The 72089-nt window shown below is 32.9% G+C and overlaps 2 protein-coding genes across 2 annotated transcripts; both read right to left on the reverse strand.

Moving 5' to 3' along the window:
- Window positions 1-31676: 31676 nt before the first annotated feature.
- Window positions 31677-32621, reverse strand: LOC141542798 (olfactory receptor 6C75-like). Its single transcript, XM_074267385.1, has one exon. It carries the CDS (start codon window positions 32619-32621, stop codon window positions 31677-31679), a length of 945 nt encoding a protein of 314 aa, XP_074123486.1.
- A 24980-nt stretch (window positions 32622-57601) lies between these two features.
- On the reverse strand, window positions 57602-58540 carry LOC141542799 (olfactory receptor 6C3). The gene has a single exon (XM_074267386.1). It carries the CDS (start codon window positions 58538-58540, stop codon window positions 57602-57604), a length of 939 nt encoding a protein of 312 aa, XP_074123487.1.
- Between the last annotated feature and the right edge of the window lie 13549 nt (window positions 58541-72089).

Below are 72089 nucleotides of genomic sequence, written 5' to 3' on the forward strand. Positions count from 1 at the left end.
ATATTTCCCTGATTATGTATTAATATTACTGTTTCTATTGCCAGGCAATTGGGCTTACTGACTTTCCCACAATCACACAAGTATGAATTGTTAAATGTCTGGAGAACTCAGGTCCTCCTGACTCCACAGTTAATACTCTATTCACTTCACCATCTAGGTGCCCCCATAATAATATCTTTTATAGATGGAATCTTCTCCATCCAAACTTAGATCAACTTAGCTTATACTTTAGCATATGCCATGTGTTAGTGTTAGTGTTGTTTCTATATTTTCACTGCCATTAGAATAAGTTACTTGAGGGCAGGAGTTGTGTTTTCAACATTCTATATTTAGCATTAAGTACAGTACCTGGCAGAGAGTAAGCAATTAGATAGAGAAAGAGAAAGGAAGAGATAGATCTAGACAGACAGGCAGATAGATAGATAGATAGATAGATAGATAGATAGATAGATAGATAGATAGTAGATAGATAGATAGATGGAAAAACTAATTGATAGTAGAAGTAAAGGTTACAGAAACGGAGTCTTACAGTAGAAACAGCCCAAGATTTGGATAAAAAAAGAGCTATAACCACTAATTGTGTTCCTTATTATCTTGGTGATTTATAGCAAATCCCTTCACCTTTCTACTCACTTTTCTCATCTGTAAAGTGAGGACTGAACCAGGCTCTTTCCTATTTTAACTTATATTATTTAACATCCCAAACGAACAAACATTTTAATTTTTTATATAGAATTTCAACAGAAAGTATTAGAAATTTCCCCTCCCTTTTCCCCTCCCTTCTCTCACATAGAATTACAGTTGTGATGTTTAATATAAATTATTAGAAAAATAGACTCCCTCCACATAAATCATCAGCATTCTTATATGTCACTAACAAAGTCCAACAGTTAGAGTTACAGAGAGAAATCCCATTTAAAGTCACTACTGATAGTATAAAATATTTAGGAATCTATCTGCCAAGGGAAAATCAGAAATTATATGAGCAAAACTACAAAACACTTTCCACACAAATTAAGTCCAATCTAACCAATTGGAAAAAATTAAATGCTCTTAGATAGAGAGAGCAAATATAATAAAGATGACAATACTACCTAAACTAATCTATTTATTTAGCGCTATACCAATCAGACTCCCAAAAAACTATTTTAATGACCTAGAAAAAATAACAACAAAGTTCATATGGAAAAACAAAAGGTCAAGAATTTCAAGGGAATTAATGAAAAAAAATCAAATGAAGGTGGCCTAGCTATACCAGATCTAAAATTATATTATAAAGCAGGAGTTACCAAAACCATTTGGTATTGGCTAAGAAATAGACTAGTTGATCAGTGGAATAGGTTAGGTCCAAAGGACAAAATAATAACTCTAACAATCTAGTGTTTGACCAACCCAAGGACCCCAGCCTTTGGGATAAGAACTCAGTGTTTGACAAAAATTAGAAATTAATATGGCAGAAAGGCATTGACCCAAACTTAACACTGTACACCAAGGTCAGGTCAAAATGGGTTCATGACCTAGGAATAAAGAATGAGATTATAAATAAATTAGAGGAACATAGCATAGTTTACCTCTCAGACCTGTGGAAGAGGAATAAATTCATGACCAAAGAAGAACTAGAGATCATTATTGATCACAAAATAGAAAGCTTTGATTACACCAAATTGAAAAGTTTTTGTACAAACAAAATCAATGCAGATAAGATTAGAAGGGAAACAATAAACTGGGAAAATATTTTTAAAGTCAAAGGTTCAGATAAAGTCCTCATTTCCAAAATATATAGAGACTTGACTCTAATATATAAGAAATCAAGCCAATCTCCAATTGATAAATGGTCAAAGGATATGAACAGACAATTCTCGGATAAAGAAATTGAAACTATTTCTAGTCATATGAAAAGATGCTCCAAACCTTTAATAATCAGAGAAATACAAATTAAGACAACTCTGAGATACCACTCCACACCTGTCAGATTGGCTAGAATGACAGGGAAAGGTAATACAGAATGTTGGAGGGGATGTGGGAAAACAGGGACACTGACACATTATTGGTGGAACTGCAATTTGGAGCAATTTGGAACTATGCTCAAAAAGTGATCCAGCAGTGTTGCTATTGGATTTGTATCCCAAAGAGATCTTAAAGAAGGGAAAGGGACCTGTATGTGCAAGAATGTTTGTGGCAGCCATTTTTGTGGTGCCAGAAACTGGAAACTATGTGGATGCCCATCAATTGGAGATTGGCTGAATAAATTGTGGTATATGAATATTACGGAATATTATTGTTCTGTAAGAAATGACCAACAGGATGACTTCAGAAAGGCCTGGAGAGACTTATAAGAACTGATGCTGAGTGAAATGAGCAGGACCAGGAGATCATTATATACTTCAACAACAATACTGTATGATGATCAATTCTAATGGACGTGGCCATCTCCAACAATGAGAAGAACCAAATCAGTTCCAATAGAGCAGTAATGAACTGAACCAGCTGCACTCAGCAAAAAAACTCTGGGAGATGACTATGAACCACTACATAGAATGTCCAATCCCTTTAATTTTGTCCGCCTGCATTTCAGATTTCCTTCACAGGCAAAATGTACACTATTTCAAAGTCTGATTCTTTTTGTTCAGCAAAACAACAGTTTGGTCATGTATACATTTATTGTATTTAATTTATACTCTAACATATTTAACATGTATTGGTCGACCTGACATCTGGGGGCAGGTGGGGGGAAGGAAGGGAAAAATTGGAACAAATGGTTTGGCAATTGACAATGTTGTAAAATTACCCATGCAAATATCTGGTAAATAAAAACTAATAAATAAAAAAAATAGTCTCCCTTGATAGAAATGTATATATCTTTAAAAGTCCTGTAAACATATATGTGTGTGTGTGTGTGTATATATATATATATATATATATATATATATATATGTATATATATATATATATATATATATATATATATATTTATGTGTGTGTGTGTGTGTGTGTGTGTGTGTGTGTGTATTGCATTTAAAACAATTAGTAACTTGGGAGGAAATGATAATAGTGATTAGAATTCAAGAAGGTTGTTCTAAATACAAGCTTCAGGACATTCTGTCAAGGCTCCAATAAATATTCAATTTCCTTTATAAATAGCTTGACCAGGCTTCCTAAAGCTTACCAAAAGCTTAACTTTTAGTTTTCTTATCCCTATTTTTTCATAGTTTCTGGAAATAGAAGATAGGGATAAGAAGAAATTAAAAGTATAGATAACAGGAGAGCATGTTCTTATTCTCATCTACACTAGAATATTTCTACCACCTTCTTTTGCTCTGCTACTAATCTCTGGGATATATACCTGAGCAATGGATTACTCCACCCTTGCAACTTCAGAACTAACTGATGTTTATTATTTCCCTTAGAATAGGGGTATTTACTTTTTTCTATTCACTCTCTAAGAAGCCATTTCTTAAGTGCATATTCTCTGCTTTATTTAATGCTAAGCATAAAAAGTTGAAGACACAGTTCCTGCCTTTAACTAACTCAGTTTTTAAGAAGCCACTGTTATGGATACATCACTGGATAGAGCACTGGGGCTGGGATTAGTAAAACTTTACTTCAAATGCCACTGAAGACAATTACTAGATGTGTAATCCTAGGCAAAAACTTTAACCTTGGTTTCCTCAATTGCAAAATGGTGACAATAATAGTATCTACCTTGCAAGATTGTTGTGATTCTGAAATGAAAGAATACTTGTAAAAAGTGCTTAACACATTGCCTGGCACATAATAATTATTTTTTCAAAGCTTATTTCTTTTCTTTTTCTTGTCTTGTGGTTATCTTTACTAAGTGTGCTAGATCTAGGCTGCAATATCACCCATGCTCTATTTAAGGCTGAAAATTCAGGCCTTCAAGTTGATTAAATAATAGTTTCAACTTTATCAGAGATACTAGTACTTTGGTATTTATAGATTATTAAATACATATGTACACAGTTTGAACTCCTTAATATATATTTCAGTTCCTCAATCATTTTAAATTCTATGGTCTACTCTTCTCTTCTACTAAGTCTCACTCACTCAGAGAGAGTGTTTCTTAGATTTACCAGCAACTCATGTTCATGATTTCCACCAGTTTTTTTCTAAGTTGGAATGTAGCACAGAGAATAAAAAGAAGGTGGAATTCACTTAATTACCTATAGGACTCAGATTGTGAAATTAGAATAGAAGTGATTTGAACAAGCAAGGCTCAAGATGAGTATTGTCCTGCACAATATCTCCTCCAATTTTACATTTTAGCATTGCTTTTTCTTTATATATGTGCTCTTGATTTCCCTTCTCCAGAGTTACTAATTTGAATTGAAGAGCAAGAAGAGTTATGTCCAGAAAGCCACTACTACTACTACTAATAGTAATAATAATGTTATCCAAGAAACATACTGTTACTTATTAATTATAAGAATGAACACTGATAACATAAAAGAATATCATGTGAAGCTGTAAATTAAATGATCACTAATCTGTTTCATCTTTTAATCTGTGATTTTATGACAGGTAGTCATGAAGAGAAAGAAGAATGTTAGGAGGAACTTATTCATGCAGAAAGATAGAAATAATCATTTGCATAATGTTTTAAAGCATGCAGAATACTTTATAATATACCTGACAATTCTGGGAGATAGGTGCTAATTTTATTCCCATTTTACAGATTACAAGTAATGGATCACTGGAGGAGATATTGTACAGGAAACTGATCATCTTGAGCCATGCTTGCTCAAATCACATAGTTTAGTCTTATGTTGCCTCTGTGATTTTGGGCAATTCACTTAACCCCTCTGTTTATTACTTTCCTTATCAATAAAAGGAGGGGATTGGAGTTGATTACCCTGCATTCCCTTCTATTTCTAAATTTATGATTATACAGTTACTTTCAATGAATTCTGAACTGGTCTTATACTTAAATTGCTGTAAATCCATTAGTTTTTCTGGCTTTTCTCTACATGCTCACTTACTCTTGTGAAATCAACTGATTTCCTCCATTTCTTAGATGTTTGCTGGTTTCATTTATCCTAGTCATGCTTTATGCTAAGTTTAAAAATCTCTTCATCTCTTACAGTTTACATAAGTATTCTGAATGTTAGATTTCCATCCCTCTCATATATCATAATATAGTTAAAAATTCTCTTCTATGGTGACTCTTTAGAAAATATTTGAAAATATGCAACAAACAAATATGCAAGATTCAGTAGTTGCTTCTCCTTATCATTTCCTTTCTTTTCTTTTCTAATATCCCTCATGTTCCATTTTAATTCAATAATCAATTATTAGTTATGTATTAGTGATAAGAATGCTGTATTGGGAGTCAAGGGACTTTCACCCAGAATTGGCTTTGTCACTGAATACCTGTCTGACCTTAGGAAAGTAATTTAACTTCTCTGATTTTTCAATTTTCTCAACTAAATAATTAAGAGGATTGAACCCGATTCCTTCTGAGAGATCTTTAGTTTGAAATCTATGATTCCATGTATTAAAAACCAATGAACAATTTCCAATACTATTCCCACATAGGCCAGAATTAATGAATGAGCAATGACAAATTGGATATCATAATTAATATTTATTCTATGATTTCCATGAATAAAATTGTATTCCTGAGGATATGTCATTATGGGTGTTCATATTTAAGAAGGACACATGCAACCATATACAGATACTGAGTTCTACTATAATATCAATGGAAAGAAGAAAAATGGATATTTAAAAAAAATACTTACTTTTCCTCCACAATCCTTGATAGGCTACTTATGAAAAATTAACCAAAATATTCTACATAGTTTGACCTCAAAACTGAGAAGTAATGAGTTAATACTGGTAGTGTGGCCAAGCTTGTTCACTTTCTCGCACACAAATGCATGGTTTTTCATATGTTCTCCAAGGTTTCTACTTATTATCAGCCAATGGGACATGTCTATAACTATTTTCTTCCTACCCATTTAAATATGACCTTGATTTTTAGACTCTGAGACATTCTGTTGATTATATCTCCATGAAATATCTCAGTTCTATAGAGGATGAAATTCTTCACAAATTTCCATGCTGATTATATCTTTCTAGAAATACAAAAAGTGTCTTCTCTGCCATGACTGATACCTGCTCAGGAGGATTAATTCACTGAACAAGGCAAGGTGTCATGGAAAAGCAAGTTCAGAAGGCACTAAAGAATATAAAACCTAATCCATTTTAAGATATGTTGGAAATAGAAGCTTAGGGGACAGTGCCCAAAGAGATCCTCCCTAAAAAAAAAAAAAAAAAAAAAAAAAAAAAATCCTTAGCAAGCTAAATACTTGAGAAAGTTTGGGAAGGTAACTAAATGGGAATCTAACTATCCATTTGCAAAACTATTTAGCTGATTAATTATTCAATCTTATGGGATTAGTTACCTGTCTGGAATTCTCTAGAGCTACTTAACAATGAGGACAAATTCTACTGTTCTTTATCACCAGAAAAGCTGTAAGTTTACAAGAATCCCATTTCATAATGCTCATCCCCCCCCCCAAAAAAAAAAAAAAAAAAACCTCTTTCATGGCAAACACAAAAGAATTTGATTCTAGTTCCAAAAGGAAATGCCATATATCCTTCCCCACATTTTTGTTCTTTCCATTTTTTCTCTTTTGTTTTATTTTAGTGAATAGTCTCTGGAGAAATGTTTATTTAAATTTAAATAAGACTGAACTGATGAATCAGTGTGACAATAATGGTGTCAACATTGTTGGTCAACACTAGGTGATGTCTTGACTTTGTGTGAATTAGATCTAAGAGAAGCAGAAGTGCTCAAAGTTGTCAGCCTTACTCTCTCTTCCAGAGTCATTACCATGCAGTTGCAAGACCATGCAACAACAAAGGACTGCTTGTGAGCCAGGCTGTAATAGGACCTTGAAAGTTTCATGTTTGGTCAAACTGTGGGTGCTTCTTCATGATTACCCTTAACTTGGTTTAGCCCATCAGTTTTACCATAGTCTGGTCACACTGGATGCTAGAAGTTTTTGCAGTAACAGATGAAAGGTGAACGCCAAAAGCAAATGAACAACTCTTACAAAAAGCTTGTCAAAATCTCTAACTAGAAATGCTAGCTCTCCTTGAATCCCCTATACACTCCATAATAGCAATAATAAAAACACTTAGAGTAGTAGGACTGGACCAGAGTTAGGAATGTGTAGACTCAAACTCTTTCTAACATAGGTTAGAGATGTGCCTAGGCCCAGCTCTGAACCCTTCTCTTTGTGCTTCAGGAAGTTCCCTAGTACTCAGTTAGAAAGCCAAAATTAGGTTGGTAGAGGAAGTTTCCAGTTATTCTACATTAATGAGAATTATTCATGTTCATGTGTATATATAAACATAAATATGCATACATACATAAATATAATTCATGTTTTATATTTGCATAAAAATTTAACTTTTAAAATCCTCATTTCTTCTCTTCATTGGGGTTTCCTGAAATTGCCCTTTTATGATTTTTTTTCCTTTTATCTTTTGTCGATAATCCTATTGATTAACTATCCAAGGGCTGAACTTTTCATATTAGTATATTCCAGGTCTTTACTCTTGCTCCTTTCATCCCTCTTTATTTTATTTTATTTTTCTGAGGCAATTGGGGTTAAGTGACTTGCTGAGGGTCACACAGCTAGGAAATGTTAAGTGTCTGAAGCCAAATTTGAATTCAAGTCCTCCTGACTTCAGGACTGGTGCTCTATCCACTGTGCCATCTAGATGCCCCTATCTCCCTTTATTTTTAACTTCAAAAAAATTACAAAGTTAACAAGCATCAAACAAAATAAACATATAAGGATGACAGAAAAAAGAGGATTGTATATAAAGCTGCAAAACTTATTACATTAAATATTTTGTTTATTTTTTTAAAAACTAAGCTCTCCTTTTTATCTGTTGTTTTTTAAATTTTATTTCTTTTCTAAATAGATTATTCCTTAGAATAATCAGGAGCATATATTTAAGACCTTCAGTAAGCATAATATGCAATAGAAATAAACTGCAACCTTTCCCAATAAGATCAGGAGTGAAACAAGGTTGCCCACTATCACCATTACTATTCAATATAGTACTAGAAACGCTAGCCTCGACAATAAGAGTCGAGAAAGAGATTCAAGGAATTAGAGTAGGAAATGAGGAAATCAAACTATCACTCTTTGCAGATGACATGATGGTATACTTAGAGAACCCCAAAGACTCTGCTAAAAAGCTATTAGAAATAATTCAGAATTTTAGCAAAGTGGCAGGATACAAAATAAATCCACATAAATCCTCAGCATTCTTATATATCACCAACAAAATGCAACAGCAAGAGATGAAAAGAGAAATTCCATTCCAAACAAATGTTGAGAGTATAAAGTATTTGGGAATCCATCTACCAAAGAATAGTCAGGAATTATATGAGAAAAATTACAAAACACTTGCCACAAAAATAAAGTCAGATTTAAATAATTGGAAAGACATTCAGTGCTCTTGGATAGGTCGAGTGAATATAATAAAGATGACAATACTCCCCAAACTAATCTATTTATTTAGTGCTATACCAATCAGACTCCCAATAAACTATTTTAATGACCTAGAAAAAATAACAACAAAATTCATATGGAAGAATAAAAGGTCGAGAATTGCAAGGGAACTAATGAAAAAAAAGTCAGAGGAAGGTGGTCTAAGTGTACCTGATCTAAAGCTATATTATATAGCAGCAGTCACCAAAACCATTTGGTACTGGCTAAGAAATAGACCAGTAGATCAGTGGAACAGATTAGATACAAAGGACAAAAAAGGGTACATCTATAGCAATCTAATCTTTGATAAACCCAAAGATACCAACATTAGGGACAAAAATTCATTATTCGGAAGAAACTGTTGGGAAAACTGGAAATTAGTATGGCAGAAATTAGATATGGACCCACACTTAACACCATATACCAAGATAAGATCAAAATGGATCCATGATTTAGGCATAAAGAATGAGATCATAAATAGATTAGAGGAACAGAGAATAGTCTACCTCTCAGACCTGTGGAGGAGGAAGGAATTTATGACCAGAGGAGAATTAGAGATCATTATTGATCACAAAATATAAGATTTTGATTACATCAAACTAAAAAGTTTCTGTACAAACAATACTAATGCAAACAAGATTAGAAGGGAAGTAACAAATTGGGAAAATATTTTTAAAAGAAAGGTTCTGACAAAGGTCTCATTTCCAAAATATATAGAGAACTGACCCTGATTTATAGGAAACCGAACCATTCTCCTATTGATAAATGGTCAAGGGATATGAGCAGACAATTCTCAGATGAAGAAATTGAAACTATATCCACTCATATGAAAGAGTGTTCCAAATCACTACTGATCAGAGAAATGCAAATTAAGACAACTCTGAGATACCACTACACACCTGTCAGATTGGCTAAGATGACAGGAACAAATAATGATGAATGTTGGAGGGGATGTGGGAAAACTGGGACACTGATACATTGTTGTTGGATTTGTGAAAGAATCCAGCCATTCTGGAGAGCAATTTGGAACTATGCCCAAAAAGTTGTCAAACTGTGCATACCCTTTGACCCAGCATTGCTGTTATTGGGATTATATCCCAAAGAAATACTAAAGAGCGGAAAGGGACCTGTATGTGCCAAAATGTTTGTGGCAGCTCTTTTTGTTGTAGCTAGAAACTGGAAGATGAATGGATGTCCATCAATTGGAGAATGGTTGGGTAAATTGTGGTATATGAAGGTTATGGAATATTATTGCTCTGTAAGAAATGACCAGCAGAAGGAATACAGAGAGGCTTGGAGAGACTTACATCAACTGTTGCTGAGTGAAATGAGCAGAACCAGAAGATCACTATACACTTCAACAACAATACTGTATGAGGATGTATTCTGATGGAACTGGAAATCTTCAACATAAAGAAGATCCAACTCACTTCCAGTTGATCAATGATGGACAGAAATAACTATACCCAGAGAAGGACTACTGGGAAGCGAATGTAAATTGTTAGCACTACTGTCTATCAACCCAGGTTACTTATACCTTCGGAAGCTAATAATTAATGTGCAACAAGAAAATGGTATTTATACACATATATTCTATCTATGTTATATTGTAACACATGTAAAATGTATGGGATTACCTGCCATCGGGGGGAAGGAGTGGAGGGAGGGAGGGGATAATTTGGAAAAATAAATAAAAAAATTAAAAAAAAAACAATAATAAAAATAAATAAATAGAAGAATGAGTCTAAAAAAATTTATTTCTATTCTATCCTTAAATTTTTTTAAAATTAATTAAATGACTGCTGCTTTCTTTCCTTTTTTTCAAAACTTTATTGATATTTCTCAACAACTTTTCAATCTACTTTCTCCTCTAATTGGTAGAGTATTAATCTCCTCCAAAAACTTTACTTCATAGTGTCCTCACGATGTTTAGATAACTCCATTTCCTATCACTAGTTTTGCTTTGATTCCATGAAACATTATTCCATCTCAAGCCCCTGGAGGCTCTCTTGAGATTGATACTCCTAGTTTTCAGCTTCTTTTTCTGTTTTGTCCTTTTTTTTTTTTTTTATTAAATTGTAAGATCCTTGAGAATAGAAATTGCCCCCTTTACTCATTTGTATCCTTAGCAGTTACCATATTCTCTATCACAAAATAGGTGCTTAATCAATTATTATTGAATGGAATAGCTAGTATATTATTTTAACCTTTTCAAATTAAAAAATAAATAAATAAAAGGAAAGCAAAACCTATTCTAACAAATAGGCATGGGCAAGCAAAATATATTTAAACATTTTCCATGCCTGAAACTGTATGTCTCATTCTTCCCTTTGAATTTCATCAGTCTTCTAGAATGTTGAGTTGATTTCTTTTTTTTATTTCTTTTTTTAATTTTTTTTATTAATTTTTATAATTATAACATTTTCTTTGACAGTACATATTCATAGGTAATTTTTTTTTACAACATTATCCGTTGTACTCCCTTTTGTTCCCAGTTTTTCCCCTCCTTCCTTCCACCCCCTCCCCTAGATGGCAGGTATTCCCATACATATTAAATATTTTATAGTATATCCTAGGTACAATATAGATGTGCAGAACCGAATTTTGTTGTTGTTGTTGTTGTTGCAAAGGAAGAATTGTATTCAGAAGCTAAAAATAATCTGGGAAGAAAAACAAAACAAAACAAAACAAAACAAAACAGTGCTCACAGTTTATACTCATTTCCCAGTGTTCTTTTTCTGGATGTAGCTGATTCTGTCCATCATTGATCAATTGGAATTGGATTAGCTCTTCTCTATGTTGAAGATATCCACTTCTATCAGGTTATGGAATATTATTGCTCTGTAAGAAATGACCAGCAGGAGGAATACAGAGAGGCTTGGAGAGACTTACATCAACTGATGCTGAGTGAAATGAACAGAACCATAAGATTGTTGTACACTTCAATGCTGTATGAAGAGGTATTCTGATGGAAGTGGATATCTTCAACATAAAGAAGATCCAACTCACCTCCAGTTGATCAATGATGGACAGAGGTAGCTACACCCAGAGAAGGAACACTGGGAAGTGAATGTAAATTGTTAGCACTACTGTCTATCTACCCAGGTTACTTATACCTTCAGAAGCTAATACTTAATGTGCAACAAGAAAATGGTATTTACACACATATATTGTATCTAGGTTATATTGTAACACATGTAAAATGTATGGGATTATCTGTCATTGGGGGGAGGGAGTGGAGGGAGGGAGGGGATAATTTGGAAAAATGAATACAAGGGATAATATTATTAAAAAAAAAGATATCCACTTCTATCAGAATACATCCTCATACAGTATCATTGTTGAAGTGTATAATGATCTTCTGGTTCTGCTCGTTTCACTTAGCATCAGTTGATATAAGTCTCTCCAAGCCTCTCTGTATTCTTCCTGTTGGTCATTTCTTACAGAACAATGATATTCCATAACATTCATATACCATAATTTACCCAACTATTCTCCAATTGATGGACATCAGTTCATTTTCCAGTTTCTAGCCACTATGAAAAGGGCTGCCACAAACATTTTGGCACATACAGGTCCCTTTCACTTCTTTAGTATTTCCTTGGGATATAAGCCCAGTAGTAGCACTGCTGGGTCAAAGAGTATGCACATTTCGATAACTATTTGGGCATAAAGTTGAGTTGATTTCAATGAACATTCTTCTAACCCTCATGTTTTTCACTTTTAGTCTTTTTCAAGATCAATATAAATGGATTATTAAAAAAAAAAAGTTGTTCAAGTTCTTAATGTCTCTTCCTCTGACATTCCAGGTAGCATAAGATAACTTTGAAATTTAAATCCATAAACTTCTATAGAACTGAAAGCCTGATACAAGTATATGAGTCCAGAGCAAAATTGTCCTTAGTGGAGAATGAAAATGTGCCCCAGGGCCAATGGACCTACTGACAATTATGATTGATAAGCAATGTATTGCTTTGTACTATTTATTTTAAATATCTAAATTATAGAAATGTTTCTGGACTTCTTCCTAAATTACTATTTCACAAATTACACCAAGTATTAGCAAAAATAGATTCATTATTTGTAAGACTTTACAGTAGTACATGAATTAATTTTTACATAGTTAAAATATTTAATTTAATATTTTTTGGGAGGGGCTAAGTGTAATCATGGTAGAGTTGCATCAAAAGATGTGAATAGTTTGATGATATTGGGGGCTTGATTTCAAATTGCTTTCCATGATGGACGAACTAAATAATGTTTCCCTAATAGCAGAGTTCATTTAACAGTGTTTAATTTCTATTAGCACTTCCAACTTTTGTCATTTTCTTCTTTTATCTTTTTTGCCAATCTAATGAGTATCTAATAAAATTACTATAATTTGAACTTTATTTATATGGATAATTTTACCTGATTATTAATAATTTAAATTTATTTTAGGGGGAACTGTCTCTTCATACTTTTTCTTCATGAATTTTATGAATTGGACAATGGCTCGTATTCTATTTCAGCTCCTTACATACCTTGAGTAAGAGATCCTCAAGATCTTACTGCTAATATTTTCCCCAGGTACCTCTTATCATTCTAATTTTAAATGTATTGATATTGTTAAAAATGTAACTTGATACCATCAAAATTATCCACTTCATTTTCTGTGATCTTTATCTATTATGAACTCTTCATTAGCCAATAATAGATCTACAAGGGAATATACTTCTTCCCTTCTAGTTTTCTTGTCATGTAACCTTTTATGTTTAAGTTACATATTTGTTGGGGAGTATATTTATATATAGTATGAAATATTGATCTATAAATAATTTATGCCATACTTCTGTCCCATTTTTTCTAACAGTTTTCAACAAATAATGAATCCTTATTTTAGTAACTAGGGTCTTTGGATTTATTAAAAACTGTGTCTGCTTGTGTTTATATTTTGTGTATATATTTTAATAATTGATCACTCTATTTTGAACCAATATCAAATCATTTGGGTGAATATTTATGGTACCATATTTTGATTATCTACCACTGCTGGGATCTTTTATTTTCTAACATTTTTACTCTTTCTTTTTATATTGCTAATCTTTATTCATACAAAGGACCTTTATTCTTTTTCTAGTTCTGTAAAACATTTCTTAATAATTGAATTGGCATATCACTGAGTGAATAAGCTAATTTGGGTAAAGATTACTATTATAGTTTATTTAATTAAAATTTTCTTTGAATATGTAGATACTTCTGATGGAAGTGGAAATCTTCAACGTAAAGAATATCCAACTCACTTCCAGGTGATAAATGATGGACAGAGGTAGCTACACCCAGAGAAGGAACACTGGGAAGTGAATGTAAATTGTTAGCACTAATGTCTGTCTACCCAGGTTACTTGTACCTTCGGAATGTAATGCTTATTGTGCAACAAGAAAATGGTATTTACACACATATATTGTATCTAGGTTATATTGTAACACATGTAAAATGTATGGGATTGCCTGTCATCGGGGGGAGGGAGTAGAGGGAGGGGGGGATAATTTGGAAAAATGAATACAAGGGATAATATTATATATATATATATATATATATACATATATATATATATATGTATATATACATATACATATATATATATATATATAATGAATATGTAGATACTATACCATTCAGTGCATAAAAGTAAGTATTTCTATTGATTAAGTATGGTCCTTTAAGTATGATGCAGTTCCCTTTTTTGTTATTTTTTATTGTATCTGTATTTACTGTAGCACAGCCTACCATTGAGACTTTTAATCTATCTCCTGTCATTTTGTACTTTTCCTACTCTTTCCTCTTATTATTCTTTTTATAAAGTGGTTTAAAAAAGAAGTGTGCCTAAATTTTGATTTACTAATGAGGAAATCTTATTTCCATTCCATTTTCCTTCTTTTCTTCCATTTGCTTCATTTCATCATAGATTTTTGTTCTTTGGTTTCACTTTGACTTTGGGGTTTGTTTTGCTTATGACAATTCCCTTATCTATTATTCTCCTTTCTTATCAGCTTTTCTTCCTCTCTCTTCACTTTTGATTTCTTTGTTGTTTAATGTATTTTTACAGTTTGTGTGTATGTAATTGTATTGTCCTTTTTTTTTTTTAAATCAAGTTCATATTAAGTTCATATTTTAAACTGATCCCTCTACTCTTTCCTCCATTTTTGAATATTTTTCACTGTATGTATTCCTAATAATGTGATTGTAAACATTGGGTACCTGACCTGGGAAAAGACTTTAGAAATGTAGCCCTTAGTAATCAAATGGTATAGGCTTCAAGTTGTCTATCTTAAGAATACTGTATCTCTGCCTTTAAATTATCTTGTTTTAGTTTACATTTCATGGTAAACTTTGATGGGGTGTGTGACATGAAATGCCTAACCTAACCACTACCCAACTGGACCTCTAAGCAATAAAATTAGCATATCAGTGACATCCTAGAGTTAATGAATAACACAATTAAATGCCTAACCTAACAGGCCCTAAAAACCTCTAAAGTGAAGGACATAAAGCACTTGGTTAATTTTTCCTATAAAAGTTCATATTTATCTTTCCCTCTTCACCTCTTTTTTTCTTGAACTCTCTTTTGTAACTTAGCCCACCATCAATGGCATAATAATAATAAAATATTTTCCTCTTGATTTAGAGATGGTCTAAACCTACAGATTCTTTTGAAATTCCTTGTGACACTAGCCTGAATGCCAATATTTTGGGGGTTCAGTCCCTAAATCTAACATTATTATATGAAAAAAGATATCCTTCCTTTCTTTTCTTCCTCTGTATAGCTCCCTATCCTTCTTACTTCTGTCTTTAGATAACCATCAGGACTATACTTCCAAGCCCTCTGTGATATTTGCCCTTCTCTGTGACCTTTGAAGACATTGAATTCCTAAGAATATATTGTTCCTTGTTCTCATTAGCACATAAATGATTTCATTCCCAATTTAATCCTTAATTATTCCTTCCATTTGAATAAATATTAATACCACTCAATGTTTCTTTTGACTGCTTTTTCATTTCAAAATGAGTACTAAATTCTGGTCCTTTCATCAAACATATCTATTTTCTTCCAAAGGATTATAATAATAACAAATAAGAATAACTGTCTTTGTCTTTTGTCATTTAGAGTATCATATTGTAAGTTCTCTTATCTGTTGCTGTAGAATTTAACAAGTCTTATTGATGAGGAGTAAACTGAGGTTCTAAACCAAGATGGGTCAGTTCCTTTTCTCTCTCTCCTTCCTTCCCCAAAGTAACCAAGGGCAGGGTCGGCAGCAAATGAATTTACTACTTAATGCTGTAAGGAAAAATAGTCTTTATTGATTAGAATGGAAACACTGGAGAGTCGGTGGGCAAAATGGCTGCAAGGTACAAGGCCAATTTTGCAAAGAATAGATTTTTGAGGACTCTGTTTTATACAAGAGCACAATCATTCAGATGCAGTGATGTAAGGAGGTTCTGGAGAGTGATGTAAATAAGATAAGGATTCTCTTCTTATCTTTTGGGGACAGACAGGAGTTTCTTCTCAAAAAGGAATTTCCTGATGGCATTTGGTCTATCTGAGCAGATTAGAATGGGGGCCAGCTCAGATAGCCCAAAATAGTTTGACTAGATCTTGTATCAAAGGTCCAAGTCCCAAAGGAAGTTGGAGATCAAACAAGGAATATCAAAGGGCTACGGCCCCCAACATTATGTAATCCTGATTGTGGCTCCTTGTCATTGAAATCTTTCTATTTTGCTGAATACAAAGCATTTTTTTCCCCTTTGACCTGGAGTTTCTGAATTTTTTATTATGATGTTCCTACAATTATTTATTTGGAGATTTCTTTTAATCATCGATTTTTTCTATTTTTCCTTTGCCTTCAGGTTCTAAGAAAATTGTGCAATTTATGAACTTTTGAAATATTCTAGCTTTTTGCTTTTTTTGTTCTCTTTATTGATTTTCAGGTAATGAGATGAATTTTAGATTGTCTCTCCTCTACATGAAAACTTTTCTTATAGTTTTAACACTTGGATATTTCTTCCTCCAGTATTTTTATATTCTATTTGGATTGAGTCAGGTGTGAGGAGGCAGGTAAAAGGCTGCTTATATCACCTACTTCAGTTTCTGGATTGAAGACTTGTGTTTTGATTTTTCACTCTTGAACCATGTAAGCAAATTTGCTGAATGTCATACCTAACACTAGGATTTAACTTCTGTAGCAAGTGTTTGGCCTTAATACTTGTAGATCAGGCCAAGATAGTCTTTTTTAATCATAATGATGAGATTTGGAAAGGAGATAGCTTAAGATCAAAAATACCAACAGGAAATTCCTTTTTTGGGAGAGATTGAAGGAGATAACAATAGAGAATTCTCACGGCCAAGATAGCAGAGTGGAGGCAGACAGGTGCTTGAGCTCCGCTTCTTCTCTCAGAATTTACTTCATGACAAGCCTCGGAGTTAATGCTTGACCAGAAAAGAAACCCACAAATAATCACCAAGAGACAACATTCTTGAAATTCGCCAGAGAAGGTCTGTGTTTTCTCGAGGGAGGATTGAACAGACTGGGTGCAGATTGAGGGCAGGCAGCCAGAGTGAGACAGACAGCTCACACAGCTCAGACCAGAGGGGGAGGGGTACAATCATTGCCATTTCTGCAAAAAGAGGAAATCAAATTATCACTCTTTGCAGATGACATGATGGTATACTTAGAGAACCCCAAAGGTTCTGCTAAAAAGCTATTAGAAATAATTCAGAGTTTTAGCAAAGTTGCAGGATACAAAATAAATCCACATAAATCCTCAGCATTTCTATACATTACCAACACAATCCAAGAGCAAGAGATACAAAGAGAAATTGCATTCAAAATAACGGTTGATAGTATAAAATATTTGGGAATATATCTACCAAAGGAGAGTCAGGAATTATATGAGCAAAATTATGAAACATTTGCCACAAAAATAAAGTCAGATTTAAACAATTGGAAAGACATTTAGTGCTCTTGGATAAGCCGAGTAAATATAATTAAGATTACAATACTCCCTAAACTAATCTATTTATTTAATGCTATACCAATCAGACTCCCAAGAAACTATTTTAATGACCTAGAAAAAATAACAACATAATTCATATGGAACAACAAAAGGTCGAGAATTTCAAGGGAAGTAATGAAAAAAAAAGTCAGAGGAAGGTGGTCTAAGTGTACCTGATTTAAAGCTATATTATAAAGCAACAGTCACCAAAACCATTTGGTATTGGCTAAGAAATAGACTAGTTGATCAGTGCATAGGTTAGGTTCACAGGGCAAGATAGTGAATAAAAATAGCAATCTAGTGTTTGATAAACTGAAAGATCCCAAATGTTGGGATAAGAATTCATTATTTGACAAAAACTGCTGGGAAAAACTGGAAATTAGTATGGCAGAAACTAGGCATGGACCCATATTTAACACCACATACTAAGATTAGATCAAAATGGGTCCAAGATTTAGGCATAAAGAATGAAATCATAAATAAATTGGAAGAACATGGGATAGTTTACCTCTCAGACTTGTGGAGGAGGAAGGAGTTTGTGTCCAAGGGAGAGCTAGAGACCATTATTGATCACAAAATAGAAAATTTTGATTATGCCAAATTAAAAAGTTTCTGCACAAATAAAAGTAATGCAAACAAGATTAGAAGGGAAGTAACAAATTGGGAAAACATTTTTACAGTTAAAGGTTCTGATAAAGGCCTCATCTCCAAAATATACAGAGAATTGACTTTAATTTATAAGAAATCAAGCCATTCTCCAATTGATAAATGGTCAAACGACATGAACAGACAATTTTCAGATTATGAAATTAAAACTCTTTCCACTCATATGAAAGTGTTCCAAATCACTATTGATCAGAGAAATGCAAATTAAGACAACTCTGAGATATCATTACACACCTGTCAGATTGGCTAAGATGACAGGAATTAATAACGATAAATGTTGGAGGGGCTGTGGGAAAACTGGGACACTGATGCATTGTTGGTGGAGTTGTGAAAGAATCCAACCATTCTGGAGAGCAATCTGGAATTATGGCCAAAAAGTTATCAAAATGTGCATACCCTTTGACTCAGCAGTGCTACTACTGGGTTTATATCCCAAGGAAATACTAAAGAAGGGAAAGGGACATGTATGTGCCAAAATGTTTGTGGCAGCCCTTTTTGTAGTGGCTAGAAACTGGAAAATGAATGGATGTCCATCAATTGGAGAAAGGTTGGGTAAATTATGGTATATGAATGTTATGGAATATTATTGTTCTGTAAGAAATGACCAACAGGAGAAATACAGAGAGGCTTGGAGAGACTTACATCAACTGATGCTAAGTGAAACGAGCAGAACCAGAAGATCATTATACACTTCAACAATGATACTGTACGAGGATGTATGCTGATGGAAGTGGATATCTTCAACATAGAGAAGAGCTAATCCAATTCCAATTGATCAATGATGGACAGAATCAGCTACACCTAGAAAAAGAACACTGGGAAATGAGTGTAAACTGAGAGCATTGGTTTTTTGTTTTGTTTTGTTTTGTTTTATGTCTCTTCCCATATTATTTTTACCTTGCAAATATAATCCTTCCTTTGCAACAACAACAACAACAAAATTTGGTTCTGCACATATATATTGTACCTAGGATATACTATAAGATATTTAATATGTATGGTAATGCCTGCCATCTAGGAAAGGGGGTGGAGGGAAGGAGGGGAAAAACTGGGAATAGAAGGGAGTAGAAGAGATAATGTTGTAAAAAAAAAATTACCTATGCATATGTACTGTCAAAGAAAATGTTATAATTATAAAAATTAATAAAAAAATAACTAAAAAATAAAATAAAATAAAAAAGAGACTATAAATATAAATAAATAAAACTATTAAAAATAAATAAATACAAAAAAGAGAGAGAATTCTCTATTTACAATAATAAGAAAATTCCTGTCTTATTTACAACAGAGAATTCTTGTATTATTGACAAATATCTCTGGAACCTCTTAATAACATCTCTGTGCAAACATTGTTTTGATGACTCTAGTCATCATGTATGTATATAATGAAGGCTGAAAAATGAAATCTTTTCATTTTGTATATACCAGCCAAATGCCCGTCAACTGATGTCCCCCTTTTCAGGTATTTTGGGTCTTCCTGAAGGCCAAGTGCCTGTCTATCCCTTTACTCTCAATAAAGACTTTGTTTCCATACAGCAATAAGTAGCAAATTCCTTTGCTGCCGAACTGCCGTTGGTTACTTTGGGGAAGGAAGGAGAGAGAGAAAAGGAACTGACCCGTCTCTGTTTAGAACCTCAGTTTATTCCTCATCAATAATAATAGGTTTTTACTTTTCAAAATACATGCAAATATAGTTTTCAACATTCATCCTTGCAAAACGTTGTGTTCCAAATTTTTTCTTTCTCCCTCTCCCCTACTGCTCTCCTCTAGACAGCAAGTAATCCAATATGGGTTAAACATATGCAATTCTTCTAAATTTATTTCCATATTTATCATGCTGCACAAGAAAAATCATGTCAAAAGGAAAAAAAATTAGAAAGAAAAAAAGCAAGTAAGCAAAAACAATAATAAAAAAGGTGAAAACACAAAATGTGAATATGATCCACATTCAATCCCGAAAATCCTCTCTGGATGCTGATGGCTCTCTCCATTACAAATCTGTTGGAATCAGGTCTATTCTTGATGCTGAGTTGAACAGAAGCTGCTTATGTGCTGATGGGATGATGATTATTCTGCATTAATCAAGATTTGAAGATCATCATGCTATTGCAGCCTTTCTTCTTGTATCTAACTTAGGGAGGGATCAGAATCAAGAGAGTTTCCTGAAACACACTTCAAGACAGAAGATTTAGTATTTCCTGACCCACTGCCAAAATAGAAGGCCCCTAAAAATCAGGGGACCAAAGAATTCTATTACATCATTTTTCTCCTCAGTCATCCCCAAATTCATTTGGGACAAAGGGACAGAGTCTCATCTTCTAGGGCTGCTTCAGGCTGACAAGAGCCACAGAGTGATCAGTACAAGAATAATCAGGAATAAAGCCCAAAGTCTTTATTATGTCCTTTACAGTCTGTCTCCTTTGCCTGGGGCTAGGCTAGCTTTCTGGGGGCCCTTCAGATGGGCCTTGGTCTTAGTAAAAAAGTGGAGACAGGAAAGCTACCACAAGGGTCTTTTTCTTTGAGTCTGTAAGGAGCTAGGTAGTCCAAAGCAAGGTATAATTTCTTTTAGCCAGCAATTTGATACCTCCTGAGTTTTCTCAGTCCTGCAGGGAAAAGCTTTTACCCAATTAGTAAAGGTGTCAACAAAGACCAAAAGCAACTTGAAATCTCTGCAAGGGGGTATATGTGTAAAGTCTATTTACTAGTCTTCCTCAAGGTATGTGCCCCTTCTCTGAACAGGCTTCAGGAGAGGGGGATGTTTAACAGCTCCTTCAGAATTTATTGGGCACAAACTGGGTAGGACTGGCAGACCTGCCTGATCATTTGTTCTATCTTGTGATCAGTAAAAATTCATTTCAAATGGGTAGTTTGGTGTGTAGGGCAAAAATACATTTCCACTGACATGCCTCTGGGATTAAAAGCTGGCCTGAGGGTATTTGAAACCAGCCAGGAGAAAAGATATATCCCTTTTCTTCTGTCATGGCTTGTCCTGGGAGCTATATGAAGATGTGTAAAAATCAGGGAACTGGGAGATCAAAGGTGCCATAGTCAGGGACAAATGGGTGGTAGCACTAGTAGCTGAATCTGCAAACCTACTTCACTTGGCCTGAAATGGATCTCCCTTCTGATGTCCTTTACAAAAAGACAGAAACCTCTTAAGGTTCATGAACAGCTTACAATAGTTATAGAATTTCCCCTGCATATTTAGCAGGATAAGTTTTTTTGCTGTCAAAATTTCCCTTTCTTTCCATATAGCTCTATGAACATCCAAAATATGAACAGCATATTTGGAGTCTGTATAGATGTTCACATTCATCCCTTCCCCAGTTCCAAAGCTCTAGTTAGAGCAATGGGTTCCAAGGAGGGAGTGGCTTAACCTCCAGGGTCCTATTGAGGGTCACCACAAAATAACCTGCCTTTCTTTCCCCATTTTCAAGAAAACTAGATCCACAAAGGATATAATAGACAATTTTCAGATGAAGAAATTGAAATTATTTTTGGTCATATGAAAAGGTGCTCCAAATCACTGTTGATCTGAGAAATGTGAATTAAGACAACTCTGAGATCCCATTACATAACTCTCAAATTGACTAAGATGACAGAAAAAGATAATGACAAATGTTGGAGGAGATGTGAGAAAACTGGGACACGGATACATTGTTGGTGGAGTTGAGAACAGATCCAACCATTCTGGAAAACAATTTGGAACTATGTCCAAAGAATTATAAAACTGTACATACCCTTTGACCCAGCAATGTTTCTACTGGCTTATATTCAAAGAGATATTAATGGAGGGAAAGGGATCCACATGTTTAAAAATATTTGTGACAGTGGCTAGAAACTGGAAAATGAATGGATGCCCATCAGTTGGAGAATGGCTAATATTATGATATATAAATGTTATGGGATATTATTGCTCTATAAGAAATAGTCAGAAAGACGATTTCAGAGAGGTCTGTAGAGACTTATTTAAACTGAAGCTAAGTGAAATGAGCAGAACCAGGAAATCATGATGATCAATTTTGATGGACTTGGCTCTCTTCAACAATGAGATGATTCAGACCATTTCCAAGTGTTTAGTGATGAAGATAGCCATCTAAACACAGAGAGAGGACTATGGGAATTGAATGTGGTTCAAAATATAGCATTTTTACTCTTTTTTGTAAAGCTTCTGGCTTTATTATTATGGGGTCCCATATGAAGGCTGGGATGGCATGAATAGCTTGCCCAGGGATTCCTTAGTCCCAGACAGAGGAATCTATTTTCTCCCAGATTTCAGAGAGAATAGAGGAGTGCTTTAAAAGAAGCACAAAAAATCCATGTAGAGATTTGAGAAGGGAAAATTGGGTTCCCAATTTCACCATTAAATCATACCCTAGTAAGGGAGCAGGACAGGAGGGAATAATAAGATAGGAATGTGTAAATAACAGATCACCAAATTGGCAAGGCAAAGAGAAGATCTCAAAACAGTTCTTTAGTTTCCCTTCAATCCCTATTATCCTATGGGGGGAAAGGGGAGTAAGACCAGAGTGCCTGAGCAAGATAGAAAAAGAGGCCTCTTATCAAAAAGAATTCAATGGTCTTAACTGCCACATCCAAAGTTACTCTGGATTCAGCTGTCATGATAGAGCAAAGGAAAGTCTGGCTGAACCCCAGACCCTCACTCCTGTTCTTGATGAAACTGAAAAGCAGGGCACTGGGGAACTGATGCTCTATCCCTCAAATGTGGACAGCTTCTCTTCCAGCTCACCTCCTGATTGCACTTGGGTCAAGGACCCTTCGATTCCCTCCAAGGGCAATTGGAAGCCCAGTGGCTCTGTCCATTACACCTGAAGCAAGAAGCCATATGGTTCCTGCATATGACAGTACCCAAAATTTGAGCCTGTTCTTTGTGTCTTGCTCTGACCTTGTGGTCTTCTTCCTCTGCTTCTGTTTGGTCCCTATTTTTAGTGTCCCAGTTTTCCCACATTCCCTCCAACCTTCCTGATCTTTTCCTATCATCTTAGCCAATCTGAGAGATGTGTAGTGGTATATTAGAGTTGTCTTAATTTCTAAATCAATAATGATTTAGAACACCTTTTCATATGACTAGAAATGGTTTCAATTTCTTTATCTGAAAATTGTCTATTCATATCCTTTGACCACTTATCAATTAGAGAATGGTTTGAATTCTTATAAATTTGAGTCAATTCTCTATAAATCTTAGAAATGAGGACTTTATTAAAGGTTCTGACAAAGGTTTCATTTCCAAAATATATAGAGAACTGACCCTAATTTATAAGAAATCAAACCATTCTCCAATTGATAAATGGTCAAAGGATATGAACAGACAATTCTCAGATGATGAAATTGAAACTATATCCACTCATATGAAAGAGTGTTCCAAATCACTACTGATCAGAGAAATGCAAATTAAGACAACTCTGAGATACCACTACACACCTGTCAGATTGGCTAAGATGACAGGAACAAATAATGATGAATGTTGGAGGGGATGTGGGAAAACTGGGACACTAATACATTGTTGGTGGAGTTGTGAAAGAATCCAGCCATTCTGGAGAGCAATCTGGAATTATGGCCAAAACGTTATCAAAATGTGCATACCCTTTGATCCAGCATTGCTGCTATTGGGCTTATATCCCAAAGAAATACTAAAGAGCAGAAAGGGACCTGTATGTGCCAAAATGTTTGTGGCAGCTCTTTTTGTAGTAGCTAGAAACTGGAAAATGAATGGATTCTCAATTGGAAAATGGTTGAGTAAATTATGGTATATGAATGTTATGGAATATTATTGCTCTGTAAGAAATGACCAACAGGAGGAATACAGAGAGGCTTGGAGAGACTTACATCAACTGATGCTGAGTGAAACGAGCAGAACTAGGGGATCATTATACACTTCAACAATGATACTGTATGAGGATGTATTCTGATGGAAGTGGATATCTTCAACATAAAGAAGATCCAACTGGATTCAAGGAATTAGAGTAGGAAATGAGGAAATCAAATTATCACTTTTCGCAGATGATATGATGGTATACTTAGAGAACCCCAAAGACTCTGCTAAAAAGCTATTAGAAATAATTCAGAATTTTAGCAAAGTTACAGGATACAAAATAAATCCACATGAATCCTCAGCATTTTTATACATTACCAACACAATCCAACAGCAAGAGATACAAAGAGAAATTCTATTCAAAATAACGTTCAATAGTATAAAATATTTGGGAATATATCTACCAAAGGAGATTCAGGAATTATATGAGCAAAATTACAAATTGCCACAAAAATAAAGTCAGATTTAAATAATTGGAAAGACATTCAGTGCTCTTGGATAGGCCAAGTGAATATACTTAAGATGACAATACTCCCTAAACTAATCTATTTACTCAGTGCTATACCAATCAGACTTCCAAGAAAATATTTTAATAACCTAGAAAAAATAACAACAGAATTCATATGGAACAACAAAAGGTCTATAATTTCAAGGGAAGTAATGAAAAAAAATTAAGTGAAGGTGGTCTAGCTGTAAATGATCTAGAACTGTATTATAAAGCAACAGTCACCAAAACCATTTGGTATAGGCTAAGAAATAGCCTAGTTGATCAGTGGCATAGGTTAGGTTCACAGGGCAAGATAGTGAATAAAAATAGCAATCTAGTGTTTGACAAACCGAAAGACACCAACATTAGGGATAAGAATTAATTATTTGACAAAAACTGCTGGGAAAACTGGAAATTAGTATGGCAGAAACTAGGCATGGACCCACATTTAACACCACATACTAAGATTAGATCAAAATGGGTCCAAGATTTAGGCATAAAGAATGAAATCATAAATAAATTGGAAGAACATGGGATGGTTTACTTCTCAGACTTGTGGAGGAGGAAGGAGTTTGTGTCCAAGGGAGAACTAGAGACCATTATTGATCACAAAATAGAAAATTTTGATTACGCCAAATTAAAAAGTTTCTGCACAAATAAAAGTAATGCAAACAAGATTCGAAGGGAAGTAACAAATTGGGAAAACATTTTTACAGTTAAAGGTTCTGATAAAGGCCTCATCTCCAAAATATACAGAGAATTGACTCTAATTTATAAGAAATCAAGCCATTCTCCAATTGATAAATGGTCAAAGGATATGAACAGATAATTTTCAGATGATGAAATTAAAACTATTTCCGCTCATATGAAAGAGTGTTCCAAATCACTATTGATCAGAGAAATGCAAATTAAGACAACTCTGAGATATCATTACACACCTGTCAGATTGGCTAAGATGACAGGAACAAATAACGATGAATGTTGGAGGGGCTGTGGGAAAACTGGGACACTGATGCATTGTTGATGGAGTTGTGAAAGAATCCAACCGTTCTGGAGAGCAATCTGGAATTATGGCCAAAAAGTTATCAAAATGTGCATACCCTTTGACTCAGCAGTGCTACTACTGGGCTTATATCCCAAGGAAATACTAAAGAAGGGAAAGGGACATGTATGTTCCAAAATGTTTGTGGCAGCCCTTTTCATAGTGGCTAGAAGCTGGAAGATGAATCGATGTCCATCAATTGGAGAAAGGTTGGGTAAATTATGGTATATGAATGTTATGGAATATTATTGTTCTGTAAGAAATGACCAACAGGAGAAATACAGAGAGGCTTGGAGAGACTTACATCAACTGATGCTAAGTGAAACGAGCAGAACCAGAAGATCATTATACACTTCAACAATGATACTGTACGAGGATGTATGCTGATGGAAGTGGATATCTTCAACATAGAGAAGAGCTAATCCAATTCCAATTGATCAATGATGGACAGAATCAGCTACACCTAGAAAAAGAACACTGGGAAATGAGTGTAAACTGTGATTTTTACCTTCTGAATCCAATTCTTCCTGTGCAACAAGAAATTCGGTTCTGCACACATATATTGTATCTAGAATATATTGTACTATATTTAACATGTATAAGACTGCCTGCCATCTGGGGGAGGGGGTTGGGGGAGGAAGGGAAAAAATCTGAACAGAAGTAAGTGCAAGGGATAATGTTGTAAAAAATTACCCATGCATATGTACTGTCAAAAAAAAGTTATAATTATAAAATAAAATAAAAATTAAATAAACACACACACACAAAAAAAGAAGATCCAACTCACTTCCAGTTGATCAATGATGGACAGAAACAACTACACCCAGAGAAGGAACCCTGGAAGTGAATGTAAATTGTTACCACTACTGTCTTTCTACCCAGGTTACTTATACCTTCGGAATCTAATACTTAATGTGCAACAAGAAAATGGTATTTACACACATATATTGTATCTAGGTTATATTGTAACATATGTAAAATGTATGGGATTGCCTGCCATCAAGGGGAGGGAGTAGAGGGAGGGAGGGGATAATTTGGAAAAATGAATACAAGGGATAATATTATAAAAAAATTACCCATGTATATATACTGTGAAAAAAATTATAAATAAATAATTATTGAGAAAAAAAGAAAAAAAAAAGAAAAGAGGACTTTATCAGAACTGTTGAATATAAAAATATTTTTCCAGTTTATTGCTTCCCTTCTAATCTTATCTGCATTAGTTTTGTTTGTAGGAAAACTTTTTAACTTAATATGATCAAAATATTTTTTGTGATTAATAATGATTTCCAGTTATTCTTTGCTCACAAATTTCTTCTTCCTCCACAGATCTGAGAGATAAACTATCCTGTGTTCATTCTTTATGTCTAGATCATGAACCCATTTCAATCTTATCTTTCTATATGACGATGTTGCGTATGGGTCAATACCCAGTTTCTGCCATACTAGTTTCCAATTTTCCCAGTAGTTTTTGTCAAATAATAAATTCTTATCTGAAAATCTTGGGTCTTTGGGTTTATTAAACATAAGATTACTACAGTCATTGACTATTTTGTCCTGTAAACTTAATTTATTCCACTGATTAACTATTCTCTTCTTAATACCAAATGGTTTTGGTGACTGCTGCTTTATAATACAGCCAACTTCATTTGCATTTTTTCATTAATTACCTTGAAATTCTTGATCTTTTGCTCTTCCAGATGACCTTGGTTATTATTTTTTCTAGTTCTCTAAAATAATTTCTTGGGAGTTTGATTAGTATATATAAATAAATTAATTAATTTAGGCAGTATTGTCATTTGTATTATATTTGCTAGACCTATCCAAGAGCATTTGATATTTTTCTAATTGTATAGATCTGACTTTATTTGTGTGGAGATTCTTATTGTTGTGTTCGTATAGTTTCAGACTTTCCCTTGGCAGATAGATTCCCAAACATATCATACTATCAACTTAATGGAGTTTCTCTTTGTATCTCTTGCTCCTGGACTTTGTTGGTAATGCATAAAAATGCTGATGATTTCTGTAGATTTATTTTGTATCCTGCAACTTTGCTAAATTATGGATTGTTTCTAATAGTTTTTTAGTTGATTCTCTTGGATTGTCTAAATATACCATCATATCATCTGCAAAGAGTGATAATTTGGTTTTCTCATGACCTACTCTAATTCATTTAATCTCTTATTCTTCCTATTGCCAAAGCTAACATTTCTAATATGATTATAAAATAACAGTGATAGTAGATAGCCTTGTTTCATCCCTGATATACCTGGGAATAGTTCCAGTTTATTCACATTATGTATGATGCTTGCTGATGGCTTTGAATAGATGCTACTAATTATTTTAAGGAAAAGCCCATTTATTCCTATACTCTCTAGTGTTTTTAAAAGAAATGAGTGTTGGATTTTATCAAATGCTTATTCTACATCTATATATATATATATGTATATATATATATATACATATATATATGCATATATATACATATATATACACACATATATATATACACACACATATATATATGTATATATATATATATATATATATATATATATATATATATATATATATATATATATATATATATATATATATATATATATATATTTTAAATTTTGTTATTGATATAGTCAATTATGCTAACAGTTTCCCTAATATTGAACCAGCCTTGCATTCCTGCTATAAATCCTATTTGGTCATTAGTATATTACCATGTAGATGACTTTTTGTAATCTCGTTACTAATATTTTATTTAAGATCTTTCTATTAGTATTTGTTAGAGAAATTGATCTTTATTTTTCATTCTCCATTTTCATCCAACTTAGATTAGCTATCAGTACCATGTTTGTGTCATAAAAGTAATTTGACAGGAGTCCTTCTTCCCCTATATTTTTCAAATAGTATAGTATCAGAGTTAATTGTTCTTCAAATGTTTAGTAGAATTCACATGTAAATCCATCTGGTTCTGGAGATTTTTTCTTAGGGAATTGATTAAGAGCTTGTTCTATTTCTTTCTCTAAAAGGGGACTATTTAAATAATTTATTTACTTTTCTGTTAATCTGGGTAATCTATATTTTTGTAGGTATTCCTCCATTTCACTTAGATTATCAAAATTATTGGCACAAAGTTGAGCAAAATAACTCCTAATTATTGCTCTAATTTCCTCTTCATTAGTGGAAGTTCTCTCTTTTCATTTTTGAGACTAATAATTTGATTTTCTTCTTTCCTTTTTCTAATCAAATTAACTAAAGCTTTATCTATTTTGTTGTTGTTTTTTCATAAAACAAACTCTCAGTTTTGTTTATTAATTCAATTTTTTTTCCGATTTTATTAATCTCCCTTTTTATTTTTCAGATTTCAAGTTTGATTTTTTGGGAGTTTTAATTTGTTTTTTTTTTTTGTTTGTTTGTTTTGTTTTTTTCATTGATGTTCTCTTTCTCATATTTTATGCAAGTATGCATCTAGAGATAAAAATTTCCTCTTATTACCACTTTGGCTGCATTCCATAAATTCTGGTACATTGTCTCATTATTGTCATTCTCTTGGTTGAGATTATTGATTGCATCTATGATTTGCTGTTTCGCCCATTCATTCTTTTTTTTAAATTAATTTTATAATTATACCATTTTTGACAGTACATATACATAGGTAATTTTTTTACAATATTATCCTTTGCACTCCCTTCTGTTCCAAATTTTCCCCTCCTTACCTCCACCCCCTCCCCTAGATGGCAGGCATTGCCATACATATTAAATATGTTATAGCATATCCTAGATACACTTTATATGTGCAGGACCAAATTTTGTTGTTGTTGTTGCAAAGAAAGAATTGGATTTGGAAGGTAAAAATAACCTGGGAAGAAAAACAAAAAATGCAAACAGTTTACACTCATTTCCCAGTATTCCTTCTCTTGGGTGTAGCTGATTCTGTCCATCATTGATCAATTGGAATTGGATTAGATCTTCTCTATGTTGAAGATATCTACTTACATCAGAATACATCCTCATATAGTATTGTTGTTGAAGTGTATAATGATCTCCTAGTTCTGCTCATTTCACTCAGCATCAGTTGATGTAAGTCTCTCCAAACCTCTCTGTATTCATCCTTCTGGTCATTTCTTACAGAACAATAATATTCCATAACATTCATATACCATAATTTACCCAACCATTCTCCAATTTATGGCCATCCATTCATTTTCCAGTTTCTAGCCACTACAAAAATCTCCCGTTCATTCTTTAGAATTATATTATTTAGTTTCCAATTAATTTTTGGTCTATTTTCCTCTGGCCTTTTATTGAATGTAATTTTATTGCATTGTGATGTGAAAAAATGCATTTACTATTTCTGCCTTTCTGCATTTGATGTTGAGGGATTTTTGCTTCAATTCAATTTTTGTAGAGGTTTTATGAACTGCTGACAAAAAAGTGTACTCCTTTCTGTCTCCATTCAATTTTCTCCAAAGATCTATAGGCATATAGAGCAAAAAGAAACATAAAGCAAGTATAAAGTATATTGATGAGGAAAGAACTAGGAACTGGGGGACCAGAAAACATCCTGCATAGAAAGTGGCACATCAAGGAAATCTAAAATAAAGCTAGAAATTCCAAAAAACAGAGGAGACAAAGGAGAGCATTCTGGTCTTGGAGAAAGCTTATGGAAAATTATGGAAATATGAACTAGGGGAGAGAAACATCAAATTAGACAATGTTCCTGACTGCTGAGCTCTCAGAAGAAAGTAACATTAACAATATTGTGGAAAAATAGGATGGTGCCAAGTTGTGAAGAGCTCTAAATGCCGAGCAAAGGAGTTAGTTACTATTTTATCATGAAGTTAATAGGGGGCCACTGACTGACATTCACTGAATGCAATTGTGACTCCTTCAGAAAAGTCTTTAGTATCTGTCTAGAGGAGAAATTGAAGAGAGAAATTTAAGTTTTGGAGACAAGTAGGAAACCATCACAACATCTATGGTTCTATACTAGGAGGACTGTGGTTATTGTCTTCTGGTTCTGTGCTCTGGTCTTTACCATGAAAAGCCCCTATTTCTATGCAACTATACTCTTTCTCCTATTGACTTTGTAACTGTGACCAGGTCCCTTGCTTTCCCGCATCTACAAGTGCTAATGCTTTTTTTTTTGTTGTTGTTGTTATTTTTTTGCTTTGAAATATCAGGAATCTTGCTTCTTTGTGACCAACCATAAGCTTTACTCTCTGCACTGGAATTGTGACCCCAAACTGCTTTGATAAAAGAGTTTCCAATCAGCACCAACAATAAACAGTGCTAGCAAAGAATCCCCTATAACTTTATTCTGATCAGCTGTTTAATGCTTTTGCAATCTCTTTCCTCTGAAACTGCTACAACTTCTGCCAGTGCCACTTGAACATTACTTCTGAGATCCCCTACTGCTGCTTTTTCTGCACCACTTCCATTACACACACTTTTCATGATGACATTCTAAAACGTCTCTCTTGGACATTTTGTTGGCTCTACCACTATAAAATTTTATTTGAGGAGTTATTTTAAAGTTGTTTGGATGGGAATATTAAACAAATTTGGTGGGATATTATTTTGTAGTCCATCACATTGGCTCTGCCCTGAAATTTCATTTTCCTAAAAATGCATTCTGGACAAAGGTAGTGGCAGTTTAAATGATATATTTTGTTATTATTTTATTATAATCATATTATTTTAATAATAATTAAATTATATATAATTATTATATATTAAGTATGTATTTAATTATAAATGCACACACATAAAATTAAATCTATAATTACATATTATAATTAAAACTACCACAATATTTATACACAATAGTTTATGAAAAAAATGAAATTTCAAATTCTGATGAGAAGAAGGTGGTAGACTAGTAAGTCTTTTTTTATGGCATTAAAAGTTGTAGTTTGAATGGACAGTATTCAAGAAGTTTTGGAGCTGAAATAAGTGACTATAATGACATGAAGTAACTTAACAAAATAAAATGTTGAGAGATAACATGGAACAGATTATCTCAATTTTTTTCTTTCAACATTTTCCCTTCGTGCTTTTTGTTGCTGATGTCAACATATACCCTTATAATTTTTGATAGCAAACATTCTTTTGGATCATATCTTTGAAGGCTTGTTTCACTTGCTGGTTTCTTAGGGTATAAATGAAGGGATTCAGCAAAGGGGCAACTGAAGTATTGAGCACAGCTATTCCTTTGCTTAATGCCACTCTTTCATTTGCAGAGGGCTTGATGTACATGAAGATGCAGCTTCCATAAGAAATTGAGACAACAATCATGTGAGAAGAACAGGTGGAAAAAGCCTTTTTCCTCTGCTGAGCAGAGGGGAATTTCAGAATTGTCCTAATGATGTATGTATAGGAGAGAATCACCAGTACCAATGTGACCATTAATGTTACCACAGCTAGGGTAAAAGACATTAGCTCTAAAAAATGTGTGTCTGAGCAAGAGATTTGCAGGATTGGAGAAGAGTCACAGATGAAATGATCAATGACGTTGGAAGCACAGAATTCCAGTTTAAGCCCCATGATCACTGGTGGAAAGATAATAAGGAAGCTGGTTATATAAGAACTGAGTATGAGCTGATTACAAACTCGGTTGCTCATGATGGTTGTGTAGTGCAGAGGCTTGCAAATGGCAACATAGCGATCATAGGACATGGCAGCCAGAAGATAAAATTCAGTCACCCCCAAGAAGATGAAAAAAAACAACTGAATGAAGCAGCCCATATAAGAAATGGTTTTATCCTTGGTTATGATGCTAACCAAAAATCTTGGAATACATACAGTTGTGAATAAGATTTCTAGGAATGAGAAATTCCTCAGGAAGAAATACATTGGCGTCTTAAGGTGAGAATCCAGCAAGGTGAGAGTAATGATAGTTATGTTTCCACTCACACTTAATATGTAGGTAAGAAACAGAAAAATGAAAATTAAAACCAGGAACAGTGGGTCATCTGTCAGCCCTAGCAGGATGAACTCGGTGAGTGTTGTATAGTTATTCATTGACATTTTCTGAGTTCTGCCAAGCTTCAGAAGAAAAGAGAACAAAAATCAAAATGAGCAAGTAATAACTTTTAACTCCACAGGTTTACATATTAAGATGCAAGTGTGAGTTCAGATCTACAGAAAATTATGTCCATCATCCCTCTTCTTCACTGCTACTAAACACATCATTGAACAAAACTGAAATAAATCTCTCAAGTATGATGACCAGTGCACTACAAAATGCTTATATAATTTCAATCAGTTCCTTATTATAAAGAACTATTGTTATTCCCTTTCCCTAATTGGATCTCAATTCCATTATCCAAAATAAATATCCAATATCATGGATAGAAAGCTGGATCTGAAGTCAGGACAGTTTAAGTTTGAATATAGCCTCATAAATTTCATGGATAAGCCCTGGATAAGTCACTTAACCTCTGTCTGCCTATGTATCTTCAGGCTGTGTAGAGTCACTATGAATGCTCACCTAGACAATGGGATTAATGATAGTATCTACCTCCAAAGGTGGTTGTAAGGATCAAAATAGATATTTATAAAGTGCTTACCAAAGTGTGTGCCATATGGTAAATGCTTAATAACCCTAACTCTCATTCTCTAAACTTGCTTATTCCTCTTCCCTTCCCCATCTTCTTAAATTCCTGCAATGTGACTTCCAAACTCAACATTCAATTGAAATTACTGTTATTAAAATTACTAGACTTTTCTAATTGTCAATTTTAAGGGTTTCTCCTTGATCTCTCTGAAACATTTGATAGATCTCTATTTAACTGTTATACTTCCCCCCAAAGGTCTATCTTTTCCTATTCTTAATGATATTGCATATTTTTGGTTCTACCTGTTTAATGACTACTTTGTTGATTCATCATCTATATTTTGCCTTTTAACCATGTGAGTCCTCTTTTCTTGTCTTTCTACATTTTCAGTGACTTCATTAACTCCCATGATTTTAATTATCATCTTTATGCAGAAAACACCCAAGAATAACAAGAAAAAGGAGAAAAAAGAAGCACAATCTTTACTAAATTCATATACTTAGCAAGAATACTGATTGACAGGTGAAGCTGTGCTGTTTCCTCTTCATGAAAAAGCACCTGAATCAATGCAGAATCCACAAGAAAATAAGAAGACCATCAAGCCCAAAGAACTATTTTTGTACAGTATTCACCATTAGGTGGACCTTAGTATGTTTATCTTCAAATTAGCTCTCCATAATTAAGGAATAATAATTATATTAATATCTACTATTTAGATAAAACTTGTTATGTACCCAAAATTGTGCTAAATGTTTTGCAAATATTAAATTACTAATGCCAATGAGGTCAGTTTCTTAGATTCCAAGGCCTGGAGAAAGTGAATAATACATAAGAATTCTTGATAGTGGTCCTGGTCTGGCTATACTGAGAATCACATCAACATTTTTTATGCTTCATTTATAATCACTAAGACTCTCAAGTACATTACATAGGCACACTCCAAACAAAAAAAAATGAAAATAAAACAATTAATTATAGTAAGTATTACAAGCCCCCAAACGTCAGAATTGTAATGGTATGGCAACAACCCAACAAATTTTGTTTAAAGGACACAGTGGAACTGTAGGCCCATTGAAAAACGTGCCAGGTTAAAGGTGACCAAGAATAGAAAGCCAGACACCAGAATTAAATGGCTTAAAGAAAAAAGACATTTGTTTTTCAATATAGCTGGAAAATTATATCTGAATATAGGATTTTAGTTTCTTTTTTGCAAGTGAGAGGCCACTCATTCTATATTTCCCAGTCCCTAGGCTATCAGTTGCCTCTCTTTTAAGAATGCACTTGAAGGAAAGTGAATACAAATCTCATAGTCCAGACTATAAAGATCACCAAATTTCTCCAGGGATCACATTCACTCTCTTATTCTTACCCATGGGAGGGACAAAAATATCAATTTGTCCTCACATTCTCCCATCTTTTAACTTCCTTCTCCAAGCTGTACTTACCTTGTACTTATCATGGTTCACTATCCTTCACCTGCCAAGCCCTTCTTCATGTTTTAGGATGAAAGCCCAAACCATTTTGAAAGGATGATAGCAACAGTAAACATAGGATTGAAGGGAATATTCTTCATTGACCCGGAATGAAGTAGCTTCAGGCACTGTTTCCAGTATTAGACCTGAAACTATCAATGTAACCAGAGTGGGGATCAAAAACTTTTTTTTTATATTGCGTGGTTTTTGTAAACAATAATGCACTTTCACTATTATACATCTTATTGTTCCTATAATTACAATAACAAATAAGAATGAGAGAATCATCACTTTGACTTATTTGCTACTGACTGAAGATATACAGTATTTTTCATTAAGGAAATCAGACCATTGAACAAAGGCAAGAGTCAATAGCCCAAAACTAGGGTTTGGGAGGAATAACAATTCAAAATTTAATTTGATGTCTTGTCAGAGGGTAAGAAATATAATGAAAACATCAGATCTTCTGTTGTTTTACCCAGTCCACAGTACTGAAATTTGAAAAGTAGGTCCCACAATCAGATGAAATGAAGACCAAATAGCCATAAAGAAGAAATCTATCCACAGAATCACTCCATTCAGTAGCAAAAGTATCTGGGTGCTGGTGAACTTTAAATATGTAAGCAATTTTTCACTTTGACAAAGTTCCTTCAATTATGCTGTCCTCAAAAGTGGGTTCCTTTAATAGCCTAAGGAGGAAATTCCAACCTCCCAAAGAGTCAATGAGGTCCCCAACACTCTCCACATGAGGACTCTACCAATCATGGTTTCAATATATGGTGGGCTGGCACAAGAAATTAAATGGGAATTTTGGGGGAGTTTTGCAAGACTGCAGATGATACATGAAGCCCAGCAGCTGATAGAGTCTATGACCAAAAACAATCCACATTTTACTATGAGGAATTATAAACACCACACAAAAGAAAAAGAAAAAAAAATCAGACTTCTCTGTCTAAAGCCAAAATTTTTAGACATTTTTCCAGATTTGCACTCCTAATCCCTACAATGTAGAAAGGATACCTGTACTTGTTTTCTCCCCTTTGCACAAGAAAACCTTACATACCATAAAAGTAGCCTAATGCCACGTTACTAAAAATTTCATCTACCTCCTCTGACCTTCAAGACAGACTGAAAATTGTATTGAGGAAAGTGGTAGCCAGTAGTAGATATCACAACTGATAGAGCTATTCTCATACCTGACACTAAGACAAGATGAACCAAATTGGGATTAAGACTGCATCATTCCTCAATATGAGCCCTCCCCTACCTTCAAATGGATCACTGGACAATTATTCAATCTGACCTCTTGATTAGTTAATTCTGACTTACTGAGTCTGACTCTCATCAATTCAACAACTGATTTCTCAATAGAAATTAACAACTTTGAAATAGTGCAATGAACAGTGCTTTTATCCTCTTAAACAATCTCCCAGAAAATATAGTAGACCAATCTTCTGACTTCATCCTACACAGTCATGCTATCTTAATAACTGACTAGAATGTCTAACCATCCTCACCATCATTCCCAGTAAGACATGACCTCATAGTCAATCTCATTAAAATCTACTGTCTGGAACAAAAGTTTTAAACCAAGTACATAATGGTTTTAAGAATAAGGTCAGGATTTGAAGACACTGGTACAGTGAAAAAAATAATGAAAACAAAATGAGGCAAACATGCTAAATACATTCAGTAAATATATATATATATATATATATATGTATATATAAAACATGTAAGTATAAACAATGTACATTAATATATTATGTATATATATGCATATTGCATATATATAATGTATGTATATACATGTTGTATATACATGTATTTACATGTTGTATATACATGTATATTGCAAACCTTTTTATTTCTGAATAGATGATATGATTCCTAAGATACCTGACTATAATGTTCTCTGGTTCAGGTTTCTTAGAGGGCTTCTGGAAGCAGCCTTCTTTTTGGTTCAGTAGTCACCATAAGAACAGCCAGGTGTTAAAGTCCAAATCCTTTATTATCTCTTTGCCTGGGGTTGGGCAGCTTTCTTAGAGGCCTTCCAGAGTCCTGGTTTCAGTGGAGAAACTAAGGAGGAGAGCCTACCACCAAGGTGAGATGGGATGAATCTGGGTACAAGGACTTGTGCTCTAGCCTCCAGCCTTCTGTTTGCTTGTCTTCTATGGCTCTGTGAATCTCTGAATTTTTCTGGCTGAGACTTCTATCTTCTAGCTCAGGGTAGAGCATACATACCCTGAGTATAACCCAATCATTATATCACTAGAAAACCATTATTTGTTGTAAGATTAAATCAATCATAATAAATTTAGAGAACTGTTAAGCACCAGGCTAAACTAGATAACCATTGTCTTTATCAATTCCACTAAGTTAGCACCTTGAAAGAATTCTTGTTTCAAGTTCAGAGTTCTAGCCCATAACACCTGACCATTTGGGTTTTTTTTAGGAAAGATACTATGTTGATTTGCCAATTCTAACTCTAGCACATTTTACAGATGAGGAAATAGAGGCATACAGGTTGAGGTGACCTGCTTAGGATCACAAATATAATAAGGCCAAATTTAAATTCAGAAAGATATTTTCCTGACTCAAAACCTGGCACACTATTCACTGTGCCACCTAGAAGCTCCAGGAAGGTTGGACTAGAAAATCTTGAAATTTCCTTCCATCTCTACTATGATTTTATTTTATGACTCCTCGCAAACTTCTATCTATGATTCTGTCTTATTTATTATATTTTCTGTCCAGCCTTTGGATCTTAAAATATTGACCTGAACTTTTTTGTATAGCATTAGTGTTTTAAAAGGTTAAGAAAACCTCAAAAAGACTAAACAATAAAAAAATCATCTTTCTAAGACCTGTTTTCTCATGTGAAAAAATAAAGAGATGGACTGGATGACTTCTTAAGGTTCTTTGAAAACTCTAATTCTTTGATCATACCATCTGCCTCTCTTATAACCTGATTAGAAAAAAATTACAAAAGACCAGTATCACCTTAATCAACAAAAGCTGTCTTTTTTTTTTCTTTTGAAATACTATAAATGCAAATGAACTTTAAAGTTTAAGGATTACAGAACTTTTTCAGTAAAACCAGTCATATCTGCTTCTTTCTTGTTTTCATGATTCAAAATTTATTTCTCCTGCTTTCTTGAATTTAAATGATTGGATACATTTCTGTCTTTATCAAGATATCATTGTGACTTCTAGCCAAATACCTTGATAGCTTCACTAATCACATGAATAGTATTGTATATGAAGAAAATTTTTGCTTTATATATGTTCTACTGCTTTCTACCAGCCTTGAATTTTGAATTTTGAATTTTTTTTATTCTCAAATGGTACCATTTTATTTTTCTACTTGTCCTATTTCCTCATATTCTCTCATAGCATAATGGGTATCAGTATTTTTTTCAAAAGAAGTTCATCTGTTGCTTTACAATATTATATATCCATCAACAAAAAAGATCAAGAAACCCACAAATATTATCTTTTCTGAATGTCAAAGATAATATTTACTAGTTCAATACAAAAAATTCCAGAATAGATAATAAAGGGCAAATCTCCACAACATTGCTAGTGGACCTCATCTAATATTTTCTTTAATTACAACAATGATAGCAAATTCACTATGTTAAGATTGAGTTTAATGTATTTTTGGACCATTTGGTTAGAAAGTACTTCTTTAGAATGAACTGAAGTCTAAATCCTTAGAACCCCTTCACTGACAAAAAAATCTTTTTGAGCATTTAAAATTTGATTTATTACTAAAATTTTCAAGTTTAATTTCCTCATTTTCTTTAAACAATTCTCACACAGTATGATTTTCAGTGCCCACATCATCCTGTCCATCCTTTTCAGGACATGCTCCAAGATCTTAATTTCCCCAGTAAAATGTACTGCCTGAAACTAAATATAGTCCTTCTCTCAGGAGTAGTGTGTCATTGCATGCTTTTTAAGAGGGAGTTAATATGGTCAGACGTGTCCATATAGGAGGATAGATTGCAGAAGAGAAAAGTTGGCAGGAGGTAGATGGATTGGGAGACTGTTATAATAATCTAAGCAAGAGGATGCTAATCATGGAAGAAGAGATCACATGCTAGAGACATTGCAGAGGTAAAAAGGGAAAAATTTCACTGGATATAGTTGGAAAAGAGAGTTTGATAGTGAGAGGGAAATGAAGAGGTGAGGTTAATTCTGAGACTTTAAGACTAGATGTTTGGGGAAAAGGTGATACTATCAACATGAGTTTGCAGAATGAACTAATTAAGAGAGAAAACAATGAATTCTCTTTGAATGTGGTAAGTTTGAATATATAAAAGTAGAGGTGTCTAGTAGAAGCTGGTATTACAAGAGTAGAAATTTCATTGTTTAGAGTTGGAAAAGCCATTAAAAGTTATATAGTCCAAATTCTTCATTTCACAGTAAAGAAACTGAGAGATTAGGTGGCTTCTCAATGGCCACACAGGTAGTATTAGTGTTCAAGAGAGAAGGGAGGCTGGATACATATTTGGGAGTCATCTGCACAGAGATGACAAATTAAACCTATGGGTGCAGGATCACTGGAAGTCTAAAGGTGTCAGAGTCTTTGGGGAAAAAAACCTTCGTTTAAGAAAGATGATGTAGTAAAGAAAACAAAGAACAAAGAGACAAGTAAGATGAAAACCAGAAGAGCAAAATTTTATAGGAAATATCTAAGAATAGAAGATGTAAGATTGTACCAGCATTGAAATTCAACAGAATAGGACCTTTAATTCTTTATTTCTCTCAGCAAAATAAAATAAACTATCATAAAATTAAAAAATGAGTATAATGGCCATAAAATTGGTTCAGGAGAGCCACTTAAATGAGGTTATACAACATTTCTTTCTCTTGATATCCAGATGCTATTGCACAGTATTTTCTGATTACTTGAAATTAATTTCAAGTTTTTTTTTTCAACTAGAAATTGTTATTTTTCTCAGGATACTCACTCCTTCTACTTCTGTCTATATCTCCGTCTTTTCGTATATTTTCCCAAATTTTATTATTTCATTATTATTTCTTTCCAGGTACCATTCTTGAAACCTGAAAAAAAACACCCCAAATCTAATGGACTTTGTTTTTTAATTTTTTTTTAGTTTTATATTAATGTTATCATTAGAAATTGGCAGAGACTATATTATTTACATATTTGGACTGATTTTTACATGATATTTTTATCAGAAAAAATTCATGTTCACCTAAGAATTTTAATATTCCTTTTCATCTTTTTTTTACTTATGTGTGACTTCATTCAATATAATATACACATAACTTTGTGTATATATATATATATAAGTATGTATATATCTGTATGTGCATATATATGTAAATATGCATGCATGTATGTGCATGCATATGTATGAATGTGTAACAGAGAGAAAATATAAACATTTTCCTCTTTTCATGATTACAGAAACATTAATTAGATAGTATAATGAATGATGAACATACTTACTTTTCTGATAATCCTTAATGATTTCTTCTAATTTTGAAATGATGTAACATAGTTGTACTATACCAGAAATTACTTTGGTACTTTAATTCTGTTGGTTGATTAGGAAACAATGATGCTTAAAATAAAATTCTGTATCCTATTTAATATGACTCACAGGAGAAAGATAAGATGGGATACTATGATTTTAAAAAATTGATGCTTCCTAACTCAAGCTTTTTAGCATTCTCTTACACAAAAGTATATTTACACTAATATCCAAAGTTTATTCATTGTAAGGGACTTTCAGATCACTAATTCTTGATATTTCAAAAGCTATCTGCCAACACTAAAAAACCAAAAGCTAATATCTAGCTCACTTCAATTCTTGTAGTAGGAAGAAAATATTTATCTAATTAGAAAAATATTTCAGAAACTGTTGTTAGTTCAGTTATTTCTTGAAGTGCAAAATGGTTCTGATTCCAAATGCAGATTTACTTTATCTGGTGACTTACTATAAAAAGGAATTGATCCAAAAAACAATTACTAGGTCCCTGGGGCTTCATTTACCAAAAAAAAAAAAAAAATGCTTATTAAACAATACTTTATACTTCAAAGAAGAGTAATTTTCTTAGTGTGAGGAGAAAAAACAAACTTAAAGACAGTATCAAGGGATGTCTAAGAGAGAAGCAACTGCACAAACAGAAAGGCAATGTATAAAGGCAAGATTCCTTTGATTTTGATTTTTCATGTATTATCCATATAATTATTTTTTCTAAACTAAAGAAATGGGTTGGGACCTAATTACCCTGACATGAGGGGATATAGGGACTCAGATGAGCAATATTAATTTTTTTATATTTTTTGCTTTTGTGGATGAGAGAGAAAACAATTTCTAAAGGACCCTGGAGAGGAAAAATGTAATTGTCAGTTATCTGAAGCTGAAATGGAAGAGGTTAAATGTAACAGATCAGATTTTTTTTTTATGTAAGATGAGACTTCTTAAACTTTTTTGAGTAAGGGACCTCAGTGATTGTCTGGTGAAACCTACAGATCTTTGTTCAAGATAGTGTTTGTGTCCTATAGTCATAATTGAATAAAATTCTAAATATTAATTAGAGGTGAGTAAAAAGATATTTGTACAAATAGATAGATACAGATATGACATGCATAGATATAGACATAGATATGATACATATACATTTTAATTTTTTATCTATGTACAAGAATTCTCTGAAATAAAAATAGGGTACATACACCAAAATTAAGAACCCCTGATGTAAGAATATTTCATAAACAAAGCAGAGGACAAGAAACAGTCTAGATAAGGTCCAAAACTGGACAACAGAAAGACACTAGAATGGGTACTTGGAATATCTGGAGATTCTGGAAGGCATTAGTTAACATATAAGAGACCCAACAGTCATTTGTTTAATAAGCATTAGGGAAGTCCAGTGATTTGCAACAGATGCATGTCTCTCCAGGCTAGTAAAGATAAACATTAGAAGAATTTGAAGTAAAATACTTGGTTCTGCAAAGATCTTAAAGCAAAGAATAAGAACAAATATTTGTAAACTTTATAGCTTTCTTTGTTGTTTTGTAGTGTCAACCAGGTATCTTCCCCTACAACCACAACCTCATAATATATAGTAATGAAAACCTTTTAAAAATCAGAAACTATAGTTATGTCAAATCTTGTGTGTAAAAACACAAATATGCATATATTATATGATTATTTCAATCTCATGCAGTAGGTGCTTTCATCTTCATTTTATAGATAATGATATATGTAGAGACAGAGATTAAGGGATTTGCCTATGACAAAGCTAGCAAATATCAGAGAGAAGATTTGAAATCAGATCTGATTGACTAGAAGTCCAGTATCCTGTCCTTTATGCCATTGATTTGGAGTCAGAAGACAGGATTCCAGTTCTAACTCTAGTGTTTGCTATCTTTGTGACTTAAACTGATTACTTGAATGCTACAGCACTCAGTTTACTTATCTGCAAAATGGTGAAATTAGATCACATAGATCTTCATGATCCCAGCTACTAGTAGATCTGAGCATGTGCAAGGCACAGTGTTAGAGAATAGAGATACAAAGAGAAAAAAAAGGACAAGAAGGCTCCATCATAACAGTTGCCATTTAAATAAAGCTTTCTCAAGCACTTTGCCCCCCCCCACCCCCAGGCTGGGGTTAAGTGACTTGCCCAGGATCACACAGCTAGGAAGTATTAAGTGTCTGAGACCAGATTTGAACTTCAGTCCTCCTGAATTCAGGGCTGGTGCTCTATCCACTGCGCAACCTAGCTGCCCCTCAAGCCCTTTTTAAATATGAACATTGAAAGTTGGATTTGTAAATTAAAATCATTTATAATCATATAAAAAAGTGCTCTAAATCAATATTGATTAGAGAAAAGCAAATCAAGACAACTCTGAGGTACCACTCATACCTCTCAGATTGGTTAAGATGACAAGAAACAATAATGATAAATGTTGAAGTAGATGTGGGAAAATTGGAACATTGTTGGTGAAGTTATGAACTCATCCAACTATTTTGGAAAGCAATCTGGAACTATGCCCAAAGTTTTATCAAGCTGTACATATCCTTTGATCCAGCAGTATCTCTACTGGGCCTCTATCCCAAAGAGATCATAAAAAAAGGAAAAAGAACTTACATGTGCAAAAATGTTGTAGGAGCCCTTTTTGTAGTGGCAAAGAATTGGAAACTGAGTGGAAGCCCATCAGTTGGGGAATGGGTGAGTAAGTTATGGTATATGAATGTTTTGAAATATTATTGTTCTATAAGAAATGATCAGCAGGATGATTCCAGAAAGATCTGGAGAGACTTACATGAACTGATGCTAAATGAATTGAGTAAAATCAAAAGAACATTGTATACAACAAGAAGATTATGTGATGATCAATTCTGATGGAATTGGCTCTTTTTTTTTTCTTTTTTTTTTAATTCTATAATTATAACTTTTTTTTTGACAGTACATATGCATGGGTAATTTTTCACAACATTATTCCTTGCACTCACTTCCATTCTGAATTTTCCCCTCCTTCCCTCCACCCCCTGCCCTAGATGGCAGCCAATGCTATACATGTTAAATATGTTATAGTATATCTTAGATACAATATGTGTGCAGAACCGAATTTCTTGTTGCACAGGAAGAATTGGATTCAGAAGGTAAATATAACCTGGGAAGAAAAACAAAAATGCAAACAGTTTCCACTCATTTCCCAGTGTTCCTTCTCTGGGTGTAGCTGCTTCTGTCCATCATTGATCAATTGGAACTGAATTAGATCTTCTCTTTGTTGCATATATCCACTTCCATCAGAATACATCCTCACATAGTATTGTTGTTGAAGGGTATAATGATCTCCTGGTTCCCACTGGTGTTTTCAAAGCTAATTTGGGAGGTTTGGAATTATTCAGTGATTCCAAGGTGATGTGATCTTGGAAGAGGTATGGTAACTGCTGTTCTTGTCTGCACTCTGGTCCTTACCCATGAAGAGCCACTGATCCATTAGAATTACAATACTGTTCTTTAGTGTCTCTCCTTCCTTGGGATCAGAGTTCATACTATTCCTCAGGAACCTCATTTTTGGGGATGTGTGCAATTCTTATATGTTTCCACATTTATTATGCTGCACAAGAAAAATCAGATGAAAAGGGGAAAAAATGAGAAGATAAAATGCAAGCAAACAACAACAGAAGGCGAAAATACTATGCTGCCATACACATTCAGTCTCCATACTACTCTCTCGATGCAGATGTTTCTCTCCAACATCTTCCAGTCTATTGGGACTGGCCTGAATCCCCTCATTATTGAAAAGAGTTAAGTTCATCATAGTTGATTATCATATAATCTTGTCATTGCTGTGTACAATGTTCTCTTGGTTCTACTCAGTTCACTTATTAGTTCTTGTAAGTCTCTTCCAGACCTTTCTGAAATCAGCCTGCTGATCTTTTCTTATAGAACAATAATATTTAATTATATTCATATGTTTCCAGGATCAGATGGATTTGCAGTGAATTCTACCAAGCATTCAAAGAACAAGTTTCTTTTATGATACAAATATAGTGCTGATATCTAAGCCAGGAAGAACTAAAATAGAGAAAAAATTATAGAACAATTTTCCTATCGAAAATTTAAACAAACTACTAATGAAGTGATTATAGCAATATAGCACAAGTATCATAACTGTGGTGGGCTTTATATCAGGGGGTTGGTTTAATATTAGGAAAACTATCAACATAGTTGACCATATAAAAACAAAATCAACAAAAATCATATAATTATCTCAATAGATGTTGAAAAATTTTTTTGACAAAATATAACACTCATTCCTATACAAAACACTGCAGAATTTAGAAATAGAGGGAGCATTCCTTAAAATGATAAGCAAGCATTATCTGAAATGGGGATATGTTAGATGCCTTCCCAAAAAGATCAGGGATGATGCAAGGATACTAATTATCACCTCTTATTCAATTATAATAATAGAAATGTTATCCAAAAATAATTTAAAGGAATTAGAATAAGCAACGAGCAAACAAAACTATCAGTCTTTGCAGATGATTTGATGGTATACTTAGAAAACCCTAGAGCATCAATTAATATTTTGCTTGAAATAATTAGCAACTTTACCAAAGTTAAAGGATATAAAATAAGCCTACATAAATCATCAAAAATTTTATATGACCAACAAATCCCAGAATGAAGTAATACAAAGAGAAATTCCCTTTAAAATAATTGTAAGCAGTATAAAATTCTCATGAATCTTCCCATGACAAACCCAGGAAATAGATGAACACAATTGCAAAACACTTCACACAAATTCACACTTCACTGACAAAAAGTTACATATAAACATTTGAAGTGTATAATAATCTCCTGGTTCTGCTCATTTCACTCAGCATCAGTTCATGTAAGTTTCTCCAACCCTCTTTGTATTCATCTTGCTGGTCATTTTTTACAGAACAATAATATTCCATAACATTCATATACCACAATTTACTCAACCATTCTCCAATTGATGGGCATCCATTCGTTTTTCTAGCCACTAAAAAAGGGATGCCACAAACATTTTGGCACATCCAGGTCCCTTTCCCTTCTTTAGTATTTCTTTGGGAGTAGCACTGCTGGATCATAGAGTATGCACAGTTTGATAACTTTTTGGGCATAATTCCAAATTGCTCTCCAGAATGGTTGGATTCATTCACAACTCCACAAAGAATGCATCAGTGTCCCAATTTTCCCACATCCCTTCCAACATTCATCACTATCTTTTCCTATCATCTTAGCCAATCTGACAGGTGTATAGTGGTATCTCAGAGTTGTCTTAATTTACATTTCTCTGATCAATAGTGATTTGGAACACTCTTTCATATGAGTGGAAACAGTTTCAATTTCATCATCTGAAAATTGTTTGGTTATATCCTTTGACCATTTATCATTTGGAGAATGGCTTGATTTCTTATAAATTAGAATCAGTTCTATATATATTTTGGAAATTAGGTCTTTATCAGAACCTTTAGCTGTAAAAATGTTTTCCCAGTTTGTTACTTCCCTTCTAATCTTGTTTACATTAGTTTTGTTTGTACAAAAGCTTTTTAATTTGATGTAATTAAAAGTTTCTATTTTGTGATCAATATTGATCTCTAGTTCTCCTTTGGTCACAAATTCCTTCCTTCTCCACAAGTCTGAGAGGTAAACTATCCTATGTTCCTCTAATTTATTTATGATTTCATTCTTTATGCCTAAATCATGGATCCACTTTGATCTTATCTTGGTATATGGTGTTAAGTGTGGATCCATGCCTAATTTCTGCCATACTAATTTCCAGTTTTCCCAGCAGTTTTTGTCAAATAATGAATTCTTATCCCAAAGTTGGGATCTTTGGGTTTGTCAAACACTAGATTGCTATAGTTATTCACTATTTTGTCCTGTGAACCTAACCTATTCCACTGTTCCACTGATCAACTAGTCTATTTCTTAGATGGAATTAGCTCTTTTCAACAATGAGGTGTTGCAAGCTAATCCCAATAGACCTTTGATAACTTTTGGGTATAATTCCAGATTGCTCTCCAGAATGGTTGGATTCATTCACAACTCCACCAAGAATGCATCAGTGTCCCAGTTTTCCTACATCCTCTCTAACATTCATCATTATTTTTTCCTGTCATCTTAGCCAATCTAACATGTGTGTAGTGGTATCTCAGAGTTGTCTTAATTTGCATTTCATCTGCATCCAGAAAGAGGACTGTTGGGTCTAATGTGGATTACAACATAATTTTTTCACCTTGTTTTTATTGTTTACTTGTTTTTTTTTTTGATCTGATTTTTCTTGTGCAGCATGATAAATGTGGAAATATGTATAGAAAAATTGCACGAGTTTACCATATACTGAATTACTTGCTGCCTAAGGAAGGGAATGGAAGGAAGTAGGGAGAAAAATTTGGAACACAAAGTTTTGCAAGGGTGAGTGTTGAAAACTGTTTTTGCATTTATTTTGAAAATTAAAAGCTACTATTAAAAAAAAGAAAGTTGGATTTAAACTCTTTTTGACTCGGGGTTTAATGGTCTTTCTACTTCATACAACTGCCTAACGTTTGTAAAACAAGTTTTGAAACTTAAGGATTGAAGAATGAAGTAGAGTCACTATGGAAATGATGACACTGACCATATGAGTCTAAGGTATCACCAAGACGTAACTTTAAAAGGTTCAATCATGTTGTAAGTAAAATACTGAACATAATTCAATTTAAATTGATTTTATAAATATGATACATTTGACATAATATATGAAAAAACTGACTGTATAATGGGAACAACTGAAAAATGTCTTTATTTTCTTTGTTCTTCAGAGATTGTTAAAATGATTGTTATGGTAACGCACTGAATTCATGGTAACGCACTGAATTCATGGTAATGCACTGAATTCATCTCAACAAACATCCATTAACCATCTATTTGCTACCTTAAAAACCTTGTAGTGATCGGATGTAGGGGGAGTGTTTTACAAAATATACTTGAATAGTCCAATAGTCAAATAAACCTATTATCTCATCCCTGTGGAAGTCTTCAAATACAGAGAATGACTGCTTATCATGATTTTTTTTTCAACAAAGTCATCACAGGAAATCTATTCAACATGCTGGAAGCCTTCACTTTCTCATCATAAACATGCAATAAAATGCTGTTCCTGTCAACACATCCTAATTTTCTGTCATGTATTCCATCAAGGATGTCTTTTATTCCTTTTCTTCTTGGAAGTTCTTCAGTATGGTGTAGCTAACTCAAACTTGCCATGGATTTCTCCATTGCCTTTTTTGTGTTATTAATTTTTAATTATTTTACAAATAATTTGATGATTTTCTTAAAGAACCCTAGAAAATCAACTTAAAACTAATTGAAATATTAATTGCCCACAATAATCTGAGCCAATATAATAAAAATGATAATACTGCCAAAATTAACATACTTATTCAATTCAGTGTTTCATTCCCATAGTTCTCAACCTTTTCAGAAAAAAAGGAAGAAAATGACTTGTCATTACAATTAGTTTGGTCATTCTAATGTTTGAAATTATTTTGTTGTTACTTTAGATCTGTTGCTTTAGCCTCAGGGCAATGCTTCAGTCTTTCTCTGTCAAACACACTCAGCCATTCAGGACATCATCAACGAATACAGAAAACCATAGAAAGATCTATATGAATTAAAGCAACAACAAAATAATTTCAAACATAATGACCAAGCTAAGAAGTCGCTTTATTCTTTTTTTTCTGAAGAGGTTGAGGATTATGGGAATGAAATTTTGTATTTAATGTCAGCTGTGACTGATATGCAGGTTAGCTTTGCTGAATTTCCCCCCCCCCTTTTTTATTCTTTACAATAAGAGATGGTTGTAAAGGTGAGATTGCATATCAGCAAATAAAATGCTATAAATATAATAGATAATAATGATATTAAAGGTAAAAACCTGAAAACTCTTTCCACAAATATGGCTTTTTTTTTAATAAAGGAGAGGGACAATAGGTTCCTGAATTTGACTGATTCTTCAATTACTTTTATTTCATATGTTTAAAATTACTTTTTGGCCTTTCTGATGACAGAGTTGTGGCATTCTAGACGTCAGAAGTTTGGTTACTAGAGGGCTGAGATAAAGCAAAAGACATAGGTATTATTATTCATAGGGGAAAAAAATTCTTCCTACTTTGAGTCATTGAATTAGTAGCTAGGAGGGAGACAGACTCAAGATGGAAGAGTAAAGGTAGGAACCTGCCCAACCTCTCCTGAACCAATGCAAATTCCTTTAAATAATGTTTCTAAACAAATTTTAGAACATCAGAATACCCATAAAGATGGATTCACAGACATAAATATTTTCCAACCAAAGACAACTTAGAATGAAAGAATGCCCACATGTTTTAGGGGAGTATGTTCTTTCTAGAAGTCATCAGCAATGATATTCAGATACATCTGTGGCCAAGAATCAGCTGGGTATAATTCATGTATTATTCCTGGGTAAATCATTCAAAATGTCTGGGCTTTGATTTCCTCATTAGTTAAATAAATGTTAGACACAGAATTATCTTACTCCCTTTCATCCTCTAGATGTATTTTCTTTTAATCATATAAAAATTGAAATAATTTGTAAGAAAAAGAAGGAAAATGACTGGGTTTGAAAAGTGAGCTAAGAGATGACTAGAGAAAAAATAAGGCAATTCTTGGAACCATACCTGACTCCATATTGTAACAAAATTCTACAGTTAAAAGTTCCTTTTTTATTCAATTTTTAATCTAGTCTAGGATCTTATGTGAAAACTTGTGTGAAAAATATAGGTACTGAATGATAACTAGAACTGTTGTTTTCAGATTGAATAGAATCAGTTGAGGGAAGTTGATTTTAGGGAATTATGCCTGTTTGCTCTCTTCATCCTAACTTGGAAAGTCCCTAACCTTTCCTCAGTTGTAAATAAAAATATCCAATTTTGCATCATGGTGAATTATTTTCTTTTAATCTATTGGTCTTATTTGATTAATAGTTTTTAGTGCCTAAATATCTGTCATACCTCTATTTGGGATCCAGTGTTGAAGCAATTGGTATGCATTTTTAACAAATTGATATCCTCAGAAAGTCAAACCTTTGTTTCCTCAGTGATATCATATTTCACTTGCCATACTATAATTTGGAAAGTAGTTTGGAAGAAACTAGCCCACATCTCTGTTACATTTGCAAAAACAAACCACATTCTACCTTCAATTCAGCATTCTCATAAGCATCAAAAAGCTTTATTTGTGTACTGGAATTATACTAATAAAATGATTAAAATGCTCACACTCTATCATTTAGAGATTCCACTAGTATGCACATAACAAATGACAAAAATAAAGGTCAAATATGCTATAAAATATTTATAGCTTCCTTTTTATAGTTATCAAGATCTAGAAATGAAGTAAATACACATTGGTAATGGCTAAACAAATCATGATACACAAATGTAAGGGAATATTACTATGCTCTAAGAAATGATGCTTGATTGATACAGAGAATCATGAGAAAATCTCTGAACAAATGGAAAGGCAAGTAATAAGAACTAGGAAAACAATACATAACCAGGATAGAAATGGATACCAAGATAACAATAAAGCAATTGAAACAAAATGCTGAGAAATTATTACTATCAAGCTTGATCCAAAAGAAAATATATGAGAAGTCAATTGAGTCCACTTCTTTGCATATATGGAAAATTTTACAAAATATCAGATTATGATACATTATTTAGTATTTTGGTTACTTTTTAAATTTAGTGTATTAAAAAGAGAATAGAAAAAAAGGAAGGCATAAAGGAAAACAAAATAAAACAGAATATTGTCATGGGCTCAGCAGAGCATCAGGGAAGATTCAGAATATTTACCATTAAGTTTCCAGTTCAAGAAAGAATATATAATAGTTGACAAAATTATGTTCTTTAGTGTCCATCATTTCTTTTCTTCTTCATAGTTTGTTCTTTTATTCTCTGCTGCACACCTTTATTTTATTCTTTTTTTTGACCACTTTCATTCCTCTACCTGACCCAAGCAGGCTACAGTTAAATATATATACACACACAGACATATAATATACACACACAAATACATATAACTATATACCCACAAACAGAGCACTATGCATACATATCTACATATACTCAAGTTCATATATGTACACACCTTTACCCATATTTAAACATGCATCTAAAACAGTATTAGTATGTCTGATATATAATGTAGATTTCTTTATTGAATCTTTAAGTGTAATTTTGTCTAAGATCAATGATTACTAGTCATACTCCACCCCCCCCCCCATACAGGAAATTAGTGGCAGACCAATAATTTGATCCCAGATCTTCTGATTGCAAATCTATCCTCTTTTCCTTGAACCATTCAACATGCTACTTTTGATGGACTCAAGTCATCTGGCTTTAATAAATATTATTGTGGGATAGTAGACATATAGTAGACATACTAATGATATGATTGCAAAGTTACTAGTAGCCTAAATACCCTGAAAAACAGAAAGTTTTTTTTTTTCTCCAGAATTCAAGAAAGGAAGGAAACAAGGAAAGCAGCATTAATACATGGCATTTACTGTGTGCTAAGGAAACTATTCAGTTCTTATCAATATTTTCCTATTTGATCCTCACTATCATGGGTATAAATAAATAAATAAACAAATATATGTGTGTGTGTGTGTGTGTGTGTGTGTGTGTGTGTATATATATATATATATATATATATATATATATATATATATATGTATAAAATGAAGAAAGACACATACTGTCCTAATTTTTTTAAATGTAAGAGTCTACAAATTTTAAGGCACTGAAATTAACTTAAAATATTGGGAAAAGTTCTAAAACAAAACAATGAAAAGATAGTTGGAAAATATCCAGAAAGAGAAGCAGTATCACAAAAAGTCAGCACGACTTCACTAAGAAGAGATCCTTTTGATAAGGTAGTTGAATTGGTGAGTTATTGGAGTACTCATATGTAGTTTAGCTAAATTTTAACAAAATATTTAATAAATCATTAAATACAGTTCATGTGGAAAAGAATAAAAGTGATAATAATACAACTAAGTAGATTAGACAGATATTTAGATTTCAAGGATTCAAGTTATTAGTGTTTAATATCAACATAAGAGGTCTCTAGTGCAATATCTTAAGGCTCTATGTATAACTCTTTGATACTATTATTTTTATTGATGACTGCATAAAAACAGATATGCATGTCAATAGAATTTGCAGGTGACATAGACTATAATAGACTAAATCAAAAGATATAAAAAATTTGCAGGCTAGAGAAGTAAACAGAATTTATTCTACAACAATATATAAGTTTCCTAGCCTACATTTGGGTAGGAAAAACTTAACTTGATAAGTACTGGAGAGGGGAGACATAACGTTATTAGAGTAGTTATTCCAAAAAAGATTGGTGGTAGGGGGAGGTTTAGTAGACTACAAATTCAAGATGAGTTAGTATTGTGTTAACAATGTTATTAAAATTATTTTGCTTTCAATAGAAATAAACTGCAACCTTTCCAAGTAAGATCAGGAGTGAAACAAAGTTGCCCACTATCACCATTACTATTCAATATAGTACTAGAAACGCTAGCCTCGGCAATAAGAGCCGAGAAAGAGATTCAAGGAATTAGAGTAGGAAATGAAGAAGTCAAATTATCACTTTTTGCAGATGACATGATGGTATACTTAGAGAACCCCAAAGACTCTGCTAAAAAGCTATTAGAAATAATTCAGAATTTTAGCAAATTGGCAGGATACAAAATAAATCCACATGAATCCTCAGCATTTTTATACATTACCAACACAATCCAACAGCAAGAGATACAAAGAGAAATTCTATTCAAAATAACGTTTGATAGTATAAAATATTTGGGAATATATCTACCAAAGGAGATTCAGGAATTATATGGGCAAAATTACAAAACACTTGCCACAAAAATAAAGTCAGATTTAAATAATTGGAAAGACATTCAGTGCTCTTGGATAGGCCAAGTGAATATAATAAAGATGACAATACTCCCCAAACTAAGCTATTTATTCAGTGCTATACCAATCAGACTCTCAAGAAACTATTTTAATGACCTAGAAAAAATAACAACAAAATTCATATGGAAGAAAAAAAGGTCGAGAATTGCAAGGGAACTAATGAAAAAAAAGTCAGAGGAAGGTGGTCTAAGTGTACCTGATCTAAAGCTATATTATATAGCAGCAGTCACCAAACCCATTTGGTATTGGCTAAGAAATAGACCAGTAGATCAGTGGAACAGATTAGATACAAAGGACAAAAAGGGGTACATATATAGCAACCTAATCTTTGACAAACTCAAAGACACCAACATTAGGGATAAAAATTCATTATTTGGAAAAAACTGTTGGGAAAACTGGAAATTAGTATGGCAGAAATTAGATATGGATCCACACTTAACACCATATACCAAGATAAGATCAAAATGGGTCCATGATTCAGGCATAAAGAATGAGATAATAAATAGATTAGAGAAACAGAAAATAGTCTACCTCTCAGACCTGTGGAGGAGGAAGGAATTTATGACCAGAGGAAAACTAGAAATCATTATTGATCACAAAATAGAAGATTTTGATTACATCAAACTAAAAAATTTCTGTACAAACAATACTAATGCAAACAAGATTAGAAGGGAAGTAACAAATTGGGAAAATATTTTTAAAGTTAAAGGTTCTGACAAAGGTCTCATTTCCAAAATATATAGAGAACTGACCCTAATTTATAAGAAATCAAACCATTCTCCAATTGATAAATGGTCAAAGGATATGAACAGACAATTATCAGATGATGAAATTGAAACTATATCGACTCATATGAAAGAGTGTTCCAAATCACTACTGATCAGAGAAATGAAAATTAAGACAACTCTGAGATACCACTACACACCTGTCAGATTGGCTAAGATGACAAGAACAAATAATGATGAATGTTGGAGGGGATGTGGGAAAACTGGGACACTAATGCATTGTTGGTGGAGTTGTGAAATAATCTGGCCAATCTGGAGAGCAATTTGGAACTATGCCCAAAAAGTTATCAAACTGCATACCCTTTGACCCAGCATTGCTGTTATTGGGCTTATATCCCAAAGAAATACTAAAGAGCAGAAAGGAACCTGTATGTGCCAAAATGTTTGTGGCAGCTCTTTTTGTAGTAGCTAGAAACTGGAAAATGAATGGATGTCCATCAATTGGAGAAAGGTTGGGTAAATTATGGTACATGAAGGTTATGGAATATTATTGCTTTGTAAGAAATGACCAGCAGGAGGAATACAGAGAGGCCTGGAGAGATTTACATCAACTGATGCTGAGTGAAATGAATAGAACCAGAAGATCTCTGTACACTTCAATCTTGTATAAAGATGTATTCTGATGGAAGTGGATATCTTCAACATAAAGAAGATCCAACTCACTTCCAGTTGATCAATGATGGACAGAAATAACTACATCCAGAGAAGGACCACTGGGAAGTGAATGTAAATTGTTAGCACTGCTGTCTATCTACCCAGGTTACTTATACCTTCAGAATCTAATACTTAATGTACAACAAGAAAATGGTATTTACACACATATATTGTATCTGGGTTATATTGTAACATATGTAAAATGTATGGGATTGCCTGTCAACGGGGGGAGGGAGTGAAGGGGGGGATAATTTGGAAACATTAATACAAGGGATAATATTATTTCAAAAATTACTCATGCATATATACTGTGGAAAAAATTCTAAATAAAATAAAATAAAATTATTTTGCTTTCAGTAAGAGAAAAATAATTCCCAGAAATAAGAAGTTTGCACTCCTTCAGTGCTTCAAACTTCAATAGTTCTTATCTGGAGTATTGTGCTTCATTATGGTACCACAGTTTTAAAAAAAAAACTCTTTTAAGTTATACGGCTTTCACAGGAGCACAACTAAGAAGGTGAAGGATCTTAAATCAATGTCATTTGATAACTTATAGGAGAAACTGGGCATGTTTGGCCAAAAGAAGAGAACATTCATAAAAGACATGATAGCTATCATTTGGAGGAGAGATTAGAATTGTTCTCTCTGATCCCACAGTGGAAAACTAGGTTATATAAATTTGGAAAAAGTGAAAATTTAAGTTTGATGTTGGGAAAATAGTCCTAAAAATGAGGGTTATCAAAAAATTAAATAATGGGCTTACTAGAAAAGAGGCAAGTTCTCTTTCTTTGGAAGTCTTCAAACAGAGGGTGATTGACCACTATTAGCAGTTTTAGAGCAAGGATTCTTTTATGGGATGTATAGCTGCTTGGATCTCTTTCTAAAGCTCAAATTCTTTGACACAATTCTGTTTTTTAAATTTTCTTGTTAACATATGAGTGGAAATAAAGGGAATTAATATTTTAATCCTGTCCCTGACTTGGAATTTAGCTTATCATTACCTAAAATCCTTAGGAAACTGAAAACTGAAAAATCAGAACAATATTACAAATGCAGAGTCTTTTCTGAATAAAAAGTGAAAGCTAATGAGTCATCTTTGATACTCTCATTTCTTCAAATGGCTACTCTTTACCTTTTTGACTTTAATACATTCAAGGAGAGAGCTACTTCTTTTACATGAACTGATATGAGATCATAGGCCTCTGTGCTGGCCAGATAGAAGGCACAAACTCAATTCTAGACAAGGCATAAAGAACAAACAGCAGATCAGCCTTTGCAAGTGTTCTAGGGGCCATAAACACCATTCTTTAAAAAGCCTCATCAAATTTCAGAAGTTCTCTTTGTAGACTTCTTTCTATTTTAACAACTACATTTTCTCTCTGTCTCTCTCTGTGTGTCTCTCTTTGTTTCTCTGTCTCTGTCTCTGTTTTCTCTGTCTCTGTCTCTCTCTGCTTCTTTGCCTGTCCTTTCTTTCTCTTTCTCTGTTTCACACACACACACACACACACACACACACACACACACACACACACACACACACACACACATGCACACACACACTTCAGCCACTTATTTAGAAATCAATTGCTGGAAAAATGCAGGAAATACATTAGACAGCAGAGATTTATTACTCCCCATTTCTAGTTACTGCTACATAATCCAAAGAATATTAATTCAATTATTTTGAGAAATTCTCACATTTTCAGTAGGTAATGTATGCACACTATTTGAAAGACTACTATTTTCCCAAAATTTCTATTTTTTTCCTAAAAATCTTTTAACCAAATTAGATGAAGAAAAGAGTGATATTAAGGACCACCTCTACCTTCTCCCCTTTGCTATCCTCCTAAAATTCAAGCATCTCTAATGTGAAAACTTAACTAACAAACATGTAATATCAGAGGTAAAAATTAATAGCTATACTTCTTCTTGAATTCATTTTTTGGCTTTTTATATAAACAATTCTTATATTTTCCTAAAGAAAAAATAAGTACATTGATTGTTTAATTTCACTGCATTCAATTGTATATACTTTAGTTCAATAATTTGAACAAATTCTGATGAGAAAGCAGTACCTTAATACAGTGGTGAGAGAATTTGTCTTGAATTAGAAAACTGAGCTCTGATTCGACTTCTGCTAGCATGTATAGACCATTAAGCTCTCCAAGCCTTAATATTTTCAACTTTATTTAATCCTCTTTTAAGTCACTGTTTTGTTTCTTCAATGAATTTGGTGCTAAATATGTTGATGCCAATCTATTCCCACAGGCTTGCTTTTCTTCCCCTTTCTAGCTTCCCTACCCTATTTTAAGATTTGTTTTTTGATTTAATTATCAGTCTCTTCTTTCTTTAATAAAAAAAAAGTTTAATTAAAATATTGATTCTATTCCCTTCTCTTTCTTAAATTAGTAAAGAGATTAATTGAAATTTGCTTCCCCCTTTTGCCTCTAATCTTTTTTTTAAAGTCATTTATAGTGATATTTAAATGGTACCATGGGTAGAGCACTGGTCCTAGAGTTAGGTAGACCTGAATTCAAATTGAGACTCAAACACTTACTAGCTGTGTGAATCTAGGCAAATCACTTTAACCTGGTTGAGGACAAAAATTTAATTTACTTTTCTCGTGTTCTTTTCCAGGATGTTTTTTTTTTTCCCCTCTGATTTATTCTTATCACTATTTCTCTTTTTTGTCTATTGTAAATTTTATTTTCTGGTGCTTGAATTGTATTCTTACTTGTTTTTCATTGTTCCTCCCTTGTTCTCATAAGGTTAAAATTTCTACAGCACCTGACTTTCTCTTCCTTTAATATATGACTCCTAGATTATCTACTTTATAAATCTTGTCCCATCCTTGTATTTTCCTGCTATCTGTCATGATTAGAAATTTCATTTAATGAGGGAAATCATAGGAGCAGGTAAACAATATTACATTGTATAAGCTACCCTATTTATCTCTATTTCCTTCATACTGATTGCTTCTATGACACTGTCTATTCATTTTATCTTCTTCTGTCCTCTTTACCTTTTGCCTTCAATTTTTTTTTCCAACATTAGGGTCTTTTCCATTGAGTCTGATCTTCTCATTATGTGACCTAAGTATTTGGCTGACACACAATAAATGCTTTCTGATTGATTATTGACTGATTCATAACCTAGGTAATCAAGAAAGTTCTTGTATAGGTAGTATCAGAGTTATTATATAACCAAAGTTAGAAAATTGATAATTGATAAAAGTATATTTATATATATATATATATTATATAATACCTTATAAAATATTGAAAGGGAAAGATTCAAACTATGTCCTCAAGTAGTTGATAGTCTGTTTCAAAGAATATAATAAGAAAGATAGGAGAGGCAACAAAGTATAGGACCTAGATTTAGGGATACTGAGTTTGAATGATGCCTAACACATTAATTAGATATGTGACTTTAGGCAATTCACTTATTCTTTTTCAGCGTCATTGTCCTTATCTATAAAATAAGGAAAACAATAGGACATAGCTTCAAGGATAATGATGAGAATAAAATAAGTTAATTTATGTAAATTGTTTGCAAAATTTAAAGTGTTATATAAAAGAGTTATTTTTATTAGTAGTACTATCCAACAGGAATAAAAAAGTATTTATTTTTTACTTCAGTGAGATCATCAGTACTTTACACTTGAACCTGGACAAAGTACATTAAACACCATATAAAATCTTCAATAAAATAATATTATTTTCATTTGCGGGCAAAATTCAAACTCCACTTTTCATTCAACATCTATGAGATGGATAAGAAAGATATGGGGGAAAAAGTTTGTAGTAGGAGCCAGGCTTTCCAGGGTCTTAGTCATCGAATGCAGAATAGTAAAAGTTGCACTAATGGAAATGTGAATAAGAAGATGGAAAAGTTGAAATTAACTGTAATGAGAGGAAATAGTGATTTGCAAGAATTGATTAACACTTGGATGTACTATTAAACATTCGTAAAGTTCAAATTTTCTCTTACTGATAACAATATAACATTTTACTTTCTTGAGAATGGCATTATCTTTTGAACAACATCCTTGAAGGCTTGTTTTACTTGTTGGTTCCTTAGGGTGTAAATAAAAGGGTTCAGCATGGGAGCAACTGAAGTATTGAGAATAGCTACTCCTTTGGTCAATGATGCTTTTTCTTTAGCCGAGGGATTCACATACATAAAAATGCAGCTGCCATAGGAGATGGAAATGACAATCATATGAGAGGAGCAAGTGGAAAAGGCTTTTTTTCTCTGGCTAGCAGAAGGGATTCTCAAAATTGTCCTAATGATATACATATAGGACAGAATCACTAATCCCAATGTAAACAGCAAAGTCACCAAAGCAAAATAAAAACCAATTATTTCTAAGAACTGTGTATCTGAACAAGACAGTTGTAAGAGGGGGAAAAAGTCACAGGAAAAATGATCAATTACATTGGACCCACAATAATCAAGCTGCAGAAGAAGCATGAGGGGTGGGAAAATGGTCAGGAATCCACCTAGCCAAGCACAGAGGACAAGCAAGATGCAGACTTTATTGCTCATAATGGTTGTATAATGCAGGGGCTTGCAGATGGCAACATAACGATCATAGGACATAGCTGTAAGTAGATAAAATTCAGTAACCCCCATAAAAATGAAAAAGAATAGTTGAGCTGCACAGCAATTAAAAGAAATTATTTTGTTTCCAGTAATAATGGTGCTCAGGAATTGAGGAATGCAAACTGTAGTAAAAGAGACTTCTAGGAAGGCAAAATTCCGGAGGAAAAAATACATGGGTGTCTGAAGGTGGGAATCCAGCAGGGTAAGGGTGATGATGGTGAGGTTCCCAGTAATATTTAAGATATAGGTAATAAACAGAAAAAGAAAAATCACAACTTGCAGTTTGGGGTCATCAGAAAGTCCCAGGAGGATGAACTCTGTGATCACTGTGTGGTTTCTCATTTTGGTTTCATTACCCAAATACAAGACCTGCTAATGAAAATAAGAAAGCAGAATAAGGACAAGTAGAAGTGAAAGATTTAGTTACAACAGAACCACCTATAAAATCACAGAATGAAAAATTTCTGAGCTAAAAGAGGGACCACAGCAATAATCATCAGCCAATATTTCATATTTCATCAAGAATCTACTGCATAGCAAAAAAAAAAATCTACTGCATAAGGCAAGGAAACTTTCTCTGTGTTTTGATCATTTTAGTGAATAAGAACACACTATATAACAAGTCAGTTCTAATTTTAGACAGTTCTTGATTGTTATGAAGTTCTTCCTAGTATGAAAAATCAGCCTTTCTGCAATTTTTATTTTTGTTCCAAGGTCACTGCCCTCTTCCCATGACACATACCAAGCAGCTTTCATGTTTTTTAGTTATGTCCAAGTCTTTGTTCCGCCATTTGGGGTTTTTTGGATAAAGATACTGAAGTGGTTTGTCATTTCCTTCTCCAGCCCATTTTACAGATGAGGAAACTTAGGCAAACAAGATTAATTGATTTTCCCAGAGTCACACAGCTAGTATCTAAAGCTGGATTCAAATACTGGACTTTCTGACTCCAGGTCTGGAGCTCTATTCACTGTATCACTTGGTTGCCCACATTTTTGCAAATAAAGACAACTATTTTTTCTCCACTAAGTCTGACATTATTGAGACTAAATGTGATTATTTCCTTTAGCAATCTTCATATGACATGATCTAAAAACTTTTCATGTAACAGTCACAAGTTTATGAATTCTAAGTGTCACACACAGAAGTAAACACAATAATCCAAATCTGGTCTACTATCTCCTTGATCTTAGATTTATATGCCATTCTTAATAAAGCCTAAGACCACATGAACTTTACTTGGCTGCCATATCAGAAACTCACAAATTGAGTTTGTCATTCTCTGTCCCATGCCTACCAAAATCCATTATTTTCAGAAGCAAACAAAGCAAAAACAGCAACAACAAAAACCTCATGTCTGGTCATACATCTTTTTTAAATTTCTAAAGTTGATTTTTGTGACGTATTTAATGTAGTATATAACTCATAATAGATAATTTTAAAATGTCTATTCCATTTCAAATATAAGATTCTAATTTAATCACTATTAATTTTATTTTTAATAAAGAAATCTGAGAGTTACAACTTGACAAATCTTTCTATATACTTTTTTTTTAATTATGTCAGCTTGAAGTTCAAATATTTTGTCCATAATAACATTTTAAGTTGGGTAGCCCAAGTCTTTTTAGCCTCATTTTACAGGTAAGGAAACTGAGACTCACAAAAAATAAATAAAATACTAAGGATCACAACACTAGTGATTACAAGAGTCTAGGACTCAAATATTAGGCCTTTCCATAAATTTATGGACAAACTTATTTTCATTGAATATTTCATTCTCATATCTCCTTGCTTATTATTTGTGACTATTTTTTTCTTTGTAAAATATAAGAATCTTTATATCTGTAAATACATAAAGTACAATAATCATCTTGAAATTTAACGATGTAATTTTGCCAATACAAACAAAAGTTATATACAAAGTATAAAGTTCATAATGGTGAAATAAATAATTCTTAAAGATTCAGCAGACAGTTCATCTAACATTCATAAATGATGCATAGAAAAATATCTGCTTTCTTAAATAAGCTGGGAAAGTGCTACCAAATCTGCAATTCAGACTTTCTTTTCTCTTCAACCTTATACCTCTCACTTAATTTGGAGCATTAACAATATTTTATTTATCTTTCAATCTTTGGATATTCCTGAATGCATAATCAGGTGAAAAGCTAAAGTTGAGTTAAATATAGTCCTTGAATCTTGTTGTCTGAAAAGTACTCTTCCTCTCTGTGATAGTAGTGACTGTTTTGTATTGGTAAGTGGATATTACAAAATATAATTTGATATAACAGCAGCAATACCAATAGTTTTTTATTTATTTGTAATTTCAAAACTGATAGCATTGATGCCTAAAACATAGAATTCTCATTTACAGGTGGTCAAATTTTAAGTAATTTTCCTGACTTTTATTCAACAAGGGTGCTCAAGGATTTTTTATGTGAAGAGTGGGGGGGGAGGATTACTTTCCTACCATAGCTCAATAAATGATGACAAAAACTAAAGATGGACATAGGGGCACCAGAATTCTTTCCCCTATCATTTGCTTCTTCTTTTTCCAAACATCATTCCTTTTTTTCTTAGAATGTCACTTAAAACTTCAAAACTCCTCTTATTGTGTTTTGTTAATGATGAATCCTAATAATACTCCAAACTAAAATTAATTTTCTGACTCTCATGATAATGAAAAGTCACTTCCCTAGGAGACTTATTAGCTTTTATATGAATAATTTTAATTTACTTTCCTTCAAATGTATTTTTTCAAAAAAAAAATCTAGAAAGGTATTAAACTTGAATCTATAGAAATATCAATGTTCTATTTCCAAGATCAGCAGTATTAATTTTCACCCAGGACCTCTTCATCTTCAACCTTTATAAATACAATCACTTAAGAAAGGAGCTACAATAAAAATATTTCCTACAACCCAAATTGCTTAAAAGTGTCAGATAATGTAGAATTATATCAGTAATAACCACATATCCTCTCAAAGGGCAAAATGTTAAGCTAGAGAATCAAAGTGATAGTTCAGGGCTTAAAGTGGCTTATCACATTTAACATGCACGTTAGGAAAAGATTGGGTCCAGAAATCATTAATCATATATATTAAGAAATTATAGCAAAAAAATAAAAATAACTAAACAGCAAAAAAGAATAATTAGCATCTTGATTGGCAAATATTACTCACTTTTGACAGTTTTTTATAACTTCAACTGAAAGTGGAATACTGAACATTCTGAGTAATTTTCTTTAAAACTGAGATGAAATCCAGTCCTCTAAAGAAAGCAGACATTTCACTTTCACACAACTCACTTCTATCTCATCTTCCTTAGAGCTATCTATATTTTAGAATCAGATAAAGAACTTCCCTTCATTTCCATCCCATGTCAAAGAAGTATTTCACAGACTATTTGTTGATATCTACCCAAATACTATTCTAGATTTCACAGCATTTTAAATTTTACTCATTGAAATTCTTAGATATATTATACCAAAATCTAGATAGATTTCTTAAAGATGTCTTTAGAAAATAGAAAATAAATTGCTTCCAACTTTTCTGGGCAATGAGCAATTCACATTTTTAGGTACAGATTCATTTTAATATATTCTATTTTCAGGCAATCTCTCAAAGTATATCACAAAGAGACATATATAATATGAAAAAAATCTATGATAAGGTCCTCTTAATATTAAGTTTTGATTAGAAGTGTTAGATAATAGAAACAACTTAAAAAGATGTTATAAAAGTATAAAAATATCAGAGTTATTGATCAAGAAGCTGGCTTTCCAATGTGGATTATTTGCCATTTTGTTCAAATAATATTGTCTTTGATCTCAAAGGAAAATATGAACTGAACTCTTTGGGGACAGGTCACAACCAAGAGAGAGCTCTACTATTTTACCCCATGAGGGGATACTGGAATGTCCTTTGCTCTCCAGCATCTAAAGAGCTCTCACATATAATTCCTATTTTAACATCCATTTTTTCCTTCTTCATGTTTCTTACACTAGGCTTGTGCATCATCATTCTCTTTTAAAAATTTAATGTATTTATTTAAAACTTAAATGCAAAATAAGAAAAAAAGTGGAAAAAGAAAGACAGAAAAAGAAAAAAAAATGACCCAACCCAGCTGAACATCAGGAAGGGTTTACAGCATTAAATTTCCATTTAAAGAGAGCATATATAATAAGAGAAGACATTGTATTTTCACAACTGTCCATTTTTTCTTTCCTTTATTTTAGGTTTTCTTTTGTTCTCTGCTATGTTGTTTGTACTTTATTTTTTCTCCATTTAAAATAACATTAATATGTCTGACACATAATATAGATTTCTCTCTTCATCAAATTTTTTTAAAGTTTGACTTTGAGATCAATAATTGCTATGCCTACTTTTTAAAGAAATAAATTATAATCTTTATAATTGTTGCCATGTTTGTGTATTTCTCTTATTCTTATCCTTGGTAACTCTTCTCCTTTACTTCTACCTGTGAATTTGCCTATTACTTAGGTTCCTTGCCACTGAAGCCCTGCCATGGATTCTTCCCTTATCTTCTCTTCCCACTCTTTCCTTTCCTCTTTATCACTTTCCTGTCATTCTATAATAATATAATATATTTATAAGAATTCAAGCCATTCTCCATTTAATAGATGATCAAAGGATATGAATAGATAATTTTCAGATGAAGAAATTAAAACCATTTCTAGTCATATGAAAAGATATTTTAAATCACTACTGTTCAGAGAAATGCAAATTAAAACAACTTTGAGATATCACTACACACCTCTCAGGATTGGTTAAGATGACAGGAAAAGATAATGATGAATGTTGGAGGGGATGTGGGAAAACTGGGACACATATGTTGTTGGTGGAGTTGTGAACTGATCCAAACATTCTGGAGAGCAATTTGGAACTATGCTCAAAAAGTTATCAAACCGTGCATACCCTTTGATTCAGCAGTGCTACTACTGGGCTTATATCACAAAGATATTTTAAAGGAAAGAAAGGGACCCACATGTGCAAAAATGTTTGTGGCAGCCCTTTTCATAGTGGCTAGAAACTGAAACTGAGTGGATGCCCATCAGTTGGAGAATTGCTGAATAAATTATGTTATATGAATGTTATGGAATATTATTTCTCTATAAGAAATAATCAAGAGGATGCTTTTAGAGATGCCTGGAGATACTTACATGAATTGATGCTAAGTGAAATGAGCAAAACCAGAAGATCATTGTACATGGCCACAACAAGATTATAGGATGATCAATTCTGATGAACGTGACTCTTTTCAAAGATGAGATGATTGATGCCATTTCCAATGATCTTGTGATGAAGAAAGCCATCAAGCCCCAGAGAGAGGACTGTGGGAACTGAATGTGGATCACAACATAACATTGTCGCTCTTTTTGTTGTTGTTTGCTTGCATTTTTTTCTTACTCATTTTCTTTCCTTTTTGATCTGATTTTTCTTGTGCAACAAGAGAACTGTATAAATATGTTTCCACATATTGGATTTAACATATATTTTAATATGTATAACGTATATTGGATTGCTTGCCATCTAGGATAGGGAGTAGAGGGAAGGAGGGAAAATCTGAAACACAAGACTATGCAAAGGTCAATGTTGAAAAATTATTTGTGCTTATGATTTGAAAATAAAAAGATTTAAAAAAAGAAAATTGTCTTTTCATATCCTTTGATCATTTATCAAGAAACACTGAATGTAAATATTATTTCCCAGTTTTGTACTTCCCTTTTAATCTTGTTTGTGTTAGTTTTGTTTGTAAAGAAGCTTTTGATCTCTAGAATGGTTGGACTAGTTCTCCACTCCATGAATAGTGTACTGGTATGCCTATTTTCATTCATTCCCCAACCATGTTATTTCTGGTAGGTATGAGGTAGTATCTGAAAGATATTTTAGCTATTCATTCTTCTAATCAATTGTGACTTTAAACATTTTTATCTGACTATAGATAGCTCTGATGTCTATTTTTAAATCACTATTTGACATCACTTTTCATCACTATTTTCATCACTATTTGACAAAAATTTCTGGGAAAATTGGAAAACAGTATGATAAAAACTAAGCACTGAGCAACATTTCATATCTATACCAAGATAAGGCCAAAATGCATTTTAGACTGAGTGATGTATATATATATACATATATATATACATATATATATATATGTATATATATATAAACACACATATATATGTATATATATACACATCTATACATATGTACATACACACACACACATACATGCACACATGCAAATTTGGAGAGCCAAGTGATAGTTTACCTGTCAAATTTGTGGAGAAAGGAGGAAATGATGGCCAAAGAAGAACTAGGTAATATTATGAAATGCAAAATAAATAATTTTGATTATATTAAATTTTAAAAGTTTTTGCAAACATAAAAACAATGCATTTAAGATTAGAAGGGAAGCAAAAAGCTGGGGAACCATTTTTCAGCCAGTGTTTCTAATAAAGACTTCATTCCTAAAATATATAAATCACTGGGTCAAATTTATAAGAATATATCATTCCCCAATTGATAAGTGATCCAAAGATATGAACAATAATTTTAACAGGAAGAATTTAAAACAATTGATATTCATATTAGAAAGTGATTTAAGTCTCTATGGATTAAAAAAATGCAGATAAAGACAACATCAAGGTACACTTGATACCTCTGATTGGCTAAAATTACTGGAAAAAATGTAAGTGTTGGAGGGAAAATTGGAAAATTAGGACACAATGCATTCATTATTGGCGAAGTTGTGAAATGTCCCAGTCATTCTGGAGAGTAATTTGGAATTATGTTCCAAGGACTATAAAAGTGCTCATACATTTTGTTCCAGCAGTGTGATGTTTTCTTCTCTAAAATTATAATCGTTCTCTTGGAACAGGTTTCTTGGAGAGCTTCTGGAGGCAGCCTTAGTTTCAGTTCAATTCAAATGCTGTCAGAAGGTAAAGTCCAGATCTTTTCTTGTGTCTTTCAAAGTCCTGAATCTTTTCCTGGGCCCTGTTGGCTTTAATAGAGGTCTATCTTTCTCCTTGGTTCCAAGAGCTCCCCCTCTTCCAATGTCTCTAGCCAGCACAAAGGTGGACTTTGGAAGGAAACTTGACTCTGAATTTCCCAAAGTCCTACTCTGCCCTGAGAGTTTCCTGCTTATATGCTGCCTACTGAGTACACATCAATCATTTCATCACTAGGAAACCATTATTTATTGTAGGATTAAATCAATGCTAAATTATATTTAACCATTGTCTCCTCAATTCCACTCAGCACCTTTTTTCAAGTTCTGGTCCATAACATCTCCTTGTAGGATCAGATCAACCATGCTAAATTAGATAATTATTGTCTCTATCCATTACAGTGACTTAGCACCTTGTAAGAATCCTAACACAGCAGTATTACTATTGGGTCTTTATCAGAAAAAAAGATCCTAAAGGAAGGAAATGGTCCACATGTGCAAAAATGATTATAGCAGTGACTTGGGATGGGAAAATGCCATCTGCATTCAGAAAGAGAATTATGGAGACTAAATGTGCATCTAAGCATAGTGTTTTCATTTTTTTTTATATTTGGTTTGTTTGTTTTTTCTTTCCCCTAGTTTTACCCTTGGTTCTGATTTTCTTGCATAACATGACAAATATGGAAATATGTTTAAAAGGATTGTACATATTTAACCACTATCAGATTGCTTGCTTTCTTAGGGAGTTGGGAAGTAAAGGAGGAAGGAAGAAAAATTTGGAAAGTGAAATACTGCAAAAAATCAATGTTGCAAACTATCTTTATATTTATTTGAAAAAAATGCTATTGAGGAAAGAAAGTAAAACATCTCAATGTGATGCAAGGAAAAGAAAAAGAAAAGAAAAGTACTTGTTCATACCCTTTGGTCACTTATCAATTGGGAAATAGATCTCATTTTTATAAATTTGACTCAGTTCCTTATATATTTGAAAAATAATGCCTTTATCACATAGCCTTGAATTTTTTGCTGTTATTTCACTTCTATGGCACTTTTCAGGAAAATGTAATTTCTCTGATTATCCTTTTAATCTTTTTGTTTTTGCTTTGTTTGAGATCATGATAGGCTTTTTGCTTTAGGCAAAGCATTATAGATTCTGCTTCTGTTCTTTTAATTTAACACTATCTGTTTCAAGTTTGTTGTTGGGTTCTGGTATCTTATCTATTCTGTTACTTCCATTTTATGGATAAACTAATACAATTTTCATTTGAAATTAGTATTATTAATTGTATATTTTCCTTAATTCTTTCTATCTTTTTTTTAATCTGGTCCCTCCTCAAAAGTCTTTATTGTTTCTGATTACTAACTTCTTTTAATCAACATGCCCTTTTACCATTGGTTGTCACAGATCTCTTTTCCCTCCCCAGCTTATTTTCTTATTAGGTAACATTGATTTGTATATATTACTTTCTCTCTCTCTTTTGCCTGCCTAATTTATCTGAGATAATTTTACCCATTCTATCTTTCTTTTCCCTCTTCTATCAGTGCATTCTATTTTCTGAAGCTTTATTTTTTTCTTATATATCATTCAAAAGTAAATGACTCATATGTTCTGTCTATATAGACTTATATTATTATTGTTATTAATGATAATAATAATAAAATAATAACAATAAAATAACAATAAAGTATTAAAATTGAGTGTCTTATGATTACTCTTTCATGTTTACCTTTCTATGATTTTCTTGAATCTTTTGTTTGAATGCCAAATGCTCTACTCAACTCTGAAAATCCTTTCATTAAATGTCATTTTCACCTGGAGGATCAGTTTTGCTGCACAGATTATTTTTGATTGTAAACCTGGATCCTTTGTCTACTTTGTCTACTACAAAGTTATCATATTTTAAATCCTCCACTCCTTTAACATTGAAGCTACTCAATCTTGTGTTATTATAAATAAATGCCCAGAGTGTCTGAATGACTTTCCCAAATGAATCCAGATCCTTTGAATACACATCCTTTTTCCTTGATACTATATCATATAGTCTAGAATATCTAAGATAGAAATATCAGATGAATTCAAATTGTATGGCCAAATGAACCTTTCTTTTGATTACTGAATGAACTGGTAATGTGATTAATAGGACATTGCTAATAATATCAGAAAGATCCTAGAAAGACCAAAAGGTATCCTAGAAATGGAGAAAGGCAAATATTATTGTATTTTTTTAAAAGGAGCAGAATAGTTTTCAAACGAGACCAGTGAACTTGAAGCAATAAATGAGTCTTAAACTGGGTCAGAAAACCAAAAACCAACATCGGAGATATATGAGATCATGAGGAAGATTTGGAACTCCACTTTATTTGAGTGGACCATAGACACTTTAATAAAGTGCTATTCATTGACTCAGAGCTCTGCTTCAACCTCTATTATTGTAGATGGGATAATTTCAATCCCCACACAGTGATCTAAAACATTCAAAGATAGGCAACTGGTATAGTGAAGGACCTTGAGTCTTTCCTATATGAAGGCATGTGGAAGGAATTGAGCATATTTGACCAAGAGAATAAAACATTCATGTGAGACAAGGTAACAGTCATGTGGAGAAGAAACCAGAAATGATCTTTTTAATCTCAGACTCTAGAATCAGGTACAATAAGTGCAAATATGCAAATTTATACTAGATTTCAGGAAAACATTTCTTCCACTTAAAGGTATCTAAAAGTGAAATGAGGTTCCTAGAGAAAGGGCAAGTTGCTTCTTTTTGAAAGTCTTTAAGATGACTGGCCATTCTTAGCAATATTAAGAATGAGGACTGCTCTGGACTAAACTTAATGCCTACTGATAGCCTTTCTAAAGCTCAAATTCTTTGTTTATATAATTCTTAGTTTGGATCCTTTTGTTAAGATGTTTTGGGAGGAGATGAGAAATTAAAAACAATCTAATCATATGCCTGAAATTCCATCTGGTTTATGATTGGCTAGAATTTTGAGGAAATTGAAAACTGTAACATTTCAAATATGGATTCTTGGTTTTTTTTCTTCTTTTTATTGAAGCTATTTAATTACAAAACATATGCATAGGTAATTTTTTGACAATGACTCTTGCAAAATTTTCAGTTCCAAAATTTTCCCTTCTCCTGACCACCCCTTCCTCTAGATGGCGGTAGTCCAATACATGGTAAGTATGTTAAAACATACTTTAAATCCAATAGATGTATAAATACTTATACAGTTATTTTGCTGCACAAAAAATCAAATCTAGAAAAAAAACTGAGAAGGAAAACAAAATGCAAACTAACATCAACAAAAATCATGAAAATCTATGCTGTGGTCCACACTCAGTTCCCACAGGCTTCTCTTTGGGTGTATATGACTTTCTGCATCACTGAACAATTGAAACTGGTTTGCATCATCTCATTGTTGAAGAGAGCCATGTCCATCTGAATTGATTATAGTATAATCTTGTTGTTGCCACATATAATGATGTACTAATTCTGCTCATTTAACTTAGTATCAGTTCATGTAGGTCACTCCAAGCATCTCTGAAATGATCCTGTTGGTCATTTCTTACAGAAAAATAATATTCCATAACATTCATATACAATAATTTATTCAGCCATTCTTCAATTGATAGGCATCCATTCAGTTTCTAGTTTCTAGCCACTACAAAAAGGACTGCCATAAATATTTCTGCACATGTGGGTCCCTTTCCCTCCTTTAAGATCTCTTTGGGATATAAGCCCAATAGAAGCACAGCTGGATCAAAGGATATGCAGACTTTGATAACTTTCTGAGCATAGTTCCAAATTGCTCTCCAGAATGGTTGCATCCATTCACAATTTCACCAACAATGTATCAGTGTCACAGTTTTGCCACATCCTCTCAAACATTCATCATTATCTTTTCCTAATATCTTAGTAAATTTGAAAGGTGTGTATTGCTATCTCAGAGTTGTCTTAATTTGTATTCCTCTGATCAATAGTAATTTGGAGCACTTTTTCATATGATAAGAAATAGTTTCAATTTCTTCATCTGAAAATTGTCTTTTCATATCTTTTGACCATTTATCAATTGGAGAATGGCTCGAATTCTTATAAATTTGAGCCAGTTCTCTATATATTTTATTGCTTCCCTTCTAATCTTATCTACATTAGTTTTGTTTATACAAAAAAAATTTAACATAATATAATCAAAATTATTTATTTTCTGATCAATAATGATCTCTAGTTCTTCTTTGGTCACAAATTCCTTCCTCCTCAACAGAAGTGAGAAGTAAACTATCTTTAGTTCTAATTTGTTTATAATATCATTCTTTCTGTCTAGGTCATGAACCCATTAGATCTGGTATAGATAGGCCATCTTCATTTTCTTTTTTTTTTCACTAATTCCCTTGAAATTCTTGACCATTTGTTCTTCCAGATGAATTTTGCTGTTATATTTCTAGGTCAGTAAAATAGTGCCTTGGGAGTTTGATTGATATAGCACTAAATAAGTAGATTAGTCTTTATTATAGTCACTCAACCTATTTAAGAGCACTTGATATGTTCCCACTTGTTTAGATCTGACTTTATTTGTGTGGAAAGTGTTTTGTAGTTTTGCTCATAAAATTCCTGACTTTCCCTTGGCTGATAGATTCCCAAATATTTTATACTATCAAGAATTATTTTAAATGGAATTTCTCTTTTTGTATCTCTTGCTGTTGGATTTTGTTAGTGATGTATAAAAATGCTGATTGTTTATGTGGATTTACTTTGTATCCTACAATTTTGGTAAAGTAATAGATTATTTCTAATAGTTTTTGGTTGACTCTCTAGGGTTCTCTAAGTATACCATCATATCATCTGCAAAGAGTGATAACTTGGTTTTCTCATTACCTATTCTAATTATTTTAATTGCTTTTTTCTTCTCTTATCAACAAAGCTAGCATTTCTAACACAATATTGAATAGTAATGGAGATAGTGAGCAACTTTGCTTCATCTCTAATCTTTTTGGGAATGGTTCCAGTTTGTCCCCATTACATATGATGTGTTCTGATGGTTTTAAGCAGATCATTTTAAGGAAAATCCCATTTATTCCTATATTCTCTAGTGTTTTTTTTAATAGGAATGGGTGTTGTATTTTGTCAAATGCTTTTTCTGTATCTATTGAGATAATATATGTTTTTTTGTTAATTTGATTATTAATAAAGACAAGTATACTAATAGTTTTTCTAATATTGAACCAGCCTTGCATTCCTGGTATAAATCCTACTTGGTCATGGTAATATTAACCTGAAGATGATTTTCTTTAATCTCTTTGCAAATAATTTATTTAAGATTTTTGCATCAATATTCATTAGGGAGATTGGTCTATACTTTTCTTTTTCTGTTTTTGTCATACTTGATTTAAGTATTAATACTATGTCTGTGTCATAAAAGAAATTTGATAGGAATCCTTCGTTCCTATTTTTTCAAAGAGTTTATATAGTATTGGAGTTAATTGTTCTTTAAATGTTTGGCAGAATTCACATGTTAATCCATCTGTTCCTGGGGATTTTTCTTAAGGAGTTCTATTTCTTTTTTTCTAAAATGGGACAATTTAAGTAATTTATTTCCTCTTCTGTTAATCTGGGCAATCTATATTTTTATAGGTATTCATCCATTTCACTTAGGTTAGCAAATTTATTGTCATAAAGTTGGGCTGAGTAACTCTTAATTATTGCTCAAATTTCCTCTTCACTGGTGGAAATTCCTCTATTTTCATTTTTGAGATTAATAATTTGGTTTTCCTCTTTCCTTTTTCTAATCAAATTAACTAAAAGTTTATCTTTTTTGTTTTTTTTTATAAAATCAACTTTTAGTTTTATTTATTAATTCAATTTTCATTCTGCCTCACTCCTTTTTCTGCTCCACTCTTCCTCTTTCTTTTGATGGTAAGCAGGGCAAATAGAATATCTATTGAGTTGATATTGAACTGCCTGTATTCCCCTGTCAGAAAAAGCCTATCTGGTTATTATCAAATATAACTAATTCTTAGACTATCCTATTTGTATTCAGTGATTGTGAGGACAAAACTCTTTTTCAACCTCCATATCTATTCCCTAACATCTGCACATTCTTAAACAACCTTTGAGATATTGATTAGCAATCTTTAGACAGGTCTGAGATTCTATTTGCCAGGTGCATTCTATCTGGCTCTTTGATTTTCCCTCCAAGTTTCCACCTTTCTTCCCAAGACTTTCCCTTATAAAAAAAAATCTGCTTATAATGAAGATCTGTGATAATTTTTTTTCAGGACTAAGCCATCTATGAGGTTACTCTTTCTCCTTCATAATGCCTTCTTTGGCACCTTTCCCCTTACTACAGCTAATTCTGGGATTAATCTGCTAAACTCCTCTATGAATCTTTCCCATCAATCAATGACTTATTCCCACTTCAGGATGGGAATGTTTTCTTTCTACTGGATAATTGTGAGCTCAGGAATTCATGTTAATTCATAGTTTTTCCTTGGTTGCAGAATTCTGTCTTCTTATTTAATGTATTTAGATATTTAAAAACTTAAATCACTATGGAAATGTATCCAATTAAATTCAGCAAACATTTTTACAGAACCAAGCATGGTTCCAATTGCTGCACTATAAACTAGGTCACTAAAAATGAAAGTAATCCTGCCCTAAAGTAGTTTACTTTGTGCTAGAGAAATACATGCATGCAAATAAATGAATATAAAATAATTTCAGTAGGGAGAGAATGTTCAACCCTTACCCACAGTTTTAAATGACTTCCTAATTGATATCACTGTCTCATTTCTCTCCACTACAATCAAATCGTCACACAGATTCCAAAGTGACTTTTCTTTGGCACAAATCAGTCATGTTCTACTCCATAAACTCTAGTGGCTTCTTGTGGGACAAAATGTAAATTTCATTTTGGCTCCTT

Source organism: Sminthopsis crassicaudata, chromosome 5 (assembly GCF_048593235.1).
Source record: "Sminthopsis crassicaudata isolate SCR6 chromosome 5, ASM4859323v1, whole genome shotgun sequence".
NCBI lineage: Eukaryota > Metazoa > Chordata > Mammalia > Dasyuromorphia > Dasyuridae > Sminthopsis > Sminthopsis crassicaudata.

Coding starts and splice junctions, on each gene's coding strand:
- LOC141542798 (XM_074267385.1), bottom strand. CDS start 32,621: ATGTCAATGAATAACTATACAACACTCACCGAGTTCATCCTGCTAGGG.
- LOC141542799 (XM_074267386.1), bottom strand. CDS start 58,540: ATGAGAAACCACACAGTGATCACAGAGTTCATCCTCCTGGGACTTTCT.